The 68,617-nt window shown below is 42.8% G+C and overlaps 2 protein-coding genes and 5 non-coding genes across 10 annotated transcripts; 6 read left to right on the top strand and 1 right to left on the bottom strand.

The window, feature by feature from the left end:
- Positions 1-16,139: 16,139 nt before the first annotated feature.
- EIF4A2 (eukaryotic translation initiation factor 4A2) lies at positions 16,140-23,016 on the top strand. 3 transcript variants are annotated; one of them, XR_008914243.1, is made up of 11 exons: positions 16,140-16,263; positions 16,938-17,116; positions 17,328-17,467; positions 18,305-18,473; positions 18,892-19,001; positions 19,250-19,393; positions 19,769-19,906; positions 20,241-20,330; positions 20,727-20,806; positions 21,370-21,481; positions 22,212-22,352. XR_008914243.1 is itself a non-coding variant. In XM_056808457.1 (10 exons), the coding sequence occupies exons 1-10, from the start codon at positions 16,235-16,237 to the stop codon at positions 22,354-22,356; spliced, it is 1,224 nt and encodes a 407-aa protein (XP_056664435.1). In that variant the 5' UTR covers positions 16,140-16,234; the 3' UTR covers positions 22,357-23,016. The 3 variants fall into 3 exon arrangements, 1 of the variants encoding a protein (XP_056664435.1); XR_008914244.1 differs by having other exon boundaries at positions 21,370-21,477; positions 22,212-22,351; XM_056808457.1 differs by lacking the exon at positions 21,370-21,481 and having other exon boundaries at positions 22,212-23,016.
- On the top strand, positions 17,177-17,245 carry LOC130456023 (small nucleolar RNA SNORD2). Its single transcript, XR_008914305.1, has one exon. It is a non-coding gene; the product is annotated as a small nucleolar RNA SNORD2 (small nucleolar RNA).
- LOC130456000 (small nucleolar RNA SNORA63) lies at positions 19,040-19,170 on the top strand. The gene has a single exon (XR_008914287.1). It is a non-coding gene; the product is annotated as a small nucleolar RNA SNORA63 (small nucleolar RNA).
- Positions 19,449-19,631, top strand: LOC130456021 (small nucleolar RNA SNORA81). The gene has a single exon (XR_008914303.1). It is a non-coding gene; the product is annotated as a small nucleolar RNA SNORA81 (small nucleolar RNA).
- On the top strand, positions 19,977-20,111 carry LOC130455999 (small nucleolar RNA SNORA63). The gene has a single exon (XR_008914286.1). It is a non-coding gene; the product is annotated as a small nucleolar RNA SNORA63 (small nucleolar RNA).
- On the top strand, positions 20,373-20,504 carry LOC130456005 (small nucleolar RNA SNORA4). The gene has a single exon (XR_008914291.1). It is a non-coding gene; the product is annotated as a small nucleolar RNA SNORA4 (small nucleolar RNA).
- A 137-nt stretch (positions 23,017-23,153) lies between the features above and the next one.
- Positions 23,154-38,477, bottom strand: RFC4 (replication factor C subunit 4). Of its 2 annotated transcripts, XM_001370128.4 has the most exons (11): positions 38,166-38,433; positions 37,502-37,650; positions 36,202-36,280; positions 33,931-34,010; positions 28,750-28,869; positions 28,026-28,169; positions 27,686-27,806; positions 26,738-26,863; positions 23,598-23,678; positions 23,400-23,516; positions 23,154-23,298 (listed from the first exon to the last, which is right to left on the bottom strand). In XM_001370128.4, exons 2-11 carry the CDS (start codon positions 37,633-37,635, stop codon positions 23,200-23,202), a joined length of 1,101 nt encoding a protein of 366 aa, XP_001370165.1. In that variant the 5' UTR covers positions 37,636-37,650; positions 38,166-38,433; the 3' UTR covers positions 23,154-23,199. The 2 variants fall into 2 exon arrangements, with proteins under 2 accessions (XP_001370165.1, XP_056664442.1); XM_056808464.1 differs by having other exon boundaries at positions 37,502-38,477.
- Between the last annotated feature and the right edge of the window lie 30,140 nt (positions 38,478-68,617).

Here is a 68,617-nt window from a genome sequence, read left to right as displayed (position 1 = left end):
ATAACACAGACACTCTCGAGGCCGTCAATGTCCTAAAAAATGTGCTACCCAAAGAGAGCTCCAGATGTGGTCTGACAGAGCCAAGGCCATCACCTCCTTGTTCTTCCTGCTCATGCCTAACGTCTCTAAATAGTTTCAAAGGAGGAGGGGAGGACAGAGACAAATAGGGACTAGGGAGGAGTAATGGGAATTAGATAGGGATAGCAGAGCCATGAGAAGGAGCAGCTTTCCCTCTTCACTCTGCTCGTTTCTGGACTAGTGCTGAGGATCTTCTCTCCTCCTTCCTTTCTGAGGTGTCTGCTTCATTGGAATGCAAGCTCCGAGAAGGCAGAGACCATCTCTTTTTGCTTGCATTTCCCACCCTCTTCTCCGGGAACCTAATAAACACTTATTAAAGGCCTGTTTCCTTCAGACAATGAAGGTGATTGGACTACATGGCCTCTACTCTACTCTGCAGGGCCTTTTCATCTCAGTCTAAGGTCCTGTCACCGGGATATCATAATCCCAGGAGCACTTACCTCAGACAGGACCTCAGTGAGGGTTTGATAGACTTGCAAAGGGGGTTATTAGCCAACAAGGAGGCAGTTGTGAGCCTCGTTTCCTGCCCGACTCTCAGTCCAGAGAGATGATAGTTCTTGTACGTACCACCCACCACCCCTTATTTCAAGCAGTTCCTAAAAAAACTCTGCATAGATCAAATGTGTGTCAATGGAAGTCTTTTCACTGGCTTAGAAAAGCTTGTTATTGAACAGAATCTTACTGTGAATCTCAGGTAAAGCAAAGAATCCTTCTGCAAAACCAACACACCTGCCTTTGCCTATCTTTTGTTCCACTCTAACTGGCTGGAGCTTGGCTCTGAATGAGGGACTTTGTGACTTGCCCCATCATTGTTCTTTCATGTTTATTCATCCATCCGCCCAAAAGAGAAACATCACCTTCCCTTCCTTCCTTCCAAGGCCCCCATTTCTGTGGAGGACAAGCTCTAGGCTGGCCACTCCTGGGTCATTATGGACTCTTCACTCTCCTCTGTGTTCCTTCCAAGGCCTCCATTTCTGTGGAGGACAAGCTCTAGGCTGGCCACTCCTGGGTCATTATGGACTCTTCACTCTCCTCTGTGTTCCTTCCAAGGCCCCCATTTCTGTGGAGGACAAGCTCTAGGCTGGCCACTCCTGGGTCATTATGGACTCTTCACTCTCCTCTGTGTTCCTTCCAAGGCCCCCATTTCTGTGGAGGACAAGCTCTAGGCTGGCCACTCCTGGGTCATTATGGACTCTTCACTCTCCTCTGTGTTCCTTCCAAGGCCCCCATTTCTGTGGAGGACAAGCTCTAGGCTGGCCACTCCTGGGTCATTATGGACTCTTCACTCTCCTCTGTGTTCCTTTCAAGGCCCCCATTTCTGTGGAGGACAAGCTCTTGGCTGGCCACTCCTGGGTCATTATGGACTCTTCACTCTCCTCTGTGTTCCTTCCAAGGCCCCCATTTCTGTGGAAGAGCCTGACCTCCATTTACATTTGCCTTCCAGGACTGAAATGGTTTGTTAGGCTGGGGTGGAAAGGACCAGCCTTGACAATTAATCAGATACAGAGGAGAGTGAAGAGTCAATAATGGCCCAGGAGAGGCCAGCCATTTTGGTCCTGGAAGGCAAATGTAAATGGAGGTCAGGATAGGATAAAACATACCCTACTGTTGACAAATACCCTACTGGTGCAGTAACTGGATGGGAGGAAGGGCCCATCACCCCCTAGGAGGCTGGTCCACACTTTCACAAAATGGCCCTGCATCCCCCCCACCCCAAGCAATGGGAGGATGGGGACAGAAGGGCGCCATGGTGGTGGGAGAGGCATGTTTGAAGTGTGGTGCAATGGTGATAAGAACACCTGGAGGAGAAGCTGGGGCTGGAGAGGGCTCAGAGGTCAATCTTGTGGGTGTGTCTATGGTCTGGGGCTGGCAAAGAACAATGGCAAGGAGGAGGCAGGCCTGGGTTAGGGCCTAGGAATACAGCTCTAGTCAACCTGTAAGAAATTAGTGTGTTACTCTCAAGTTATTAATATCTCCACAAAGTTAGTAAAAGCTGTCTCCCCCCCCCACACACACACACATCCTTTCTACCCCACACCCACTCTTCTCCCCATAGAACAACTTTAAGTGTTTGGGTTGGGTTTTTTTTGGGGGGGGAGATAATTTATTCCAGCTATTCCTGCTAAAACATGAAAAAACATTAATTACATTTTATTCAAAGGTTATAATAGATCATCCACAGACTTTTTGGGAAAAAACAAAAACAATCCAGACCAATAGAAGAAACTTTCCCCATAAAAATCCTAATTCTGTTGCCTCAATGCAGCGAGGAATGGCTCTGGATTCAAAGGATGTGACAATGGAGTTTGTTGGGGAACTTGCCTGACTGATCTGATCAAATCTTAAGTCCCTTTTTTGTCTTAGAAGTCTCTCCATCTTCCAGGAGGTCAAGCCCAATGGCTGGATGGGTCCTCACATCAGCCCCTCTTCTCAGTAGGATATTCCTGTCCTTTATTCCTGGAGGAGAGCCTTTGTCCCAACCCTAGACCATTTATTTATTTATTTATTTGTTTATTTTAAACCCTTACCTTCCATAAGTGTCTGAGGTCAGATTTGAACCTAGGACCTCCCGTCTCTAGGCCTGGCTCTCAATCCACAGAGCTACCCAGCTGCCCCCTGACCATTTCTTTAAAATGTTATTTTGCTTCAATGTGTCCACTGTGAAGCTATTCTACTATTCAAAGGTTCTGTCTCCAACTTGTTGAAAGGTAAATTCTATTGTATTTTCCTATAATTTGGAGGGTCTCTGTAAACCAGGGAACATTTTGTATCAGGAACATTGTATCAGGCTCACTCTGTCTCAGTCTCAAGTTGGTCTCTAGTGAGTCCGAAGCAGGCATGGTCCTAGCTCTGTCTCCCTTTTAATTTTGGGGGGCATTTGCCCCAGGTCCATGACTCGAGGCAGGGCCCCACTTTTCTCTCTCCCTAAGTACATTCTATTTTAAAGATGGTTTTCCCGGGGTTTTTAAATAGTGGTTCAAGAGGATGTACTTTGATATTTTCAAGATCGCCTTAAATTTCCACTCCACACAAAGCCATCCTTAGTTACTGCCTCAGTTTCTACCTCTACAACCTTTCGGCCAAGCCTGTCCCCAACAAAGTGACCAAAACCATTTCCTAAGGCACAGATCTGACCCTGTCACTTCCTTTACACCCTCAGTAGCTCTCCATTACATTTTTTAAAAATCTCTTATCTTCTGTCTTAAAACTAGGCATCAGCTTAAGGCAGAAGAGGGGTAAGGACGAGGCGATTGCCTTACGTGACTTGCCGGGGTCACACAGCAAGGAAGCATATGAGACCAAATCTGAGTCCAGGATTTCTGGTCTCCAAGCCTGGCTCTCTATCTGCTCGGTCACCTAGCTGCCCCTCCTCTGCTTTTTGTATAAAATGTAAACTCTGCTTAAACTGGCATTTAAGGCCCTTTACAATTTGTCTCTGATTTTCTCACTGGCCATTTCTCATCTCAACAAAGATTACTGGGAACTTACTACGTGCCAGACCCTCAGCTATCTGCCAAGAGAGGACATAAAGCTGAAAAATTCAGTGTTCCTGGCTTCAAAAAACTCCTATAGTAACGGGATATCCTGGGGTAGGGAATGGCATGGACTGGCACCTGAATATGATACAAATAGGGCAGCTGATATGTCTATAGGGCTTCAAGGTGTGCAAAGTACTTTCCATACATTATCTCGTTTGAAAAATCGTGTAAAATACTAGTTATTGTTATACCCATTTTAAAGATGAAGATAATGAGGTTCAGGGAGGTTGTGATCAGCCCACAGCTAAGCAGGGCAGGATTTCAAGCCAAGATGGTCCTGACCCCAAGACCAACACAAAGAGCAGACTAGGGTGGGGACCAGCCCAGCCCTGATCTCTCAGAAACTTAGCTGAGGCCCACCCATGAGGATTGAAAAGAAAACTGATTTTTCCATTGGACCAACATTTATTTAGCACCTGCTCACAATGTCTGGCAGGGGGAAGACCGAGGCAAAAACCAATAAGGCAGAGAACAGTTCCTAATGTCACTGCTTCCTAGATAAAGGCTGGTCTGGGGTTTCCAGTGTTATCAGTTTGATGCATGACTCAGAGGAGTCTTAGTGAGGGGTACCCTCCCACATGGTGCCTGCAGATACTGCCTATGCACTTGCTGGCTCCCATTGGGTATCTTCCAGAAGGAAAGTAACATAGAAGAGAAGAATAGCAACATTGCCTACCAACTGACTAAGATATCTGTCAAATGGGTCCATTTGGGTAGTGCCTTTTTCCTCTATTTTAGAAAAAAGTATATATAGTATAGAGATGACTTGCTTGTTCAGTGTTTGGAAGAACTCAATTCTAAATCTCTTTGCTTCCCTACTCTCCTACTCTACTTGGGACTTCATTTCTGACTTCTTCGGCTTTTCTTTCAGACATGAGGTTATTGAGATTATTCTATAGGTTATTAATTTTATATTTGGTTTAAGTTTTCAGTGGGTTAACATATGATTGAGTATAGCAAACCATTTAAAAAATTTCCTCTCCTTCCAAAGTGAATTCTCCTTTCTCATCTTTAACTTAATTTTGTATTCCTTTCATTGAAATCAAGTTAGCTAATATTTTATCAATTTTGCTAGTCTTTTAACACAAGTATTTTGTTTTGCTTATCAGTTCCATAATCTTTCTTTAAAATTTTTCTTATTCTCTTTTTTCATAATTAAAAAATGTACTTACTTTTGTAAGCATTTATAGTGTGAGACTATAACTGTCCCCTCCAAATGAAGAAAGATAGAACTCTTACCAAAAATATACTTAGTTATGATTACATTGATCAGAGTACTAAAGCCTTTCAAAGTTCTTTTTCTCTATAATATTTTTTCATTTTACTTTGTTGTCCCAATTCTACTTACTTTATTCTGTATCAATTCATTGGGATCTTCCCATTTTCCTCCCAAACTGTCCATTTCAACATTTTTTATGGCATGATATTATTTTTAAAATAAAAAAATTTCCCCAATAACATGTAAAAACAATTTTAACAATCATTTTTTAAAAATTGAGGGTTCCAAATTCTCTCTTTTCCTTATACCCGCTTCACCCTCCCTGAAATTTGATGTAGATTTTATATGATGGTACAATTTTATTAGTTTATTCATTATATCAATTCATTTACTATTCTCTAATAGGATACCTACTTAGTTTCAATTTTTTTTTAACCCTTACCTTCTGTCTTAGAATCACTACTGTGTATTGGTGCTAAGGCAGAAGAGTGGTAAGGGTTAGGCAATGGAGGTCAAGTGACTTGCCCAGGGTCACACAGCTAGGAAGTGTCTGAGGGCAGATTTAAACCTAGGACCTCCCATCTCTAAGCTCTCAATGTGGCTCTCAATCCACTGAGCCACCCAGCTGACCCCTTAGTTTTAATTTTTGACTACTATGAAAAGAGATTCTATAAATATTTTTATATATTTTGATCCTTTTCCTTTTTCTTTGATCTCTTGGTGATGCAGGCCTCGTGTTGGCATAGTAGTCAAAGGGTATAGTTTAGTGACTATGTTCCCAATTGCTTTCTAGAACGGCTAGACTGATTCAAAGCTCTACTGAGAGGGTACTAACGTTTTCCCAAAGTCTCTCCAACATTTGCTGTTTTCCTGTTTTGTCATCTTAGTCAACCTGATGAATATGTGGTAGAACCTCAATGTTGCTTTAATTGTCATTTCTCTAATTATTAGTGATTTAGAGATTTTTTTCATACGGTTCTGAATAGCTTGGATTTTTTTCCCCTTTAGAAACTGCCTGTTCATAACCTTTGATGATTTATTGATTGGGGAATAGTTTATAAATTTGAATCATTTCCATAAATATCTTAGTTTTGAGACATTTATCAGAGAAATTTGCCACAGATTCTTCCCTTAGAAATTTTCTTCTCATTTTCATTATATTAGATTTATTTGTAAAACCCTTTTCCACATTAAATAATCAAAACTGTACATCTTGTATGATTTTTTGCTGTCTTTTGCTTGGTCATTAACTCTTCCCCTATCCATAGATCTAAAAGGCATTTTTTTCTGTGCTCCTCTATTTTGTTTATGATGTGACTTTGTTTTCCTTTAAAAAATTTTTATTAATAGAATTTATTTTCAAGTTTCTCAATATCTCCATTCCCTCCCCACACCATAGAAGGCATCATCTGGAAAACAGATATTATACATAGAAAGATTATGTTTCCATTTTCCTGTTTATTCTCTGGAAGTGGACATTCACAAGTTATTCTTCAAATATTAAATCTATAAATGAATATAATGTTTTCTCAGTTCTACTTGTTTCACTCTTCATTGTCTCATGTGGTTCTTCCCAAATCTTATAAAAATTAGTCTGTTCATTTCTTTTAAAATATAATATTTTGAATTAACTAATTGATTTATTCAGGCCCTCCTTACATTCTCCAGTGTGAATTTTAAAAGTCTCCATCTTGGTCTAGCACCCAAAAATTGTGCACACCCACACTACACGGGCATGCGCTAGTCAATGACAAATCAGAAATAACTAACTGCCCACCTGGGCTGTCCTAAGCCAAGCTAGAGCCAACCATTGGCACTTGTGAGACACAGGAAGTGAGGTAGGGAACAGCCTCTGGAATTCGCTCACTTCCTGTGGAGAGAGCTAGACGCCAGTTGGTGTTAGGAGCTTGGACAGGGAGGACGCCCGCAGACAGCTTTCCTTCAGATCACTCACGTGAGTTAAGGACTGATTCTTTCCACCGTGGCCCTTTGGGCCTAAAACTCCCTCTGCCTTGGTCAGAGGTTGAGTAGTCCCTTTCCCTTTTCTCTTCTCTCCTTCTCTCCCTCTCCTTTTCCCTACTCTCAGTGTGATTAAACCTTCATAAACTCCATTCTGACTTGAGTGTTTCATTTTAGGAATTTCATAAGTAAATTCCTTGGCGGCCATTGTTCAACCTTACATCAATCTTAAAAAAGGTGAAATTTTCACCATTACAACAGCAAAATACATAGATTATGCATTTTGTGTTTCCACTTTTCAGTTCATTCTCTGGAGGTGAACATTCACAAATTATTCTTCAAATATTAAATATATAGCTGTATATAATGATCTCTTAGTTCTACTCATTTTACTATTCATTATCTCATATGGTTCCTTCCAAGTTAAAAAAAATTAATCTGTTCATCTCTTATGGTGCATAATATTCCATCATAATCACACTACAATTTGTTTAGCCATTCCCCAGTTGATGGGCAGCTCCCTCATTTCCAGTTCTTTGTCACATCATAGGGAGATGTTATAAATATTTTGGAATATATAGGTCCTTTTCCTTTACCCCTGATCCCCTTGGGAAACAGATCCAGCAATGGTATTGCTGGTCTAAGGGTATAGTTTTATAGCTCTAAGTATAATTCCAAATTCCTTTCCAAAATGGTTAGATCAGTTCACAATTTCACCAACTGTGCATTAATGTTTCCATTTCTCCAAATCCCTTCCAACATTCATCATTTTGCCCTTTTGTCACTTTAGCCAATTTGTTGAGTATGAGATGATACCTCAGAACTGTTTGCATTTCCCTAATCAGTAGTGATTTAGAGCATTTTTTCATATACCTTTATATGGCTTTGATTTCTTTATCTGAAAGCTGACTATTCCTATCTTTTGCCCATTAATCAATCTGGGGAGGGGCTCTTCAATTTTTACTTTATTGACTTGTTCTGCCCCTGAGCAATTAAGGTTTTTTGCAACTATTTAAGTGTATCTTTATTTCTGTAGAGGGTTTTATAATTGGATTTCTGTAGTTTCTATGGATATCTTTGTAAATATACTCCCAAATACTTCATAACTTCTACAATTATTTTCAGTGGAATTTCTCTTTCTAGCTCTTCTCACTGGATTTTGTTAATAATATACAGGAATGCAGAACAGTTATGAAGATTTATTTTAAAATCCTACATCTTTGCTAAATTGTTTTAATTATTTTGTTTAGGATATTCTGAATAGTTTGTCATATAATCTGCAAAAAAAAATATTTCTTCTTTACTTATGCTTATTCACTAGATTCCTTTCTTGTCACATTGCTATAGTTAGAATTTCTAATACTGTGATAAATAATAATAGTGATAACAGGCACTTTAACTTTGATCTTTTGGAAGGCTTCTAACCTTTCCTCATTACCTATAATTTTTGTTCTTGAACATAAAGCATTATATATTATATTAAGAAAAGGTCCATTTATCACTATACTTTCTAAGATTTTAAATAAAATTGGGTTTTGCCAAAAGCTTTGTGAATATTAATGTAATCTTATGGTTTTATGATTTACTTTATGATACTATTTATTATACAGGTTGTGCCAAGCCTTGGTGCAACTTTAAGTTTTACCAACTATTAAGTTTACCCATATTTATAGTCTTTCTTATGTTGAACTGACCCTGTGGTTTAAGCCCAACCTTGTCATAGTGTATAATTTCTTTCTAATGTTCTTAATGTTTTATTTTACATTCTGGGAGAAGTTCATTAGGGATATTGTTATGTAATTTCTCCCTGATATAGGAATTAAGATTATATTTGTATCATAGAAAGAGATTAGAAAGGTGCCTTCTTTTCTTCTTATTGCACACAAATGATATAATATTGGATTTGTTCTTTGAATGGTAGAAACTACTTATAAATTCACCTGGTTTTAGTTGTGTGGTTTTTTTTTTTTTAAGAGTTCATTTATGGCTTAGTCAATTTCCTTTTTTGGATACTGGATTATTTAGTCTATTTCTGCTTTTAAAAATCTAAGCATTTAATGTTTTATAAATATTCATCTGATTTCTCCAAGCTATTGGTTTTTGTCAATGCATAGTTTTTTTTTATAATTTCCTTTATTTCTCCTTTAGTTATTGTAACTTCTTTTTCATTTTTTTATTTGAACTATTTGGTTTTCCTTTCTCTTAAAAAAAATCATATTAGCAAACTTTTGTCTCTTATTAGTTGTTTTCTTCTCCTCCCCCCTAAAATTATTTTAGTTTGATTTATCAGTTTGATTGTCTTTTTTGCTTTCAATTTTGTAAATCTATTTAGTTTTCAGAATTTCTATTTGATTGATTAGTTGGGGACTTCTGAACTGTTGTTATTCAAATTTTGTTAGTAGCTTGCCCTATTCTTTGATTTTGTTAATACAGGTTTTTATTAAATAATATTTTATTTTATTATTATAATATACATAATAAGCCTTTTGTTAAAGAAGTATCTAAGAACTGCCTTAGCTCTGTCTCATAAATTTTGGTATGCTGTGTCAACAATCAAAATGAATAAATATGTACTAGTATGTGTCAGACAAAGTATTGGGCACTAGGGAGACAAATACATAAAAAGAAACAGAGTTCTTGCCCTCAAGGAGTTTACAATATAAGAGGGGAAGACAGCACAAAAGGGGCATCTTCTTTCCTTCCTTCCTTCCTTCCTTCCTTCCTTCCTTCCTTCCTTCTTTTCTTCCTTCCTTCTTCTCTCTCTCTCTCTCTCTCTCTCTCTCTCTCTCTCTCTCTCTCTCTCTCTCTCTCTCTCTCTCTCTCTCTCTCTCTCCTCCCTTTGCCTCTCCCTCACTCTCCCTTTCTCTCTCTCCTGACTTAGAATCAATAAGTATCTAGTTCCTAGGCAGAAGGAGTTAAATGATGTTGCCTTGGGTCACATACCTAGGAAGTGTTTCAGACCACATCTGAACCCAGAACATGTCTTCAAGCCTGACTCTCTAGCCACTGAGCCAGCCACCTAGATGCCTATGGGTCACAACACTTTCATCAACCGATCAACACATAACTTTGTTTTATGTATATTTCTGTTAAAGACACAGTATTTAATATATATTCTTACAAATAATTAAATTACATGTAACAACATTATTTTAGTTAATCCCATTGCTGATGAGATCTCTGAAAAGTTAAAACGAGGGACTCGAAAGGCCGAATTGGATGAATTGACTATGACTCCTATTTCACCTAGTTCCCAGAAAATACTCATGGGAAGAAATGGAGATTTACTTCCAGGTACACTAACCACTCCTAAAGACATGGAACTGTTAGGTACCCTTTAATCACCCTAGTGTCTGGCTAGTCAGTGTGTTCATATAACCAGACTGTTTGCCCTCCCCCTTTCCTATCTAAGGATCCATTTTCTGTAGTTTATTGGGAAACCTCAGATCTTCAGACCTGTTCCTCCTAAGGAATATCATTCTCCCAGGGTTGTGGCTCTGTGTGGTGTTTCTTGATTCTATTCTCCTTGCCCCAATTACAGATCTGTTATTATAACTACTCTTGTAGTTCTGATTTTTTTTCAGGTTGACACATGAATTTCCTCTTCCTTTTTTTAGAGGTACCATTTTGTTGATTCATTAACATCAACTGTCTGTCAACAACACTTTAACCCTTTACTGAACAAAGCTAAAGCTTATTTAAGCTATTTTTTCTCCAAAAGGCATATCACAGTCTTCTTGTGCTTAGGAACACCAGAAAGCACTTCAGCACTAAGCTTGAGGACCATTTTAATCATCTGCAAAAAGTACAAAAACTAAGAGGACATGGAACTAAAAAGACTGAAAAGGACCTTTGTTTATAGAATGGTAGAAGAATCCAAATGGTGGAGTGTCACTCTGGGAACAAGCATGTTGGGTGATTCTGCCCATCTTTATCATTGACTGAGAAAGCACAATGAGCACTGATTTGGGGGTTACAAATAGCTTTTTTTTAGGGAGTATGCAAATTTGCAGATACAAAATATGCAAATGATGAGTATTGATTATAATATTTCTTCTTTTATACAGTTTTGGTGAGGTCTTTATGCCCTAATACATGGTCAATTTTTGTAAAAATTCTATTTTCAGCTGAGAGTATGTAAATTCCCTTGTATTTTCATTCAAATCTTCATTCATTTATTCATTTGACATCTAATTTTTACAAAGTTCTATTAAGATCATTAACTTCTTTGTTATTTGTCTCTTGGTTAGATTTATCTATATCTGAAAACTGTACATTAAGATCCTCTACCATTATAGTTTAACTACCTATTTTTCCCTCCAGGTATCTGAACATTTTGTTCTCAAGCTGGGCTTGGAGAGTTGCTATCCTCTCTGGGCTTTACCCCCTGGACATTTCTCAAACCAGGGTATCTCTTCATCTCACTTGGAGTTTTCCTTGGTTTACTCATCTTTTAGAAGTCTTATTATCTCATTTGGGGTTGGGGGCTTACTTGGATCAAAGTGTACAACTGCATATCATGGGAAGCGCCTGCCTGGTCCTGAGTATAGTGGCCAAAACTAAGTCTCTCCTTCAGACATTGGGGTTATTCCAGTCCTGACTATGCCATAGGGCTCCTAGATCTCTCCCTGCATTTAGTTCTGCCTAGGGCCTTATTGCTCTGCTTTTGGGGTACTTCTGGGGGCTGGCCCTCCCCCATGGGCTTTAGGGATTTCTGGGGCTGGTCTTTGTTTTTTGCCTTTTTAGGCACTTTGGCAAAGCTTGATCCTGTCCAGAACTCCTAGGGGCTATTCTCTTTAGTTGAGCCCCTGCCCTGGTCAGCTTTGGAGACCCTCAGGTGGTACTTGCTTAGCTGCAGCCTTGTCTAGAGCTCTTAGGGCAGCCCTTTGTCCCTCTTAGAGGATCCTAGTAGATTTTCTATAGATCTCTGAACAAGATGGGGGAGTCTACAGATGACTCTTTTCTTATTTGTTTATAGATCGATATATTTCCAACTCCCCCTGGTCCATATGAAGATGATACAGAATCCTCTATACCCTTACACACTCTCAGCTTCCAGCAACTTCTTTTCCAAAATTTTCCAAATGTCTTCTTTAAAGCTATTGATTTCCTGGTTTTTAAGCTCATGTATGATTCATTAACCTCTCTTTTACACTTTTGTTAATTTAAGTGGACAAAGATGTGTGGTAGTATGGAAAGATTTGAGTTGAAAAATCTCTGATCAAATTCAAATTTAGGTACTTACCAACTGTGCAACTTTGGACATGCTCTCTAGGTTTTAAGTTTTATCTGTAAAATAAGATGACCTCTGAGTCCTTGCTCACACTGAAATCTATGATCCTTTGATCTATGACTTTTTTGGGAATGGATGTTCCTTCCATTAACACAGAATATAACCTCTTTCGGTCCATCATGCAGATGACTTGGTGATCAGTTAGTCAACAAGCATTTATTTATTTAAACCCTTATCTTCTGCCTTAGAATCAAAACTGTGAATTGGTTCCAAGGCAGAAGAGCAGTAAGGGCTAGGCAATGGGAGTTATGTGACTTCTTCAGGGTTACACAGATAGGAGGTGTCTGAGGCAAGGTTTGAACCCAGAACCTCCCATCTCTGGGCCTGGCTCTCTCTCCACTGAACCACCTAGCTGCCCTTTCAAGCAATATTCATGAACCTTACTATGTTCCAGGTACTGAGCTGCATGCTGAGGATCTAAGAGCAACATAGGACAATGGAAAGAAAGATGGCTATGAAGTCAGAGGATCTGATGTTCAAATCTTGCCCCTGTAACTTACTATGTGTGTGACTTTGGACTAGACATTTAACCCTGGGCCATGGCTCTTACATCTGGAGAAAAAAGAAAAAGGAGGTTGAGCTAGATGGTCTCTGAGGCCCCTTCCTGTGCTAGATCTTACCCCTGCCCTTAGGGAGCTGTCATTCTAATAGGGGAGATAAGATGTATACTTATAATTATGTACAGGATGTGCCCAATGGATACAAGATGGTTATGAGAGGGAAGATTCTAGCATAATCTGAAAATGTTTCCTGCTTCCTTCCTGTCCCAGAATCTTCTGCACAATCCTGTTTCCTTCTCTCATCAACCCTATCCCCTAACTTTACCCCCTCCCCAAATACTTGCTGGAATTGAAATTAAAGGACTAGAGTTCAAATCCTAAATCAGTCACTACTACTCAGTGTCAATAAACTACCTGTGTGATCTGGACAATAACAGCCAGCATTTAATTAGCCTTAAAGGTTTACATTTTACATGTTAACTCATTTGATAAGTCTAAAGTCCCTTCCAGGTATAAGTCTATAATACTAAGTTGTTGATTCCTTTGAAAACACAATCACATATTCACCTTTAGGTAAGTCTTACATACTTAATAAGTTGGAAATTAATCAATAAGAGAATTAAAAAAGAGAATCAAATAAGCTATGAGTTTGACTTTTAGAAGGAAAGATTTTTTTTTCACTTTGTTTATTTTTTTTAAACTTAGGTTTCTGAGATAATTATATTGTGTTGATTGATATAGGATCTTACAGCAATGCAGATAGCAAGTGATCTGCAATTTGTAGTCTTAAACAGGCATAATGACCTGGTGAATAGAGCTGGGCCAGGAGACCTAACATATCCTGGCTAGGTGATTCTGGGCCAGTCACTTGGCATCTCTTGTCTCCAGGCATTTCCTGACTAGAGGTTACATAATTGCCAAAGTCCTGAATCAATACTAACTCCTTTACATGTTACCTTTAGGGCTTCATGGTTTCCAAGTTTTAGGAAATCTTTATTGAAAATCAATTTCATACTTGTTGACTTTGTGAAAAGCTTCAACTGAACTGTGCCCAAAAGATTAAAAAAACCCTCAACCTAACACAAATAGCAATAATGGTAATAAAATGTATTTAAATGAAAAGAATAGAAAATAAAACCAGCAGTCACAGCGGACTATCCTGATCAGACTGGAGAAGTTTTGTTTCTAAGTACCACCCCTACGAAGGACCACGTATCAGTTGATTGAGGACCAAGTTCTGAGATGGCTCCCCCTCCTAACCTGCCCCAGCCCTACCTGGCTGGTTAGTCACTACAAAGGAGAATTTATTTAGCCCCAAGATTGTCTCTGAAAGTCTTGTGAGGCATGTCAGAGGAACTAGAGAAAGTCTGAGTTGGTGGAGGGAAGCAATTTCAATGGTTCTAAAGTCTCCGAGTCTCCCATGAATGAAGCATCCCTAAGCTGGTCCAGCCTTTATTCCCTTCCTCTCTTCTGAGCTATGGTAATTCTCCACCAAAGGACCAAAGGGATTTTTGGTACTCATAGTTCATCTAATCCAAACTCCTAATTTGACAGAGAAAGAAACTGATGCCCAGGGAGGTTGAAAAGATCTCACAGGTAGGAAATGTCTGAGCCAATTTTACATTTATATACTGCCCAGTAATTATCTAGGTCCAAATCTTCTTGAAAGATCCTTGAAGAATCATAGGATCATGGCTCTGGAGCTCCAAGGCACCCTAGAGTTCATCTGGCCCAACTCCTTCATTTTACAGATGAGGAAACCAGGGTTTCAATAGATCACTGACTTCTTCAAGGTCACACCAATTGAAGTTGGCAGAAGTGGGATTCAGAGGAAGGTTCCATAAAGCTAAATCCAACATCCTTTCCACTGTACCAAGCTGCCTCAAGGGAAAGACTAAGGCTAGGAGTTCCTGTAACCTCCAGCAGAGTAGGACAAATACTCGGTTATCCCCCGGAAAGTGAAAGCAAGCCTCCCCTTAAACCTCATCTCAGGCCCTGTCCTGGGTGAAGTCATCCCCAAAAGAATCCCTTGTGTTAACATGAACAGAATATAGAACTAGGGGGCTCCTTTCATTTTTGCCTCTGGCTCTCTAGAGTCCAGCACGAGGTGGTGAGTTGAATTTCAAGTCTGCTAGTTCCCTTCTGCTCCTTAAAAGTGCAAGCTAACTTTCTAATGGGCCAATAAGGGGGAGATTTGGAAGAGAAGGGGATAAAGGGTGTGTAAGTCTCCTGGAACAGGATGGAACTGGAGTCTGGAATCCCGTGAGTGTTCAAGAAGTGTCGGACACCCAGCAGATGAAATGTGAAGGGGGTGGGGGGACAATGGAGGCCTCTTTGTTGTAGTTTTGAAGAAGAAAGACCAGAGAGAGTCTCAGCCCCACAAGATGAGCCTGAGAAGGGAAAAGAGCACACTGGCCCAGGGAAGAGCTCACCACTCTCTCCAGCACTGGTGCTCACCCCTCAGGGTGTATAGAGAGATCATCACCTAGATGCACCAGCATTGGCACTGGCATCCATGGGATGGGGCAAGATTCTAAGTGGAGAACTTCAGTAACTCAGCAACCTGTCAGGAGATGGCCCCCCACCCAAGCCCAACTAGAAAACATCACTTGTCTAAACGGCCTGGCCCCTGTCCAAGTGGACATGGCAGGGGATAACTGCAGACAAGAGTAACATAAACTCGGGCCTGCTCCATGACTTCCCTCAGTGCTAAAATCGCAGGGCTTCCTGGGGTTTCCCACCACTCCTCCTACCGGTCCCAGCCTGGCCGTGAGGGGACAAGGATGGTTCAGGATTCGAATCTGACTGGATCAGGGAAGGCTCTTTGGCTTTACAGGCCAGGAACAAAGGCCCCAGGAAGGGGCCCCACCTGGCTGGGCCTGGCCATGCGGTTCCGGCAGGCCTAGGGGAGGGGGCGGGGAAGCTGAAATTTTGTCCCCCGGGGCCCCTCCCGGGGAAACTTGCATCCGGTGGGGCTCCCCAGCAGCGGGGAGGGGAGGAAGGAGAGTGAGGTGCCCTTTGGTATCCCCACCTTCCCGGTCAAGGGTGCCTTTCCATTCCCATCTCCCCTTTTCACCTCTCCTCCGTCTCTCCCTCCTCCTCTTTCCCATCTTTCCTTCTCTTCCCTCCCTTTCTCTCGGTCTTTCCCCCACCCCCTACACTTTCCTTTCCTTCTCCCCTCCCCCCTTTCTTTCTCAGCTCAGGGCTCCTCCTTCCTCCCTTCCCCCACGCCTCTCCTCTCCTCCTCCCTCCCCCCGCCCTGGGCTCTGCGGCAGGGACTGGGAGGAGAAACCCCGTAGGAGGAGGGAGGGGGGGAGGGGAAGAGGGAGGAGGGAACTTGGACAGGCTCGCCTCTCCAATTGCTGCAATATCCTTCCGCCATAGGCCAAAGAGTCCCCCTGCCTCAAGAGAAACATGGAGACTTCTCGAGCCCCTCAAACAGCCCCAAAGCATCAGTGTAAGATTTTGAGGCCCCTCAGTTCAGGATTTTACCTCAGGCAGTGCCTCGGCGGCGGGATTCGTGGTCACGGGCGGGTTGGACGGGAGATATCCCTCCGCGAGAAACGCGTCCCGGCGGCGCGCATATAAAAGGCGGGTGGCGCGGCGCGGCTGTCTTTTCAGTCGGACTCTGAGCGTTGGTTCGGTCATGTCTGGTGGCTCCGCGGATTATAACAGGTACGCGCCTGCGACGGCGATGGGGCCCGGGTTTCTCGGGTGGATCAGGCCGAGCCGCGGGCACTCGAGAAGTCGCCGAGTTTTCCGGGCGGCTTCGGGGGTGCTGTTCCGACGCTGCTTCGAGAAGCTTCCACGGCGCAGCCGCGGGGCCCGGGCCCGGCCAGCCTAGCAAGGGCGAAGGCGGGGGGAGGGGGCGCCGCTCCGAGACCTCGGCCGCGGCCCTGCCCTAGTACTAACAACCGCGGGCGGCTCCCTTCCGGGCGGGGCGGCGCTCGGGAGGCTGTGGGTGCGTGTGTGCTTGGGTGGTTACACTCTGGCGGGGCGGGGAGGACGCGGCGGCCGCTCGGGCCTCTTAGCCCCCTCCCCCCGGGCTCCTCGGCTCGGGGCCGTTGGCGGCCGTGCTGTGCTCGCTCGCCCCGCAGGTCCCTCCTCCCCCGCCGGAGCCGGCGCCGGTGTCAATCACGGTGCTGGCGCAGTGCGAGGGGCGGGGCCCAGCCGGCGCGCGCTGCTCTCGCGAGAGCGGAGCCGCCGGAGCCGCGCAGGGGGCGGGGAGCCGGGGCCGGGCCGGGGCCAGGTCCTGGGGCTGCCGTTGGTGCCTCGGCCCCGGCCACGTGCGTCCTCGAGCGACGGGAGGAGGGGGTTCATGGAGCGCTTCTGGTTATTGCCGTCCGCAGAGACCATGGCGGCCCAGAGGGAATGGACCCCGATGGTGTCATCGAGAGCAACTGGAATGAAATCGTGGACAACTTCGATGATATGAATCTCAAGGAGTCTCTGCTCCGAGGGATCTACGCTTACGGGTTCGAGAAGCCTTCGGCCATTCAGCAGAGAGCCATCATCCCTTGTATCAAAGGTGGGCGGCGAAGGGGCCGGGCGGGGGCGCCGGGGTGAGCCAGCCAGCAAGGAACCAGGGGCGTGACATGATGGCCTACCATCTTTCGGGACTGACCTGAAATGGAGAGAACCGCTGTGCTGATCACAACCCGAAATGCCCAGAGAGGAAGAGGGTGCACCTTCGCTATGGCTCTGGTGGGGACAGTAAATGTGTATCCTACTTTTTTTAGGGTATGATGTGATTGCCCAAGCTCAGTCAGGTACTGGCAAGACAGCCACATTTGCTATTTCCATCCTGCAACAGTTGGAGATTGAGCTCAAGGAGACCCAAGCACTAGTATTGGCCCCCACCAGAGAACTGGCTCAACAGGTATCCATAGTGTAGTTGAAAGAAAACGCTTGCTTTTGTGGCATGGTTTTCAGGTTTCACAACTGTATCTAGAAGAGCTGAAGTGTGATCCATGCTGAGCTACCCTTTTTCCTTGTGGAAACAGCTCATTGATAGGCATCTCCCATAGTATAGAAGGCGGGTTCAGGTATGGCGTGCAGGGTAGCACACCAGTTTCCCAGAAAATAAGGTCATGAAGTTTTCAGTTCTCAATGGAAGATATGATACTTTTCAAGATAAAAGAAATTAATATGCAGTTGTGTAACATGAAAACTGCGGTGCACATGTGATTTGTAGTCTTGTGATTTTTGTGATTCTGTGTTTGTAACTTTGCATGTTTAACTGCCTTTAAGGCTTGCTTGCTACATTGGCATTTAAGACCTGGCCATGCCGTTTTTGTTTTCAAATAGACTATTGGAAAACAAGTTAAAATACAAATGAGTTTTAGACTGTTCAGTAAATTAGTTGTAGTTTATGACAGTAAGAATCACAATGTGCTTAAAATTAGGTAATTAGGACATTTTTAAGACTTCAAGAAAGGTTATACATCTATTTCCTGACTTAGAGGTTGTTACAACTACTGCCTGAAGGTGGAATGACAGCCACAAGTGCTACAAGCTGCATGGATTTAGATAACCACAAGATAACTGAATACTTTTGCACTTTTCACATTAATTGTGGACCAGCATGAATTTTAGGTGACTGCATGCATGCAAGACTAGTTACAGATATGACTTAGACCATTTAGCTTTTGTCTGCCAAGTTTTAGTTAGATTTCTCTTGGTAATAATGTAAAAATAAAATCTTTTTAAAACTTAGATCCAGAAGGTAATTTTAGCTCTTGGAGATTATATGGGAGCAACATGTCATGCCTGCATTGGTGGTACCAATGTTCGGAATGAAATGCAAAAACTGCAGGCTGAGGCACCACACATTGTCGTTGGAACTCCTGGCCGAGTGTTTGATATGCTAAACCGAAGATATCTTTGTAAGTTTTGAACTTCTAATTTGAATCTGTCTTGGTTTTAATACTCTGGCTAATTTTATTCTTATTTTTTTACAAGTAATGTATAAATGTTGCTGTAAAATGTGGTTGGACTTAGACATTTATTGCTCACAGATTTCTTTTGATTAATAATATGTTAATAGTTTACTGGGGGAGAGGGTCGACTGGGTGGCTCAGGATTGAGCCAGACCTCAGACAATTCCCAACTGTGACCCTGGACAAAGTCACTTGACCCCCATTGCCTAGCCCTTACTGTTCTTCTGCCTTGGAGCCAATCCACAGTTATTGACTTCAAGACAGAAGGTAAGGGTTTAAGAGAAAAATGTACTTGGCATGGGGGAGAGGGAATAGGACTTCTAGCTATTTCTTGTTTTTTAACATGGTGCTGTTTCTTTAACAGCTCCAAAATGGATCAAGATGTTTGTTTTGGATGAAGCTGATGAAATGTTGAGTCGTGGATTTAAGGATCAAATCTACGAGATTTTCCAGAAATTAAGTACAAATATTCAGGTACAAACATGTGACATTTCTTGCCAATGTAAGGGGTATTGCAGGTTCAAGTTACAATATGGCTGTGAAAGTGCCCATATTGTCGTTCCCCCTGCTCAAAGCAACATGTTTCATACTATCCCTGTCTAACTGATAACATAGTAAGACAGGGACGCTTGGTCTCAAACAAAATCATCACTGAAATCAGTTATTAAGTTGGGCAATTACAATTTTAAACATTATACTTCTCTCCTTTTTTTCTTTTAAAGGTTGTGTTGCTTTCTGCCACAATGCCAACTGATGTGTTAGAAGTGACCAAAAAGTTCATGAGAGATCCTATTCGCATTCTAGTGAAGAAGGAAGAATTGACCCTTGAGGGAATCAAACAATTCTACATTAATGTTGAAAGAGAGGTAAATTAACCTGTGATGGAATTATGATGGAACATAATTTTAATGCAAGGCTTGTACCTTCTTGTTTCAAAGCACTGTGCTAAAATTGCAAAAATTAAGGCAATGCCTTGGTCTTTGTAATAATGCTAGCACAGTATATACAAGAAGAAGAACAAATGCACTAGATCGAAAAAAGACTTGGGTGGACCTCTTTCTTAATGTCCAGTGTCCTGTGTCTTAAGATCCTAGTGCGATATCTACCAATTGATACTGATGTAAACTGGTTGACTTTCTTAGATTTCAATTGCTGGTGTAGGAATGGAGGTGGGGCTTCTGCTTTATTTTGAAGTATTATATTATGGAGACTGCTTGAAAATTTGTTTTATTTTGCTTTAGGAATGGAAGCTGGATACTCTTTGTGACTTGTATGAGACACTGACCATTACACAGGCTGTTATTTTTCTGAACACAAGACGAAAGGTAGATTGGCTGACTGAAAAGATGCATGCCAGGGATTTCACAGTTTCTGCTCTGGTAAGAGGCATGGTATCTTATTTCAGAATATTAATAATATCTAGGTTTTTTTCCTTACAGCATTTAGTTGATGCAGGAACTAGTTACAATATAGCAGTGAAGTGCTTTATTGTCGTTCCCCCTGCTTAAATCAAAATGTTTTTTACTATCCCTGTCTGTTTTGCTATATATGCCATAGCAGCCAGGGACGCTTGATCTCAAACATTGTTATTGGCTTAAAACCTTGACCAAGATTTAGCTATGGTCAAAAGTCATCAGCTTTTCAAGGATTCAGGTTGACTAAAGCAGTTGTAAATCTTAATATGGACTAAATTTTTGAATGTTTACTTGGTAGCATGGTGACATGGACCAGAAGGAGCGAGATGTTATCATGAGGGAGTTCAGATCAGGGTCAAGCCGGGTTCTGATCACTACAGATTTGTTGGTAAGTACGTTTTAATTTTTAAAAATCTGGACACTGCTGAAACTTCCCAAACCCTACTTATCAGGGGAAGGTCTTATTACCTTTTCCCAGTTCAAAGTAGTTTGGGAGAAAAATAGACCACACTCCACAATGAACTACATTGTTGTAGTCCATTACTACTTTGTGGCCAACAGTTTAGTGCAGTGTGGGGCACACAAGAAAATGATGGGTTTGGAGTGGATTGATGGGGCTTGAGTTTTATTTTTTAAAAAAACCCTTTTTAAGACAAGGGCTGCAAGTGCTAGGGAAGTCAAGTCACAACTGGCACATATATTGAGGCCAGAAAACTTAGCTGGCCCTAAAGACTACTGGTGTTTTGTAATGTGGAACTTGAATTGTGTTAACTGCTTTTTCTAGGCTCGTGGGATTGATGTGCAGCAAGTATCTTTGGTTATAAATTATGATCTACCTACCAATCGTGAAAACTATATTCACAGGTTAGTAAGATGGTAAATGATTGGATTGTATATATCATGTTTGATGTAAATTTATGTAATTCATTTACTGGCACTCTGTAGCTTCCAATAAAATCTTGATTCAGGCCAGACAGCCTTGAAAATAGGGAATGTATTTCAGGAAGAAACATAGATTGACACAGTGCTGCTATTTAAATGCAGTTATGTTGGGGGAAAGAGCTCTTGGCTTAGTTTAAAAACAGTGGGAAAACTTACCTTGAGTCTGGAATGTGGCCCAAATTTTGAAGATTTGTAAAAGGAAAGGAAAAAAGACTCGCTTTAAATTGAAGTCAGAAATAGGGTTTAGGTCTTGTTGCATTTATATTTGAGCCTTAGTTCTTTTTTAAGACTCATTTGTGTTCTCATGTTGCTCCTGTGTCTTTTGTGCTTTCTTGGTGATTTTTCTCTAGTGGGATTCTCTTGGTGTGTTCTGGTAGTAACAGAGTTTTGTGTCCCTGGCATATAGTTAATAGTGGCTTGATCCCTAAATAAATTAAATTGTGCTTTGTTACTTGATGTAAAAAAAGACTTTTTAAAAAATACAGGAGTCGATAGCAGCAGTTGATGACGTGAGATGGCACTCAGAAACGGCGTGACGTAATTTAGGACGTGGATTCATAAGCGAAACAGCACACTGTTTGAATAAAGAGCGAGTCGGTATTTATATATTTGTTTTTCTTTTGTCATGATTATTTGATATTTTAAGTTCCCAACGTCCTAGCCAAAGCCATTTTGTGTATTAGCCTCTTGTATGTTAGGTGGTTTGTATTGTCTGGTTTCTATGAAGGAAGGCAGAACTGTTGGGTTTAAACCACATTTTTGTTAACTTTTAGTGTGGTTTGTGTGTGAAACTGAGCAAAAAGCAGTGATAAGTTTGGGTTTCCATACCAAATACTTGGAGAATAAGGAGTTAAGTTTTCCCACTGAAAAGAATTGTAAGTCCTAGAAAAATAGTTAACCTTCAAGTTATTTACATTTACAGTCTACAGTTCCAGAGGTGCGTCGAAATGGAGTATATAACAATTCTCTTTGTTTCATTCCTGGAGTTTTACATCTGTCCCAGGCTGACCTTCGATCTTTGCCCACTTTGGTATGGGCTTAATTCACTACCCCAAACAGAATACTGTCATCTGCTTAAAATCACAATGCTCAAGACCTGAGATCTCATTTTGCAGCCAGACACAAGCCTTGATCTGCTTACTTTTGGCACTAACTGCTGAGGAAGATTTTTTTCCCTCGTCTAGATACTTTGATTAGCAGCTAGTGCTCCAAATAGAAGCACTCTATTACCTTGGCAATTAAACAGCAAGCAGCTGGTTAACAAGTGGATCATCTCCTTGTAGGTTAAGGAATATACTATAATTATTGCTGTTTTTCTTTTATGCAGAATTGGCAGAGGTGGTCGTTTTGGGAGGAAAGGTGTGGCTATAAACTTTGTTACTGAAGAAGACAAGAGGATTCTTCGTGACATTGAGACTTTCTACAATACTACAGTGGAGGAGATGCCAATGAATGTGGCTGATCTTATTTAATCCCTGGGATGAGATGGTTTTGAATGCAGTGCTCGCTGTTGCTGAATAGGCGATTCACAACGTGCATTGTGCTTCTTTCTTTGGGAATATTGAATCTTGTCTCAATGCTCATTACGGATCAGAAATACAGATTTTTGATAGCAAAGCGACTTTAGTCGTGAGCTCTTGTGGGGAAAGAGCTTATTGGCTTTCTCCTTTAGAGTTAGACTGTTGGGGTTGGGTGTAAAAGATATGGGGTCTGTAAAATCTTTCTTTATTAGAAATTTATTTCCTAGTTCTGTAGAAATGGTTGTATTAGATGTTCTCTATCATTTAATAATTTACTTGTGGACTAAAAGATATAAGTGCTGTATAAAATCAGCCAATTATGTTAAACTAGCATATCTGCCTTTATTGTGTTAGTCAGTAGACTGAATAGGAAAGGCTTTTCAAATGGACTAATTTTTTTTAAGAAAGCATTTGAATGCATTTTGTTTGGTATTGTATTTATTCAATAAAGTATTTAATTAGTGCTAAGTGTGAACTGGACCCTGTTGCTAAGCCCCAGCAAGCAATCATAAACTAGGTAGGGTTAAACCCAGTAAAATTGCCATATTGCACATGTCTTAATGAAGTTTGAATGTTCAATAAATTACTTGTATATTCACTTTGAATTCAAAATGGTTGCTCTTGTTTAACTTATTGCCAGCTTCCTTCAGTGTTGTTATGTGGGCTGAGGAAGATAAAATATGGTTAGGGTGTCTTGAAGGGAGTTCTTCCCCCAGTAAGTAGAGAGCAATCCAGAGATAGGAGAAAAGTTCATTCATCCTAATTTTATTATCATAAAAATGTACAAAGGTTTTTTTAATTGACATTTTGAGTTAATTGCTGCATCACTGTAGCACAGAGACTGATTAACTGTAAATGTTCATCAGCACCATCAGCCAGGCACTTATCTACTTCCTGGAGGGAAAGAGGGAAAAGCAAATTAATTGAGGCCCAGGGATTCCCTCAAGTTTTATTTAGCATCAAGGGATGCTAACCTAACCCTACAGCTTGCTTACCGCAAGTTTCTCTGTGATAATGGACTTCTGTTTGTCAGTGAGGTCATCTTTTTCTACCACCACATCATGAAGTTGGTTTATAAGTTGAGTTGCTGCATGGCCCTCATCAATTAAATCCTATTAGAGGCACAGAAAGGTTAGCTTTTGTCCCCAGGGTTCCCATTTGTATTATTAAATAGTTTATGTTTACATACACACCTTTACAAGGGCTTCCAGTTTTTCAAAAGAACCACTCTGACAGGCGTAGAATATGCCAGTAATTGTTCCTGTGGGAACCACCTAAAAGGAAAAAAGATAACTTGAGAAAGATTCCCCAAGAAATCCCTTTTTCACTCCAAACTGCATAAGGGCTCCCAGGAAGGTAAATTCCTCATAAGACCTCATTACTATGCAAAAACCTTTATGCCCTAAAAGTCAGATATTAATGTATTTTCTTGTACTTAAAACTTATCAGGGATGATATAGGGTCACTTCTCAGGGATAGGTTGGAACAGATGACCTCTAAGGTCCCTTTCAACTGAAACCTATCAACATTTGCCACCTGTGGGTCAAACCTCAGGCTATAAGGCACAAATGAGTAAATCTGGCCCCTTACCACACTTCTGGTCAAATTCTCATGTTAAACCAAGATCTGCTTGAACAATTCATTTTCTCTGAATAATTGGTCAGTATGCTTGTTTATCTTTCGTCTTCTCCAGGATTAAGTACACAAAATTGCTTTTAAACTATCAGAACTATTAAAACTGTGTTTTGATATCTTTCGTTTGTCACATTTTCAAATGTATCCTCTCCAATCTCTTCTAATAAAATTTTTTTACCTTTTAAGGTAAAAATACCAACCTATCAAAAAAGTCTAACATTTGATTCAGTGCTCTACCTCCAAAGTCCTCTGAGCTGTGATCATGCAATTTGCAGATTCAGTTGTGACTATCCTGTTATTTTTTCATTTACAAGTCTGTTGTCATTGTGTATTTTGTTTTTCTGATTCTGCTGGTTTTCCTTTGTATTCATGCCCATGCCTTCTGAGCTCCTGTATTACATGTAGCACAGTAATATTCCACATTAATGCATAACTTGGTTTAGCCATTCTCCAATGGGCACTCACTTTTGCTATGACAAAAATGCTGCTCTAGGTATTGTAGTATATATTGGGAGGCTTTTTTTTTTTTTAAGAGAAGAGTAAAGCCTATGGAGATTAAAGATGTATATCTTAACCACTTTCTTCCTCTAATTCCAAATTACTTTTCTGGTTCCACCAATATTGAATTTTTTGCCAATCTGAGTGAAGTGAAATCTAAGAAGTGTCCTGCAATCTGAGTGCCTGACACATGGCAGACATTTAATAAATGCTTGATGATTATGGGATTGGGGCCTTTCCTATCATTCACATTTTAAGAAATGACTTCTCAAACCCTTTGACTTTTATTAGGGAATGGGTCCCCCTCCCCTCCCCCCAAGATATTTGTAAGATGCTTTGTAACCTGGACTATCAGATTCCTTTCAATGATATTTCATACCAGGATTCTGGTATTGTCTCTGCCCCTAAACTGGTCAAGAATTTGCCCCCTAGTTGTGAAAAGTATCTGGACTGGAACTATTATAATTTTTGTGTGTGATCTCTTATGACTTATTGTGGTACATGGTGCAAGATGCTAATCTGACCCTAATTTCTTCCAGTTCATAGAATTGTGTTCTTTTAATGTGACAGACTGAGTTATCATGAACAAAGCCAGTCAACTTTCCAAGAGGAGGAGGAACTAAGTAGTACAATGAGTGTAGAACTAGAGTGAATCATTGCATTCATCACTAGGAGGACACTTAAAATGTTAAAGTGCTTAAATGAGGGTGTGGTGTTGATGAAATTAGGAAACATTTCCATTTCCTGAAGATGTATGTGGGCAAATTCTTTTTCTCTAGTTAGTCCAAGCCATGGGGAGTAGCAGTAGCCCATCATGGGTCCTTGGCACTGATTATTTGGTGCTTTTCTGACTGTCATGTAAAGTTCAGGAAGAGGCTTTTGGAACTGCATCATTAACAATTAAAGTGAGAATATGTGCTGCACCAATTAGGATTAGGGTATCCAGGAAAACTTCTCTGAAGTCTCAAACCTTTTCCCAAGAGTTCTGTATCAGTTTTCAACAATTTTCTAACAGAAAGGAGGCACAGGCCAAGTGGCTGAGAGAAGCCAGGGCAGCATGGAGGAAGGATTCAGTGTGGGGCCTGGCTTGAGGTGATCTGTTGACCTTTCCCTTTTGCTTGGATATGGCTTCCATGTAGGCAGGCCAGGGGCCACATCTTCACTCCCTCTGTGCCACCAGGACCACTGGGGGCATAATCTGACACTAAGGCCCTCTGACAGCTCCATGGAATGGCGAGAGCTCCAAGCTCAGAGTGAGGAAGGCCCAAGTTCAAATTAATCTTCAAGACGCCAGACCTGTGATCCTGGGCAAGCCACTTAACCCTCTGTTTTGGTTTCCTCATCTATAAAATAAGGTGATATAGCATCCCAGGGTGGTTATTAGAATAAAATATACAATTTATGTGACCCATTTTGCAAACTTGAAAGTGCTGTGTAAATGTTAGCTTTCGTTATTGCTGTGAGCAAACAAAAAAGGAATAGAGAAGTGAGGAAGATGCTGCCAAGCAGGTAAATTGAGGAAGAGGGATCACCTATTCTGCTCGACCCCAGAGAGGAGGATTGCAGACATCCAGATTTGGGCTTAAAGAACTCTGAAAGGGGCTGCTTTCTCCAGCTAGCAAGGGGTGTTCTGCAGACGTCTACTAGACTCAAAAGTGTTCCTTCCTTTGCAGGGATTGTTAGCCTGGGGCAGGGACATAGGGCTTAGGGAGATGAGATTCCTAACACTTTAAGATATTTTGCTAAAGTTGGTTTATTCTGCTCTCTGCCCAAAGCTGAACCTCTCTTTCTCTGTGCTCTGCCCTCTTTCCTAGCTTTGATTATTGGGGGACAGCCCAGCCCAAAGGCACTGTCACACATGCCCATGGTTTAATGGAGAGGGTTTCAAAGGTCCAATGTTTACACTGATGATGGCTAGGGCAGAAAAGCCAGAATTTAAGCAACCGATTGATAAAATCCTTGGATTGAGGCACCCATCTATTCATCTGTCACTTACCTGATGGGATTCCTCTAGTCCACGAGCCCTGCTTCATCAGCTGCAAGTCAGCAGAATCACAGGCAGCTAGAGTTTTCTCCATTATAATATCATTCATAGAATGTATCTTTCCTGAGAGTCTCTTAATTACCCATTAAGAAGAACAAACAACAGTAACGGACCCAAGAATACACAAACAGACTGAGAACATCAAGGTGTTCCTACCCCAGCAATCTCTGTGATCACCTTCTCTGTGACTTCTTGCCCACCTGTCAATCGAGTGGCGCTTTGAAGAAATGTGATGGCTTTTCGTAAGTCTCCTTCTGACACTTTCACAAGGTAAGCTATTCCCTAAAAAAGGAAAAAAAAAACATGTTGTTATTCTGGACAAGCAACCTTGGCAAATACCAAGCATAACTGTCCAGATGAGCTTCATCTCTATGGGAAGAACCAACAGCCTAAAATTCCAGATCCTAAACATTTTTTCTTATGTTTTTCTTCTACCTTCCTATCCAAATATTTGTATGGTTTTGTAGATACTTTTTACTCCCGAAGAAAGCAGGGGAGAGAATCCCATCAAGTGTGAATGGAGTAGGTGGGTGAAATGGTGTGAGTGGCTGGGTTTGACAGCTTCACTGACATAAGAATGACAAGAAGGAGAGGGAAGAAATCTTTCCTGGACTCTTAAAAAAAGCCTTCTGCAATAAAAAAAAATGTAAATCATGTAACAAGAGTTTGAATAAAAAAGAGGAACTAGCTATAAAAAAGAAATTCCAAAGGTCTAGGGACTACAGGTTCTTTCCTTCTACTAAAATATCACTGTATCAAATACTGCCTGAAACAAATGGGCCAATAACTAAGAGAAAGAAATATTCATTAAGCAGAAATATGTGTACAGGATTTATTTCATGTGTGTGTGTGCCTACAATCCACTTCAGATCTGTGGGCTTAACCTCAGATTCCATAATGATCTATTTTAAATGATTTTTACTTAACAACAGAGGAGACCCCCAGCAGCCCTTTCACATTGCTAAGGTTCTTCCATGTTCTCCAGCAGCTGTCAAATGAACTGAAATCCATCTGTAGGATGGGCTACTAAAGGCCAATTATTCATTTTGATTTCATTGCTTCTTCACATACATAAAGCAATTAGAATCATACTTGTTACATTACCTCATTATTGATTTTCACATTTTCCTTCTCAGAAATGTCTAGTAATCTCTGGTGTTGAATTTTATCTGACAAAGGCTTGAAGCGGAATTTGGAACATCGGGAGGTTAAGGGCTCAATTATCCTGTAAGAAAACATGGATCAGGTTGGAAAAGCGATAACTCTCTACAAAGAATTTCTCAGGAGTTGGGTTTATCAAGAATATTTCAGGTACCAAGCCAAGAAGAAATTCCAGCCCATCGGCATCCTGAGCACCTTCAAAAGTTGTTCTGTTTATTCCGTACTGGGCTATCCTGAAAGGCTGTGACCAAATCCCCATTTGGAATAAAGAGAGTGCACATACCGACTAACATAATTGCAGATGAGGCAGAATCGAGTTGTTTTGGACTCCTTCTCCATCGTACGTCTTAAAGCTGCTTGGGCTGCGGAGGTCATGGAGTCAGCTTCATCCAGTATTACAATCTTAAAGGGAGGACATGGCTTCCCACTATATCAAAAACAGGAGGCCAGCAGTAATGTGGAGATATTTCTCACATTGCATGCATGATGACCCCCAGCCCTGAGCATAATACTGAAAGCATTCTATCCAAGGAACTGCACACAATGTTGATTTTAGGAAGTCTTTAAAATATTCCTTCCCCTCTAGTTCAGTAGCATTTAAAAAAATCTATTCTGTTATGAAATTGAAATATTTCCAGACATCTAAAGGTTAAACTCTTGATCTGTGATACCCAAGAGCATAAGTCTGTGAGTGTTTCTAATTTAATTTATGCCTAAAAGTGAACAGAATTTTTAAGGTATGTGAGGAAATAAGACAGACCCTTGTCCTTTTTACCTAAATTACTAACTTCCACCCTCTCCAACACATCTCTCTGAAAACTAGCAATACAAAGCACTACCGAGGAAAAAGAGATTGAATGACCCCCTGATGGTTATATTTCAATTTAGACTGTTAACAAAAATGGGATTCAAAATTAGAAAAGACTCATTAATCTGAGTACATTACATTTAGAACAAAGGCAGATTTTGTGACCTGCCATAGAGAAGGAAAAACTCAGCTTACTTACTCTGAACGACTTCCTGACACAGTTAGTTGAGCAAATGTCTTGACTTTCTCCCGAATAACTTGTATTCCACGTTCATCTGATGCATTTAATTCAAGAACTCTTTGTCGGAAAAGTTCTGGTCTGTACAACATGAAGGAAATCAAGGATTATGTGCATTATTCAACTTAATCCATTTCTTGATATTTTCCCATTTTGTGGCAGTTTTATAAAAACATACCTAGCAAATAACATTTTTATCAAAAAGGGTTTACTCAGAACCCTGGAGCTGAAAGTGACCTTGGAAGTGACCTACCCGGACTTTGCATTTTACAGGTGACCCGAGGAAGTCTGATGCTCACTGAAGACTACACATAATTAGCAGCAGATATGGGCCTGAAATGGGGACCATTTCCCAGGTCTTTCCACACTATCTCCTACCAGTGACCCTATACTCCTCATTAAATAGCAAACAGCACCTCTCAAATTAGATCTTTAAATTCAAATGACTCATAAATCTGCTCTCCTTAGAAACAGGTATTATGGCTAGTCCATCCTGGACTCAATGCAGAGCTTCAGTTACTAAATGATTAAAATGGCTTCATTCATAAAGTTTTTCACAAGGAAGCATTTTAGCATCTGATGGGAAATGTATGAATGGACAATCAGGTTCCCTGCTGGGCTAGTACATGGGGGAGGGGGAAGGGGAAGGCCCCACTGGATTGCTATATACTTTTTTTTTTTTAATAAAACCCTTACCTTCCATCTTAATAGGGCTAGTGACTTGCCCAGGGTCACACAGCTATATATTCTTTACATAAATCAGATTTTCTTGAGACAGTTGTAGGACATGCCACCCACGGGGAAGGGGCCATGCCTTAGAGCTCACCATCATCAGGAACTCAAAAGTCTCCCACTGATCCCAACTTCCTCCTCTTTTTCTCTCTACTTCCATTTCTCCTAAAACTCTTCTTCATCTACCCCCCCCCCCCCACCCCCAGCTTCTTCAAGGCTCCTATTCCCCTCTTTTCTCCCAGGCTTTTCAACTTTACTTGCCTCTCTCCTAGCCTTGCCTTTCTGACCTCTCTGGGACTATTTCCAGGCATACCACCTGCCTGGCTTCCCTTTGCCTAGTAGTACAGCTCTCCTTTTTGCTCCTTCTCAGGTCCCTCTGCTGGTTTGCTATCCAAGCTCCTCGTCTGTGGCTATCCCCAAAAGCTTGGTCCAGGATCCTGACTGTTCTTTCTAGTGACCTCGTTGGCTCGTGAGAAGAGAGCATCAATCCGTCGAGGCAGGTCTCTCCCCTGGGCTTCAGACTCACATTCCCCCAATACTTATTAGTCCCTTCAGTGTGGATGTCCCAGGAACACCTAAAACTGAAATTGTTCTCTTCTACCCTCTTCTAAGTTTTCGTTTCTATCAAAGTGCCCATCATCCTCCTGGTTTCTCAGGCTCTAACCCTAACTGGACTGCCTTCTTCAGTCTCCTCCTCCCCCCCTTTCAGGCCATCCTGTCCAGTGCCATCAAATAATTTTCTTCAGATAAGTCAAGGGATTCTTTGGCCTCCAGGACATACCAACTTCTGACCCTCAGTGCCCTCTCCCCCTGAAACTCCTCTTGGCATCTGGGCCTTCTCATCCCAAAATGTCCTTCTGTTTCTCTGGTCCCTCTTGTAGGGACAGGTCCAGGTTTCATGCCCATCCCAGCTCTGCTTCTGAGTCTTAGCACACCTCACACTGTCTCAGCTGTCTTCCAGTGCTTGGCACCATGAACTCTTAGTAAATGCTTGTTGCCTCAGAGACCTTCACAACTTCCCCTCCAGCCTCACTGGACATTATTCCGCCTTCCTGTGCTCTGTGATGCATTCAAACCAGCCTTCCTTCTGTTCCTCACACATGACCTTCATGCCTTTGCCCTAGCAGTTCCCCAGCCTAGAATGCCATCTCACAAAATTCCTCTCTTCAATATACACGAGGGAGATTTGATCTACAGTTTTCTGTGTTTCTTCTCTTCATGGTTTAGGTATCAAAACTGTTTTTGTGCCATAAGGAAATTTGGTAGAATTTCTTCTTTGGCTATTTTTTCTAAATAGTATTGGAATTAATTCTTCTTTAAATGTTTGGTAGCATTACTTATGAATCTATCTGACTGTGGGGATTTTTTCTTAGGGAATTTGGTGGCTTGTTCAATTTCTTTTTCTGGGAAGGAGTTTGTTAAGTATTCTATTTCCATTTCTGTTAATCTGGGCAATTTATCTTTTTAAAAACATTTATCTATTTTGCTTTAGATTGTCAGGTTTCCATGTAATTGGGCAAAATAAATCTTAATAATTGTTCTAATTTTCTCTTCATTGGTTGTAAATTCACCCTTTTCATTTTGATACTGGCAATTTGGTTCATTTTCTTTTTCTGATCAAATTAACCAATGGTTTATCTATTTTGCTGTTTTGTTTTTTATAAAACAAGCTCCATGTCTTATTTAGTATTCACTCAATGATTTTCTTAATTTCAATTTTATTCATCTCTCCTTTGATTTTCAGGATTTCTAATTTGGAGTTTAATCCGGCATTTTCAATTTGCTTCTTTTCTAATTTTTTTTGTTTGCATGCCCAATTCACCAACCTGCTCTTTATTTTGTTGATACAAACATTTAGAAATATATGTTTTCCCCTAATTATTTCTGTACTTCTTTGGCTGCATCCCATCGATTTAGCACATTGTCTCCTTGTCATTCTCTTTAATGAAATTGTTGATTGTTTCTACAATTTGTTCTTTAATCCACTTATTCTTTAGGATAAGACTTAGTTTCCAATTATTTTTTAGTCTTTTTTCTCCCTGCAGACCTTTGCCGAGTTTGATTTTTATAGCATTATGGTCTGAAAAGGATGCATTTAATATTTCTGCTTTTCTGCATTTGGTTAACTTTTATACTTACTTCCTTTAAGAAACAACTCATTATACCATCTCTTTAGATGAAGCCTTTCCTAATCTCTCCAGGTGCTTTTGCCCTCTCCTTCAAATTAATTCATGCTTATAGGTATGCAGGTATATATGTATGTGTAACCTCCCCATTAGATATGTAAGCTTCTTGTGGGCAATGATTGTTTTGTCAACATGGAAATATAGAAATCCCCAGTTTACTTAGTTTAAGGGTAGAAACCCCAGGTTTTGACCTTGTCACAGGAGAGGTTTCCCCCTGAGGGAAGCTCCCACTTCACTAGACAATGGACATCCACTTCAGGTGAGAGACAGAGGCCATCCAAAGTCAAGTAGCTCTTTTGTCTCCAGAAGCCTTTCCCAGTATATCATATCACACCCTCCTTATCGAGGATTGAACTCAGGACCTTCAGCTTGTGAGACTGACGTGCCACCTACTGTGCCAAAGCTGAAGTGGATGTCTATTGTCTGGCAAAATGGGACCTTCCCTCACGGGGAAACCTCTCCTGTGACAAGGTCAAAACCTGGGGTTTCTACCTTTAAACTATGTAAACTGGGGATTTCTATATTTCCATGTTGACAGTTTTATTCAAGGCTCAGAAAATAACATGTCCTTAACCTCATTGCCTGGCTCTTACCACTCTCTAACCTCAGAACTGATGCACAATATTGATCCTAAAACAGAAGGTGAGGTTTTAAAAAAAAAAATTGTATTAGGCTATCATAGCAGTAGAGAAGCAGGTTCCTGATACTCCTCACTAGAGGCTTTTGAGCAAAGACTAGATGGGTATTAGTTGGGTGTATTGTAATGGGGGTTCTTCTTGTATAGTTCTTCTTGGTATAGATCAGCCTAGGTATTCTGGGGTCCCTTTCATTTCAGAAATACTGTAATTCTGTGATCATGAGCTGTTTGATAGTATTTTCCCCCAAGATGTTCCACTGGCATCTCAAATGCATCATGTCCAGAGCAGAACTCATTATCTTTGCCCCCACATTTGCTAATTTCAAACTTTATTTGTACTGAGAATACTGCCATGCCCATGGTTATCTAGGACCACAGCCTTTTCTCTCTTCTTTTTCAAACTCTTTACTTTCTGTCTTAGTAACAATTCTAAGACAGAAGGGGAAGGGCTAGGCAATTAGGGTTAAGTGACTTGCCCAAGGTCACACAGATAAGAAGTGTCTGAGGGGGCAGCTGGGTAGCTCAGTGCATTGAGAGCTAGGCCTAGAGACGGGAGGTCCTAGGTTCAAATCTGGCCTCAGACACTTCCCAGCTGTGTGACCCTGGGCAAGTCACTTGACCCCCATTGCCTAGCCCTTACCACTCTTCTGCCTTGGAGCCAATACACAGTATTGACTCCAAGATGGAAGGTAAGGGTTTAAAAAAAAAAAAGTGTCTGAAACCAGATTTGAATGGAGATCCTCCAACTCCAGTCTGGGCTCTATCCATTGTGCTACCTAGTTTGCCCTTGGATTGTAGCTTTTGACTTATGCTTTACTTTTCCTCTCTCCTTTACTCCCCAAGAGCCAACCAATTAGTTATTTTGCTCAATTCTACCTCCATAACATGCGTCACAGTTCTCTCCTCTGCATTCAAACTGCCACCACTGCTCTAGTGCAAATCACAGTTCATCTGGACTTGTGTAACAGCCTCCTTACTGGCTCCTACTTTAAGCCTTTCCAGCCTCCACGAGGTCACTACCAAAATAATCTTCCTAAAGGCACAACTCCCTTGGCTCAAAAATGTTCAGTGACTCTTCTCTAAAGAATAAAATATAAACACCTTTAGGCTCTCAACACTCTGGCTCCAACCTACTCTTTTAGCTTTATTTCTTACTATTCCAGACTCCATTTTATCCAAACTGGACTCCCATCTGATCCTCATGTTTAATTTACACCTCCATGTACTTGTACAAGCTGCCTGCCATACTGGGAATGGCCGCCCTCACCTCCATGTCTCAGAATCATTCTCTTCCTTCAAAGTTCAGCTAAGGAACTTTCTCCTCCTCCACCACCAGGAGGCCATGTCCTATCGTCCCAGGGCAATGCTCCCATCTTTCCCATTTTCTTTGTATTCATCCCTTCACCCACTGTAAGCTCCTTAAGGGCAGTCTCTTTTATGCCTTTGCCTCCCTGGTACCAAACTGCTTTGTATATAGCCAGAAACAAAATGTTGCCTGAATTGACCTGAATGACTACATTTCAGTGATCTTATTGTAAGCTGCAAATATATAAGCAAACAACACAGACAACAATAAAGCTAGCTTACCCATATAGTTCTCTTGCAGCTGCCAGAATGGTGGAGGTTTTTCCAGTTCCAGGTGGGCCATAGAATAGAAGGTTGGGGAGCTGTGAGAGCACAAGGTTGAAGTTTATTTTTTTTTAAGTCTTTACCTTCTTAGTATTGATTTTAAGACAGAAAAGTGGCAAGGGCTCAGCAATCAGGGTTAAGTCACTTTCCCTGGGTCCCAGGGTTAGGAAGTATCTGAGGCCAGATTTGAACCCAGGATCTCCTAACTCTAGACCTGGCTCTCAACCCACTGAGACACTTAGCTGCCCAAGGTTGAGTTTAATGCCATAATCAGAGGGGGCACATGGAGAAGACCCTTAGAGAAGGTGAATGAAATAGTAATGCTGGGTCAGCACCATCCTCAGTACTCTGAGCATACTGAGCAGGCAACAGATTTACTCTAAGAATCTCTTTGACTTGGGTTACTTTGCTTGGTGGCAGAAGAGATGTGATACTGGACATACTGGAGTTCATCTGAATTCAGTATTAATTAAATATAATTTCATCTTGAATCCTGCACTATGTCAGGGGCTTCCAATTTTTCAATCATAAAATACCTATTAAATAGAAAAAATGCCCACAGATCCTATCTCTTGTCTCCTAGCAGTAGCTACACTGGTGGAGAAAACATAGAAGCTACTATGAATTCTAAGGGCTGTGGAAAGGGTCTAGACCTGTGATGCCACTGGTATAGAGAAAATCACATAAGGAAAGCCCACCTACAGATGAGGACAGATTTGAGGCTAGGACCTTTTGGCTCAGATCAGTGCTCTCTCTCCATCACACCATGCTTCCTCTCAGCAGGCACAGGTTGAACTAAATTGAGGTTTTAGTCCCTTCTAATTCTGAGGCTGTAATTTAGTGAGATATACTTCTCTCAGTATCAAGGTTTTGACCATGAGTAGCAACTCAAGCCATTCCATGCAATGCTTAGGGGGAGAGCAGGTGAGGGCCTGGAGCATCCCCTGGTTCCTTTTTCCTCTTTAACTCCAGAGGCCTTACTTCTAAGGGACTCCCAACCTCAAGTGTTCTAGCTTCTTCTCCAGGTCTTCTCTGGCCTGCTTTACCCTGAGGAAGATGAGCACATGAGGTGATAGAGAGGGCAGAAAATAAACATTAACTGGCTCCTTCTGTCTATGACTGAATCTCCACATAGGCCTTTCACTTGATCTGTTGAGTATCCAGAAATGGTATCAGCAAGTTGTGTTGAGTACAAACTTCCATGTAAACACTTTTACTTGAGTTTTTCTGTTTGTACTTCATTGCTGATCCACAGAAAGTTTTCTTTCCTAAACTTTGCCCATTTAAGAGTTTAAGGCCTCTAATCAGCCAACCAGACCTAAGAGCTACAGCAAAGTGGAAGGAGACAGACCTTTGTCTCCCCTCAGCATTGTCCTCTGCTCCTTGGATGTGGTCTCAGATACTTTCACTTTGATTGTGGCTCTGCTCCTTACTCCTTAAGTGTCCTTGGGACTCACCCACTGAACCTCTTTAGGCCTCACTGCACATTTCTGTGGGCCTTCTCTTCAAAGAACTGTCTTAAAACTTCCTGATATCCTTCCCAGAAGTTCTGGACCAGCTCTGTACATGGAGCAGGCATTCACTCAATCTGTGCTGAATCAAAGTATATTGCAACCCAAATTCTGTAATTGGTCCAAACTCTCAGGAAATGCTGTCCTTTAATTTACTTAATCCACAACTAATCTTTAAATACCTACTATAGACCAGACCCTAGAGTGGAAGGAAGGAGGGCCATCAGGTGAGGTAAGTTCTTTTGAAACTCTGGTTATTATATGTGTGCTCTAAAACCAGGGTCATGGGGAGGATCAAATGAGACAGCAGCATTTAAGTGTATAGCCCAGTGCCCAACATATAGTAGGTGCTGAGTAAATGCTAGCTATTATTATATGGCTTTTATCTAATAATAGGTGAAATTGTCTAGCTGGATCCTATGAGGACCACCCACAAATAGTTGGGAATTTGGGGGTTCAAATGAACCAGTGGTCTAACTACTAGAACAGAGACAGAAATGGTATGTATATCTGTCCTGGTGTTCTCTATGGTATGGTTGCAGGATCACAACAAATGCTTAAATTATCTGTGTTCTCATGGGGAAAACTTGACACAAATCCACATGGAAACATGAATTCTTCTGATGATGCTAAAGACTTAGTATGAAACTTCTGAAAGGTCAATCCCACTCTAGGAAAACATATTTCTAAGTGATAAGGTAAACATGGTTCAACTCACATCAGCTCCTTCTAAGGATTTTTTCAACACTGCAACTACTTCTTCCTGAAAAGCAACTTCATCCACACATTTGGGACGGCTGGAAAAAACAATGCCATTCTGTTGTTAGCAGAGATACAGAAAAATTCTGTTACTGTTACCATGAAGTCAATTACAATCTTCATCTACTATGTACCAACAGAAGGGGCATGAAAGGGCTTTGAATTAGAGCCAGGAAAGAAAGGGATATAGTGTCACTGTTAACAAAGAGATGCAAGGAAGAGAATTTCCTTCCACTTTCTATCTGGTTCTCATTATATGTGTAACATCAAAGGGAAAGGGTTTGGACTTTTTCTAGACTTGGAAAATCTATTTTAGTAAAAATCAAGTTAACTTTTTTTTGTCCCAATGCAGTATTTTATGTATTACATGATTGCATATGTAAAATGTATATCAGACTGCTTACCATCTTGGGGGAGGGGCATGGGAGAAAGGTGGGGGAGAGGAAAGAATTCCAAGAGTCAAAATTAAAAAAAACCCCAATGTTAAAAAATTTTTGCATGGAATGGGTGGGTGGGAAATATCCCAAAGTGATATTTTAGCAAGATTATTCACCACTAATAAATTCTAGGTATTATTAAGTGTTAAGTGTGACCCCCCAAAACACCTGTTTTCTCTATCCCTTAAATGGACAAACTGCTGGCCACCCCACACCTGCTCATGGGGATGTGATGTAGCTCACTTTATCCATGAAGAGACAAAGGCCTAGAAATTAAAATTCTCTGTCATATGCAGTGTTATAAATTAACTCTTTCCTGCTTCAAACTCTGGCCATTTATTTAGGGTGAGCAGACCTAATGATCAGGTTGGATTCCCATTAAAATTACCCTTTTGCCTCTGCACAACAGGGAAAAGTACAAATTTCATCAAATTATACAAGAAGGGACTTGGAGTTCATTTTAATCCAATCTCTCAATTTTAAGGTTTGGAGGAATTGATAAATTCTTGATTTTATAGAAACCTTTTTTTTTTTTTGAGGAGGCAACTGAGTGGTTCAGTGGGTAGTCAGGTCCAGAGATGGGAGGTACTGGGTCCAAATCTGGCTTCACATTTCCTAGCTGTGTGATCCTAGGCAAGTCACTTATCCTCAACTGCCTAGTCCTTAATGCTCTTCTGCCTCAAAACGGAAATACAGAATACATTCTAAGATGGGATGGGATGGGTTTAAAAGAAAAAAGATAAAACCATCTCGTCGGCCCAAGGACAAAAGGGGAGGCAGTGAAGGGGTCCCGGTCCACTTCGCGGGGGGCGGGGCTCTTACTATTTCTCCACCCACGGCACGGGCTTGGCGCGACGGCTCTCGGCACTGCTGCCCTGGGGGGCCGAGGGGCCTCGGTCCTTCGTAGGCGGGGGCTTGGTGCTGATGGAGGCCGGGCCTTTGAGGAAGGCCTGCATGGTCGCTTCACAGACCTGGTTGAGGGAAGGACGTGGAGCTAGGTCAGTCTGAAGACTCCCAAAGAAGCCTGTGCGAGAGAGGGAAGCGCGGCTGCCGGGCCCAGAGATAAAGCGGGTCACGCACGGGTCCCCGTACGTGGAGCTGTAGGAGCTCGGGGTAGCTGGGGCACGCACACAGGACGAGACGGACGGCTGGAGGGGCACTGCACAACGGGACGAAGAGTAGCCACCGCAGACTCAGGGAACCGGCTCTTAAGTCTCCGCTCACCCCCCAGGAGGGAGAGGCTCCCGTTTCCCGCCACCGAACAGCCAGCCGGGAGCCTCCCGTGTCACTTCCTGTCGGGGGGGAGGGGTACCCAGACCGGTAGGCCGTTAACTTTCCCGACCCGCCAGTCTGCTGGGCTGCTCCTCGTCGGATCCCTCTAAGATCCGCTGGGGAATCAGACGTGCGCTGGCCTTTCTTTATGTCTATAGCGTTCAGCAAAGGGAGTGACACTCAATAAACACTCTATGGATGCTCGTGGACCAACCTTAATCCATCCCTAGAATGTTCGGGTAGCAGGCTGGTGCCCTCATCAAAAATGGCTTCGAGCAAGGCCACTCAGTACCGGCAGGCATGCGCTAATTTGGCCCTCTAGCCCCGCATGCGCAGATTGTTTTGTGTGCCTCGCGGGCTCGGGACGATGCTGGCTCAGCTGCTCAGTTCCATGAAGTTACAGACAGCTAAGACACGGGGTGTGTAAAACAATCATCCCTTTAGAGAACAGCACGTGCCTTTCAGAGCGGGGCCTTGTCCCCCACCTCCATACTGGACCGTCGTCTTTCTAGACGGCAGAAATTTGACTCCTCTTCTGTCCCACCTCTCCCACCCCATCATCCCCTGGTTGATCCTGGCTCAAGGTCCATGGGGCCAATCGGAACAGGGCACAGCGTCCCGCCCTCACCTGCTCAGCTCAAGTCCTTCCGCTGACGGCCTCTGGGATTTTCACGTGTTCCTCTTTCAGCCTGTCAACTTCTGACTGAACTCACTTTTATACCCTAAAAGCTCATGCGTCGTTGGCCTTTTACTTCTCCTAGGGGTCAACATTATCTCTTACTCCTCTCCCAAACTGCCTCCTCCCTGAGGCGAAGGTGGTGTTTTCCTCCCTAGAGAAAGTTTGGAGTTGCTTAGTCAGTTCTGGTCCCTCCTTTCTCTTTCTGGACCAAGGCTCTGCCCAGTCCCTCTAGGCTAGAGAACAGACCTCAGGAAAGACCCCAGATTTCCCAATGGCCCCTGCTTGACTACTCTGGGTTGACGAGTGTATAGTCTTATACTAAAAGTGATTTTTATTTACATGGAAACTTGATCCTATTTTCATTGGAGGCAAAAGTTCGTGACTCTTGGGTTCCTGAATGTTGACAGCTGAGAATAGTAACTCAGAATCAGAGTATGTGCCCCTGGCCCTTCATAGATCATCCAAGCCTGTCCAACCAGCAGCTCATCTCTGGGAAAAGTCCTAAACTAGATTCCTCTTGGGTGGAGTGCGTTCTGGGCAGGGTATGCAACCCCAGAATCACTCTAACGAACAGCAAAGAGCCTTGATAGAATGCTGATAGAATTTCTGCCTTTATCAGAGAGGCAGCAGGGAGAAAAGGGGGAGGGGGAGAGGGAAAGAGCAACAGATGGTGACACTTCTCAGAGTGACAAGTGCCCACATAGAATCGATTCCAGTTCATAAAGAAGAGCCAATACAGTGCATATAATAACTTTGTTGCATACAAAGTACTTCTATCCAGGACAATTTATGCCATATTTTGGTATCAGTCAGATACTGTAGGGGAAGGGAATTATTCTTTACTCAAGAAGAAATCTGGGTCATGAGTTGGGGGGGGGGGTGACTTTCAGGACAAACTGAAGCTTGTAATTAATGACAAAAAGGGGGGGGTGTTCTTATTACAAGCAGTGCAGGTAAGAGATGGGAGGATCTATGGCAGAAGGGGAAAAGAAGAAAGCTTGCAGACTAAGTAAGATCTTATCCCTATTGAATGGTTTAGGCTTCAAAGCTACAGGGGTTTGTTTCTAACACTCTGGAAGAGGATCTCATCATTTTCCCCTTCCAAAGGGATCTCATTAGTAGTTACAAGGGTACTTCATTTGAGGGTATTACTATTGCTAAAAAGGGGAGATGGCTAATCTCTCACTCATCTTAGCCTAAAGGTCCTCCCTGGCTTTATGCCAGAAACAGGGCTTCTAATTTACACTATGTCTATATGGAGGTTGCCAAAGGGTTTTGATCTGAAATTGCTTTTATTGCTATACTAATACATTAAGAATAATACATAATCCTTATTTCACACACTCTATTGACCTGAGACCTGATTACATAGGTAAGAATACTCAGGCAGGAGCCTGAAACAAAGAAGGCTATGGGGCAGGTCTTGGGGTTTGGCCTGGGCTTCCACCATCAGCAGAGGACTGGAGACACTCTGAGCCAAGGAAAATGAAGTATTTCCTACACTATCCCCCTTTTCTTTTCTTTTTTTTTTAACCCTTGCTTTCTAAATTAGAATCAATACTGTGTATTGACTCCAAGGCAGAAGAGTGGTAAGGGCTAGGCAATGGGGGTCAAGTGACTTGCCCAGGGTCACACAGCTGGGAAGTGTCTGAGGTCACATTTGAACCTAGGACCTCCCATCTCTAGGGCTAGCTCTCAATCCACTGAGCTATCCAGCTGCCCCCATCCCCCTTTTCTTTTGGAAGTTTATGAAGTTTTTGTAGAAGTAAGCAGCTGCAATCACCAGAAGGCCATTTCTCTTCCTGCAGCAGAAATCCAGAAGAGTAAGTATTGATGAGAGGAACTGGAAATCCAATGATGCTACCATGGCAACCAAGATAACTTCTGGACCAGCTGTCCTGGCAGAAAAACAGCCCCACCCTCCATGCTGAGTACCTGCGTCTGACAACTGAGGGACTCTTGGAAGTTCAATAAAGGGTAGGGCTGCTCTCTTTCTTGCACAGAGATGCCAGCTGGCATTCTCCAGTTTTCAGGTTGGGGATGAAGTTCCAAACTGCCAGTTCTGACCATGGTCATTACTGTGCAGGTTAAGGAGTGGTCTTGCAGAAGTCCCACAGAACTTCAGTCAATGTGGCAACTACAGACAGACACCAATAGCTCTCCTGATTTCAGCTGGATGCCATGCCCATGGCTCAGGGTAAAGGAGGCCCAGGGCACATACAGAAGGGGGCCATGAATACCAGCTACCATCATTAGTACCATGATCATTATTAAGATGTCTTTCCCACCCCCAACTGAAGGAAAACAATGGAAATATTTGTGTTTGTGACTTCAAAGCCCAGGTTACCTGGCTGATTTCAGCTGCAGGCCTGTGACCAGGGGACAGCAATCGGGTGGTCTTCAGTATCTCTGGCAAGCTGGTGTCTACATCTGTGAAGAGGGACCACTTGAAAGCTTTAAAATAGAAGAAAGATTTAAGGAGAAAAAGGGAAAGGAAAGGAGGAGGATGTAGAGGAAAAGGAGGTAAGTCATGCCTTGGAACAATGACAGCTATTGTTCATAACAGTTAAAAGGTTATAAACCCCTTTATTCATATACAATCCTGAGAGATGGCACTATATACAGTATTCTCTCCATCAATCATATGAGGAAATTGAGGTTCAGAAAGATTAAAGGTCACAGAGCTCAGCATGTTAATTCCCAACTGCAAGCCTAGCACTTGGCCCCATACCAGGACTAGTCAGGTTTGGTGATTTCAAGAAATAAACTTGGCTGATCTAACCCTGATCTAACCACAGGGTTTATTGATAAGACTCAGGAAGACCTTAATTTATATATATGAACTTCCTGGCTGTGTGACCCCCACAAACAAATCACAATTGTCTGCCTCAGTTTCCTCATTTGTAAAGTGGGGATAATAACATCCAATTTGTAGGGTTATTGTGAGGATCAAATGAGATAATATATTTTTTCTTTGGCCATCTTTATTTTTATTTATTTCAGTTACAGGTAGAAACAATTTTTGACAACTGTTTTCTGATATTTTGGGATTCAGTTCTCTCCCACTGTCACTTCGCTCCCTCCCTGGGACAGCAAATAATCTGATATAGGTTATACCAGTGCTTTCATGCAATACATATGAGATAATATTTGTAAAGCTATTTGAAAACCTTAAAGGGCTACTTAAATTCTAGCTTTTACTTTTATTACAAAAAGGATTTATTAGTCATTGCCTCATTCCTCCCACAGAGTACAAGGCTCAGACCTTCTTCCCTGCACTACTACCTCTCCATCTCTGCTGTACTCTCGTGTGGGGAATCCTGCTTCCCCACATGAGAATACAGCAGAGATGGTAGGCAGAAAGAGCTGGTTGAGGCAATGGACTAGTTCTGGATGACCCTCAGGTGTGAGGTGGCCTTGGAATTCTCCTCTAGAAGTAAGCACAGAGGGAAAGTTTTTAATGAATGCCTCAGTCTTAGAGTGACTAGATGAGGCAGAGCACAGAGATTGGCAAGGAAGGCATGCAGGCATCCTTGGTAGTTGGAGGCTTTAGGTTCAGACCTTTACCAGCAATTCTAAATGCTTGTACTAGAAAATTACCTCAGGTCTAGGTCCAGGGGCCTGGGTCTGATCACCCTGCATATCCTACCATCGTGCCTCTCCTTTGAACCTCTTAGAGCCTGCATGCAAAATGAGCTCTCAATAAATACAGATTGTGAGGGAAAAGTAAAGAGGAGCATATGATTGCACAGTGACTACCTGACCTGCCACTCCAGGTAGTCCCCTAGGCTGATCACACCTGCACCTTTCCTCCAGAAGAAGCAGGGTTGACAGGTAGACAGAAACACCTCAAATACCTGATGAATCCTTGAGAACAGCCCTGAAACACTAGATGCCCATGTCTATTTGTCCTTATCTCAATTTCCTGTGATTAGTGTATTGAAAGGTGCAGCAGTTCAGGAAAGGCCTTGTCTCATTTCTCAGGACCAGATCTAGACAAATTAAGATCTGAGAAGTAGAGACAAGTCACTGCATATAACTTCAATGTTCTCTTCCACCAGATTCATTTGCATATGATCCAAAACCTCCTACTTAGAAGGAGTGCCCTGTGTAAAAATTAAAATTTAGGGAAGATGGGGAGACTGAGGCAGGTAGAAATTAGTTTCTCTCTGCAAGGAGTATTATATTTTTTAGAGGTTTATTAAAGGTTAAAGATTAAAGAATATACAAGTAAGAAACATGTGCCTAGGCCAGAGGCCTAGACAAAATAACCTCACATCACGCAAGAGACTGCCTGCTCCAAAACAGAAGTCCAAAAAGAGCCAAGAGAGAGCCTCTCAAAAGCCTTTGAATCAGCTTAAATACCTTCTCGATCTCGGCCCAGGTGAGATTACAAGGCATTCTGGGGAAGTGGAGCAAAGGCTCATGGGGATTGTAGTCCTGTATTCGAGTCTATTTTTTACACCTGTCTTTGTTCTTTGAAATTCTGGCCTGTATTGGTGGTTTTCCCTTTTTCTGGACTCCAGTGAGAAACCCAGGTTTAGATATTAAGTACATACCTCTTTCCCCAAACCCTGCCCTCCCATCCCAGGGCCCAGCACACCTTAGATACCCATCACTGAATTGCACATGGCCAACCAGTGCCACCTGGATTGAAGTGATGGAAGCAGAAGCAGATTGGAGCCATGTGTAGGGGAGATCACTGAAGCCTTAAGTGAAGTAGAGGAAAGGAAGAATCCTAGAATATTAAAGTTAAAAGGGAGCTTAGCAGTCCTCTAACTCAACTCTATTCAGAAAGGAATCCCCATACCTCGTAAGAGGCAAATGGTTGATTGGCTGCTGCTTGAAAACCTCCAGGAATGGAAGCAGCTGTGCATTTCACTTTGAGGTGGCTCTAATTGTTAGAAATATTTTCCTACCTCCAACCTTAACTGTTTTTTTTGTTCACTGTTCCTAGTTCTGCTCTCTATGGCCAAGCAAAACAAGTCTGATTTCTCCTCCATAAGAGAGCCCTTCAAAAACTTGAAGACAACTCTCAAAGCCCCCAGCCTTCTCTTCTCCAGGTTAAGCATGCTCATTTCTTCCAGTGGATGCTCCTGAGACATGGAATCAAGACCCCCACCATTCCTAGCTGTCCATCTTGCCTGCTGAGGAATGCTCTTTAACTGTGGTGTCTAGAATAGAACACTAGTGTCTAGCTGTGTCTAGGCAAGGCTGAGTATAAAGACAGACAAGTCACTTCATTATTCCTGGAATCCATCCCTTCCTCCTCATGCAGTTCAAGGTCAGAATCAAGGATTTTTAGGCTACTTCAGGCAGCCTACTGAATAGGCAATCTACCTTTTTTTTTTCCCCCAAACACACAGCTCTCTAATTGCGAACAGAGGGCTCCATCTTAGTAAAGGCTTTTTTATCTTCAACAACATTTCCATTTGCTTTCAGTCAGATCAATGGCAACACTCTAAAAGAGGCCCTTGTCTGAACTTGTTTTGTAACAAAGACAGCCTTTGTTCTTAAGTCTTAATTTTGAACCTTCTGAAGTTGTGCCATGTGCTGTAATGAAGAGGAAGATGGCACCAAAATGTTTATCATACGTATAGCACAGTCACGGACTGATGAGTCTTCAAAGTTGCCAACTCATGAATTTATACATTTTTTTACTGGATAAGACAAAAGTGGAAACAAAAGGTCAAAACTATCTCCTTGTCCTTAATTTATATATTCTGGAAGTTTTCCTTCTGTATTTTCTCACCACTCACACTACAATATAGCAAATTGTCTTTGGCCTTGCTCCATCTTTCTCCTTTTTAAGTTGAAGGTATCGAATTGCCTAGAGCATTGCCTCTCAAACACAGATGTAATTCAGGCCCCAGCTCCCTAGAGATTGGGGCTGACCCTTAAAGATCATTTTCACTTTGGCTCATTGCTTCCACCCAGAGTTTACTTTGGTAAAATTTCCAAATATCACTTATAAATAGGTCATGTCTAAACTTCCACAAATGTGGGCAAAATGGAGCCCAGTTTTTATATAAGCATGTAGAGCAAGAAATGAACACATCATGTAGAGAATAGATTTTATTTTACCTAATAAAAATGCAGAAAGCACAAAGGACTCCTAGGAGCTCACAAAGCCAGGAAAGTAGCAGCTCCCTTCTGAAGAAAGTGAACTGTGAATCTTAAAAATTCTCAGACCCTACTTCAGAACACTTGGTTAAGACCATTCCCCATTTTAAACAATGAAGGGACTTGGATCAGGAATGTGAGACCTCTACTTAGATCAGGAATGTGAAGACCTCTACTCCACCCATACTTAAGCATACTTTAGGGGAAGATAAAGTTGTAAACTCTTTGCTGAACAATGAAAAGTACTTAAACCCATATTTATAGTAAGGCAAAAGTTCTTAAACTGTGCCTATTTTTATCTAATACAAAAGGGTGCTAAATACCTATAAAGGTCAGGCAACTTGTAGACTTACAAGGGACAAAGAGGTGAGAACTTACTCAGAGATTTTAGTCTGCTCAGGTGTGAATTACTCAAAAGTTTAGCCTACTCAGGTGTGAATTAAGAATGGTCTGTCCTTTGGAAACCATCTACTGTGATTGGTAGATGTGAGAACTTAGGGGAGGTGACATAGGAGAAAATTCCCTTTAAAAGGAGGTCAAAAAGAGGTCTCTGGAGATTCAGCTGGGAAAAGCTGATTTGGAGGAGGCAGCTGGCCAAAGCTGCCTTGAAGGACTCTCAAGTCTCTGTCTCAGAGTCTCTCTCTGGAGATTGAGCTGGCCAAAGCTGAACTGGTGTCTCTCTGAACACTAGAATCTTGCTTGGGACAAATCTTGTGGTGAGTGGATAAAAGACTGACTGATCTCTCTCTTAGGGCTTGGGCCTAGGCTGGCCTGGGCTGGCCCAGCCCTTTTCTCATTGTTTCCTCTTACTCTCTCTTTTTCTTTAATTCCTTCATTTGTATTAATTAAAATCTCCATAAAACCCAACTGACTTGGGTATATTTAATATTTGGGAATTTTCCCCTGGTGACCACTTTATATTTGATTTAACTCAAGACGCTGTCTTGAAACCATATTTCTGCGGTCACAATTTAAGGCAACCACTCTTTTATCTGTAACAGTTTATGGCTCCCACTATTTTAATTGTTACAGAACTCATCCATGCCAATGGAGCAGCACTGACATTCCAATAAACCCCTGATCTCAGACAGAATCCTAGATAGTAAATCCTGCCTCTTTTAGATTCCATGCTGAACCTCAAAGTCAACAAAACCAAGAAGTATTTAGTTAAGTGCCTACTATATGCTAAATACTGTGCTAGAAGACAAAAACATCAATCATGCAAACAAGCCATATATAGGATTAATCAGGAAACATCTCAGGAAATGTATTAACATTAAGGGGGACCTGAAGAGACAATGCAGAAGGTGAGATTTTAGATGAGACTTGAAGGAAGCCAGAGTGGAGAAAGGAAGGGGATTGCAAACTTGATGGGCAACTGGGTAGTTCAATGGATTGAGTGCCAGGCCTAGAGACAAGAGACCCTAGATTAAAATCTAGCCTCAGACACTTCCTAGCTGTGTGACCCTGGGCAAGTCACTTAACCCCCGTTGCTGAGCCCTTTCCACTCTTCTACCTTGGAACCAAAACGCAGTATTGATTCTAATTTAGAAAGCAAGGGTTAAAAAAAAAATACCCAGTCAGGAGAGGGAATGGCTTGTGTGATGAATAGCAAGAAGGTCAGTACCCATTAGTCACAGAGGCCTTAAGAGGAGAGTAAGAAACCAGGTTTCAACAAACATTTATTGGGCACCTACCTTGTGCCAGGACTGTGCTAAGCACTAGGATACAAAGGCAAAAAAAAGTACCTACAGGAAAGTTGAGGTACTTTTAGAGGAAAAGCACTCAGATAAGGAAGGGCTGGGAAAGGTGTCTTGAAGTTCAGATTTTAGCTAAGACATAAGGAAGGCGGGAGGGAGAGTTTCAGGTGTTTGGGGACAGCTAGAAAGCATGCCTTCAGGAGATGGAGTGTCTTATGAGGGGAACAGCCAGGTAACCAGTCACTGAATCAAAGTTTAACGAGATTCTATACAAATGCTAGCTAATGGTTCTTACTTTAAAAAAAAACAACAAACCCTTACCTTCTAATGGTCTATAAATGGATAAGCATCAGCTCCAAAGCAGAACAGGTTTGCCCAGGGTATGGAGCTAGAGCCTTTGAGGCCAAATTTGAACCCAGGACCTCCCTTCAATCCACTGAGCCACTTACCTGCCCCAATTATTAAAATGATACTGTCCTAAAAACCCAGAGAAGAGAATATTCAGGAGAAGAGCAACAGTGAAATGTGGTAAGTTCAAGAAGTGAACAAATAAATATACAAAATGGACATTCTTTTGACATCTTCAGAGATAAAGAAAAGTAACTGAGTCGGGGCCTCTTCCTTGTTATCAATCACTCCTTCCTGCTCTCTCCAGGACTTTTAGATAAAAGCAACAAACTAGCCTCCACATCCCGTTACCTAGTCAGGATAAAAAACTGGGTGCTTCTGCCCCGAGCATGTTGGCGTACGCCAAATAGTTTACTTTGGGAATTACACACTTGATTCCATCTCTCTCAAGTGTCTCTGCCCAAGCTGGACCTCTTGCCTGGCTTGCTCTCCCTCTCGACGCCAGATCTTCAACATCTCCACTTCCTTTCAAGACTCAGCCCCGAGGCTCCCCTCTTGGCGCACTGGAGCAGGCGCTTTATTCATGCCAGTCAGACCAAAAGGAGTCTGGGGGCCAAGGGCGTTCAAAGCCAGTGAGGGCCAGGGTTAGGATGACTCAGGGGACCAGCTCCCGTCTAGAACCCTCGCTCGAACTCAGCAATACGGAAGTGTTAGGAACTTAAAAGTGCACCAAAACCCTAATCTTTCCGCTGTCGCGAAATGAGCGCAACACTTCCTATCCGGAAGGGTGCACCCATAGCAAACGGAGGTGGGTACAGTGAAGGAATCGAGCCCGTTAACTAGCTCATACGGAAAGTAATGGCATCTAGACTAGGAATAATTTATTAAAGAATGATAAGACAGAATATCAAGGGGGAAAAAAGAAGTTTGTGCGACAAAAAGACCGCGTTTGCGGATGCGTCACTGTGATCGACCCCTTCATCGAACATAGATTCTCTCAGTCAGCTGCCAGCATCAAGAATGGACACAGTTTGGGCTAGGAATCAATTCTGCGCATGTTTTTTTTAGGGTTTTTTTTTTTAAAGGGTTCGCATGCGCAGAATCAAATCGATGTGTCGCTTAGAAGTGCGCATCTTGTAGGGTCAGCCAACCGAGAGTGGGCGGGGCTCGGTGACTTTGGATCTGGGGAGGAGGGACCTTCCACGAGGGGGCGTGTCTGGCAACTGCTGCTCGGCTACGTTGGCTCCTTTGAAGTCTCCCTTCTGGATGCTACTCGCCTCTTCAAGTTTAAAGATCTTACCTTGTCTGGTTTTCCTCCGACTTCTGTCTCCTTTACTGGCTCTTCATCAGATTATTCAGTTAAGTGCCTGCTAAGTGCCAGGAATACCAAAAGAGACAAAAGACCATTCTTGCCCTCCACGGGCTTACAGTCTAGTGGGAAAGACAACCCACAAAGCCAGCCATGTACAGGATAATAGGAAATGAATGCGAGAGAAGACACTAGAATTAAGAGTAGTTAGGGAAGGCTTCCTTAGAAGGTGGGGCGGTAGCCGGGACTTAGGGGGAGCCAGAGAGGTCCGGAGAGCTTTCGGGGTGGGGTGAGGGGCGGCACAGCCGGCGAGAAAGCTCTCTGGGGAGAACTGCAATTGCGGAGACCCCAGAACCCTCCCGGAGAGATGCATGATGGACAGAGGCAGCATTCTCTGAAAAGCCAAGCACAGGAACTGAGTGGTGTCAGTGCCATGCGAGAGCAAGAGGGAGGGATGACAGCTGCACAGCCCCTGGACTAACAATACAAGACCCCATGCAATGGAGGAATGATGAAGGGCAGGAACACGATGAGGACAGGGTGGCCCAGTCCCTCAGAAACTCAGTGATACAATACAGCCTTTTTCTCCTGATGCCACACTTTCGTTTCGATGTCAAAAATCCTCGAGCATCCAAGTCCTTGAGGCATTCCCTCCTTTCTTGTTTCAAACAATGGCTAGATCGTAGAAGCAGCAGGCAGCAGGAATGAGGAGGGCTTAGTGTCAAACAGCTGTGCCCTTCTTGGGAGAGAAACCAAGAAGTGAAGAACTGGACCTGAAACTGGTTTACTGGTTTCTATAACAACCAGAGTGTTGTAGGAGAGCTTGATACTATCTGGTTCCGCAGGGTACTCTCTCAGAGAACGATGGGGCTCTGACAAATATCTTTAAAAATAGAGAAATTTATTGAGTTGAATGTTAGGGAGGCAGGTGCAGGTAAAAACCGCCTCCTCAAAGAGAAGGGGGTCCAGGATTTTTATACCTTAAAGGAACAGAGACAGCGTGACCAGAAAGCCGGGGTTTGAGGGGCTATACAAATGATATTCCCATGTGAGATGCCTTGGTGTCTGGGATAGCAGCCAGGGATCACTGATCATAAAGGAATGAACTGATGTCTGAAATGCAAACAGAAGGTGCATATATATCTGTGCTTATCACAAAGGGCTAGGGGAATTGTGCCCTAGTGTATTCTTTCAGAGACTGCTTTGATCATACAGTTTTTGTTCCTTTAGTTTCATTAAGACCAGCTTTCTTTAGCCAGCACTGCAGGAGTGCAAGAATGGGGGAATTCCTCACATACTTTCTGATTCCTCTAGAGACTTGGGGGGTCCAGGGAGCCCTGTACCTCCATACCAAGAGGATGGTCTCTGTTAAAGACAACCAGCCATAGATGAATTAATCTGAGACTATCAGCAGGATGGAATGAGAGATTGTCCTTTTATCTGGACGGGTGAAAGAAATCTCCCCTCTCATCAGACAGACTTCAGCTATTTTGATACTTGATGAAATTCAGACCTTAGAGTTAACACCTGGGATCATTCCTCTGTGGAATAAATGAATGAATGATAAGCTCCCATGAAGGATCAAAAGAAAAAGAAAATGTCACTCGTTTTTCATTGCTGGTAATAAATATCAGTCCCCCAATATGTCAGTATGCCTGAATGAATATGAATTTTCATTTACTATCTCTTGAAAGCCTAACTATTGGCTCATAGCACCTAATTCTGGGAGGGATACTATTCACAAACATCAAAACTGACACAGCAAGGCAGCTGGGTAGCTCAGTAGATTGAGAGTCAGGTCTAGAAATGGGAGGTCCTAGGTTCAAATCTGGCCTCAGATACTTCCTAGCTGAGTGACTCTGGATAAGTCACTTAGCCCCTATTTCCTAGCCCTTAACACTTTTCTATCTTAGAACCAATACACAGTATTGATTCTAAGGTAGAAGGTAAGGGTTTGTTTTGTTTTGTTTTTTAATTGACATCCTTATGGATAGTGTTCTTAGAAAGGATTCTGTGTCTTTCAATGGACTATTCCTCTGTTCTCCTCTATGGCTGATCATATTTGCCACATGTAGCAAAAAAAAAAAAAAAGGGGTACAACTTTCTAAAACATTTTAGCCAATTTCAGTCCTTACCCATCACAGATTTACAAATTCTGCCACTAACAGGACCCCTCTTACCAGATTGGACAATAACTCTGAATGCTTTGATTCAATTAAAGCAAAATCTCAATCCAGATCTTGAAGAGATACTTTTTCTTTCCCCCGAATTAATTCCATCCCAATCAGTTATTCTATTACACAAAAATTGATCCATTTTACAATTCAATCAGTATTTATTGAATACTTCCAAGGTAAGAGGCATTGTGTCACCTAGCCTCAAAGCCAGGAATAGCTAGGTTTAGGCAATTTTCTAGGACTTTTAAATTTAGGTTTAGACCAACAAAAAAAGGTGCCAGGCAATAAAGTCCCTGACTTCAAAGAGTTTATATTCTTTGGGCAGCTGGGTGGGGTGGTGGACAGAGTTCTGGAGATGGGATAAGAAAGGCCTGGGTTCAAATCCTGTATTGAGTACCTATTAGCTACACCATCATAGGAAAGAAATTTAACCTCTCTCAGCCTCAGTACCCTAAACTGTAAAATGGGGATAATAATAGCACCTACTTTACAGGATTATTGTGAGGATCAAGGAGACAGCATTTGTAAATCTTAAACCACTATTGAAATGCTGGTGTTTGTCATACTAAAACATTCCACGGATACATGAATACAAGGCAATGGAAGAGGGACTGTGCTGGGGACAGATAAAAGTGAACTAAGTTTGTTGCTGATAATTAGTCCTACTAGGCTGCAATGTGAATCCAGGGCTAGAGGCTGATGGCCAGAGCTTCTTCACTTAGTTTTTTTTACCCTAAATTTACTTGCTTGCCAAACCAAAGAGCATTTTGGGAGAGAATCCCCACCTCCAAACAGATTTCATGGTAGGGAGGGTGAAGGGTAGAGACTCGAAAGTTAAAAAACCAAAACCAAAACAGGGGAAACACCATATAAATCAGGGATGTAACTTAAAGGAATCTCCTAACGCGGTTAGAGAGTTGTCGGAGATCCAGGACCAGACCCAGGCAGTTAACAGCCTCTCAATTCTACTAGCCATTGTTGGCATGGTTTATGGAGGCTTTGACACCTACCAGGTGGTTGTGAAAAGGGCAGAGAGCTGAAGCCCAGTAGGTGGCAGCAGAGAGCAAGCAGAAACGCTTTACACGCTGTCCCAGGTCTGGAATGCTCTCCCTCCTCATCTCTGGCTACTGGCTTCCCCAACTAAAACCCACCTTCTGGAGGAAGCCTTTCCCAACCCCTGTTAATTCCAGTGTTCTCCCTCTTTCAAGGATTTCCTATTTATCCTGCACAGAGCTTGTTTGTTGGTTGAATTTGTCTGTTTATTGTCTCCCCGGTGAGACTGTGAGGGAGCTGGAGGGCAGGGACTGTCTTTTGGCTCTTTTTATATTCCCAGGCTCAGCACAGCGTTAAGGGCTTAAAGCATGAGTGTGTATGTGTCTGCGGGCTGGTGATGCTGGACTGCAGTTCTCTGCATAGGAATGAAAATTGAACCCACAACGGCCGATGGGATCAAGGAGAGAAAAAGAAGAGAAGATGGACTAGACAAGGCTCCAGGAGCCCCTCATGCTTTGGATGCAGAACATGGCTCAGAGGCCCCATAAAGGAGAATTCGGAGAAATAGTCCGAGGGGTGGGAGAACCAGAACTATAAAAGCAGAGGGAGAAAAAGAATTTTTTTAAAAATATATTTTATTTGATCATTTCCAAGCATTATTCGTTAAAGACATAGATCATTTTCTTTTCCTCCCCCCCACCCCCCATAGCCGACGCGTAAGTCCACTGGGCATTAGATGTTTTCTTGATTTGAACCCATTGCTTTGTTGATAGTATTTGCACTAGAGTGTTCATTTAGAGTCTGTCCTCTGTCATGTCCCCTCAACCTCTGTATTCAGGCAGTTGCTTTTCCTCGGTGTTTCCACTCCCATAGTTTATCCTTTGCTTATGAATGGTGTTTTTTTTTTTCTCCTGGATCCCTGCAAATTGTTCAGGGACATTCCACCACCATTTATGGAGAAGTCCATTACGTTCGATTATACCACAGTGTATTAGTCTCTGTGTACAGTGTTCTCCTGGTTCTGCTCCTCTCGCTCTGCATTACTTCCTGGAGAAAAAGAATTTTTAAGAGGAAAGGACAGCCACAGAGTTAAAAACTTGGAGGGGTTAAGAAGGAAACAGACACACACACAAAAAGGGAAACACATTAAGCTCCTACTATGTGGCAGACACCATGCCAAGGACCATACACATATTATCTCGTTTGATCTTCCCCATCACCTTGAGAAGCTGATGCTATTATTACCCCCATTTTACAACTGAGGAAACTGAGGCAGAGATGAAGTGATTTGGCCAGAACCATATAGCTAGTAAGTGACTGAGGTCAAATTTGAACTCAGGTCTCCCCCTTCCCCACTCTAGGTTCATACACATAACCTTCTACACTGAGAAAAAGCAATTCGATTGAGCACCGGCAACTTTGTAAAGAGAGATTTCAGTCACGTCTTAGGGTCAAGACAATCATGTGGCTTTTCCTAGGAGAGCAGCCCCAGAAAGCTGTTGTGATATAGGACGAGAACTTGAGAGTATGGTATAGTCAAGGAAAGAGTCTGTCACTGAGAACAGAAACCTGTTTTGTCTGGAAGGAAAGAACCAGCAGATAGAGGCTGAAGATGGAGAGGTAGGGAAGGATATTGGTGACATCATCTTCCCGAGGAGACAAAACCAAGGATGTGTGTGTGTGTGTGTGTGTGTGTGTGTGTGTGTGTGTGTGTGTGTGTGTGGTGGGGATGTTGTTATCTTGGAGACTGGAGTAAAGGGCGAGAAAGTGAGGGATGCTGTTGCTGTCCAGGGGTCTTGAGGTGCCAAACTGAGATGGAGGAGCATGGGATGACTCTTCCTTTACTGAGAGAAAAGGAGGGTGGAGGAGAGGACAGAGATGGTTCAGAGAGGGATGCGAAGGTTTGGGATGGCCATTGTGGGAAGCATGCCAGAGGATCAGTCAGGAGAGAATAAAGGGATTGACAGGCAGCCATGAGAGCCCAGTTGACCTAAGATTCTGGTGGATTCTTTGGGAAGGGTTGGATGGCCTCTTGTGGCAGTTATTAACACTTGGGCAAAGAGGGCACATGGTTTGAGTTTTGTGCCAACTAATAGCTAATCACGGACCAATATTTTGTCTCTGCAAATTAGGATCTTTTCTGGAAAGGTTGCAGAATAGTTTATTTTATTTTATTTTTTTGAATTTAATATTTATTTTTATTTTTTAATTTATTTATTTTTAGAATGTTTTTCCACAGTTACATGATTGAGGCTCTTCCCTCTCCCCTCTTGGAGCTGACAAGCAGTTGCACTGGGTTATACATGTATATCTGCAGAACAGTTTAAAATACATCCATCCCTGTGTTGCCAAGGGCAAGATGCTTTGGAGGTTTCTGGGCTTTAGAAATAATGTCCTTGTGTTCTTTCAACTTGAACATTCTTTAGCCTGTGACTGTAAATAGGTAATCGTAGTAAAACAGAATGGGCACCTTCTAATTAAAGTGGGACTACATTAGACTTGAGTTTGAATCTTGCCTCAGACACTGAAGTAGCTATGTTGACCTTAGACAAGTCACCTAATCTCTGTCTGCCTGAGTTGCCTCCTCTGTAAAATGGGGTTAATAATAGCTAGTGGGTAGGGTGGTAGAGTGAATAGAGCCCCAAGCCTGGAGTCAGCCTTGAATTCAAATCCAGTCTCAGATACTTACCAGCTGTGCCACCCTGGGCAAGTCACTTAACCCTGTTTGCCTCAGTTTCCTCATCTGCAAAATGAACTGGAGAAGGAAATGGCAAACTTTCTTAGCTAAGAAAATCCCAAATGGGGGTAGTGAAGAGTCAGACACAACTAAAAAAAAACAACCAAATAACAACTATAATAATAATAGCTAGCATTTCTTTTATGGGGTTATCATAAGGATCAAATGAAATAAAGAATGCAAAGCACTATGTAAATCTTAGATATTACTGTTTTTATGATTACTAAATGCAATATAATCTGAGGATGGAGAGATCATTGACAATGAGGAGATGGTGCCCAAGTTGTGTCTTTCTGGGAGCTGAGGATTCTTCTGTTCTGGAAATAAGGAAGGATATTTAAGGTATTGGGAATATGGGAGTGATGGGGGACAGAGACTCATGCAAAGGTATCAAATAGGGAGACAAGGAGGCCAAGTCTGGAGAGGCCTAGTTGGCTTTTATATGACCTGTAAGAAAAAAGGGGTGATGGGAAATCAACCAAAAATATATTTCCTTTAAATACAGGACATTGACTTGTCTCTGCCCTTTCAGGAATATTCACCAGTCTCTCTAGGTGGAAATTCTTACCAAACTACATATATTTTTTTAAACTGATTCTAAAACCCAAACACAGGAAGCAGTTTTATTAAATGGTGGAGTGGTTATTTTTTCAGAGTAGAAAAGAGAATTTGAATCCCATCAACAAGATCCAGCCCTGTAGGGCACTGCCTGGCTACTTGAGTATTTTTGACAGTATGGTACTCGCCCTTCTTTGATGCCTCATCTGAGGATCAGCTCAACTGAGTACAGAGAAGCTTCATATCATCAGGTTGGCTAGAGGAAGAAAATGTTCAGCCACAGCAACCAGAGCTATAACTAGGATGTTTCCCACTAGGGCTGAAACAATCACAGGATGAGGTCACACAGGGCAGGGCAGAGAGGGTGGCTGGCTGGACTTTGGAGAAGAGACAGCCCCATCCCCTAGACCTCAGGGGAAGGGCAGGACCCTAGGGTGCTAGCAGGTGCGCTTGGACCAGCAGAGGGAGGTACAAAAATGGTAACCTCCATAAAGAGGAAGTCTGCCCTCCTGGGTAAGAAGTACGCTCCTGCAGGATGTTAGTGACCTGGCACAAAGGTTGGCCTTATTTCAGTTAGTCAGTCAAGTTAGTCCATGAGCAATGAGTCACTGTGATAAGCATGGAAGAGAAAAAGAAAGGCCAGGACAACCTGGTCTGGCTTGGTAGAGAGAGAGTCCAGATTCCCCAGAATCAGGTTATTGAAGTAATAAAATGAATTATTACAATGTGAGCCAGCATTTTAACAGAAAGCCCCTTTTAAGTCAATTCTCCATTACCCCATTGTTAGGAAGAGTGATTAGACCTAAACTGAAGGACAGAAAGGCAACCCACACTACTGGAGGAGCAGAAAATCCTGGGTTTCCACTCCTTTATCATAGGAAGAGTATGACCAGCTTCTTACTGGCTGTGTGACCTTGGGCAAGTTACTTTAACCCTACCTCAGTTTCTTCATCTATAAAATTAATTGGAAAAGGAAAATGGCCAACACTCTGGTATCTTTGCCAGAAGAACCCCAAATAGAGTCAGGAAGGATAGGAATGAAAATGACTACTAGCAAGCCTGCAGGCTAAGTAAGGGGACACCATCATTCCCAAGGCTGAGGTCCTTAGCTATTCTATTAAAAGGATTTTTTATATTTCATAGCTTATGAATGACTGAATAAACATAATATCAATATGTTGATATTATATCCCCACCGAGGTAACTTTGAGCTCTAAATCTAGAATTGTCTGATCTTCCACTTCCTCTCTTCTTGTTTTCTTCTGAATCTTTTTCAGTCTGGTTTTCTACATCATCACTCTCCAGAACTACAAATGATCTTAATAGCATAATTTAATAGCTAACTCAAATGGTCTTTGCTCAGTCCTCTTCTTTCTTGATTCCTTTGTAACATCTGTCATCAACTGACTAGCCTCTCTTGCTGGACATTCTGTCCTCTTTGGGTTTTCATGACACTATTCTTTTGGTTGTTCTTGGTGTCATCCTTGACTCATTCTCACTTTTCCTACATATCCAGTTGACAGCCAAATTTTGTTTCTACCTCTCTAAATTCTTATCCCTCTCTTTTCACTTACCTGGCTCCCATTCTAGTTTAGAACTATTGAAATTCTTTTTTTTTTTTGAAAATTTTATTTAATTAATTTAGAATATTTTTCCATGGTTACAAGATTCATGTTCTTTCCCTCCCCTCCTCCAACCCCCTCTCATAGCTGACAGCAATTCCTCTGTGTTTTGCATGTATCATTGATCAAGACCCATTTCTAAACCATTAATATAGCTCATAATGTGCTCCCTGTCTTTGTATGGTTGTAAATTCTTTCCTTATACAAAGGCTTGAAATATTTCTGTTACGATATATAGTGTTCTCCTGGTTCTACTCACTTCACTTTGCATCAGTTCATGTAAATCTTTCCAAGTTTTTCTGAACTCATCCTGTTTATCGTTTCTTATGGCACAGTAGTTTTCTATTACAACCATATACCACGACTTGTCAGCCATTCCCCAAATGATGGCCATCACCTCAGTTTTCAATTCTTTGCCACTACAAAAAGAGCTGCTATAAATATATGTGTATAATATACATCCTTTTCCTTTTTCTTTGATCTCTTTGGGATAGAGACCTAGGAGTGGTATTGTTGGGTCAAAAGGTATACACAGTTTTTTTGTTTTGTTTTTAAAAAATAATTTAAACTCTTACCTTCCATCTTGGAATCAATACTGTGTATTAGTTCCAAGACAGAAGAGTTGTAAGGACTGGGCAATGGGGTTTAAGTGACTTGCCCAGGGTCACACAGCTAGCAAGTATCTGAGATCAGATTTGAACCCAGGACCTCCCTTCTTTGGGCCAGATTCAATCCACTGAGTCACCTAGCTGCTCCTTAGTATGCACAGTTTTATAGCTCTTTGGGCTTAATTCCAAATTGCTCCCCAGGATGCTTGGATCAGTTCATGGCTCCACTAAAAATATATTGATGTCCCAATTTTCCCATATTCTCTCCAATATTTATCACTTTCCTTTTTGGTCATAATAGCCAATCTGCTAAGTATAAGGGGGTATCTCAGAATTGTTTTAATGAGCATTTCTCTAATAAATAATGATATGGAACATTTTTTTTCATATGCCTGGATAGTTTCAGTTTCTTCACCTAAGAACTTCCTATTCATAATCTTTGACTATTTATCAGTTGGGAAATGACTTGTATTCCTATAAATTTTAGTTGATTCTCTGTATATTTGAAAAAAGAAGTATTTGTCTGAGACATTTATTATAAAAATTTCCCCCAGTTTTTAGTTTCCCTTCTAATCTCAGCTGCATTTGTTTTTTTTTTGTACTAAACCTTTTAAGTTTAATATAATCAAAATAATCCATTTTGCTTCTCATAATGTGCTCCATGTCTTTGTATGGTTGTAAATTCTTTCCTTATACAAAGGCTTGAAAGGTGAACTTTTCCATATTCCCCTAATTTGTTTGTTTCTGGTTGTTATCCTTTATTTCTAGATTATGTATCCATTTTGACTTCATCTTGGTATATAGTGTGAGATGTTGGTCTGTGCGTAGTTTCTGCCATACTGGTTTCCAGCTTTCCTAATAGTTTTTGTCAAATAGTAAATTCTTCCCCTCTAAGCCTGGATTTGAGGGTTTATTGAACAATAAATTACTTTGGTCATTTACTATTGTGTGTTCATTATCTAATCTATTCCATTCATCCTCTATCTTGTTTCTTAGCCAGTGCCAGATTGTTTTGATGATTACTGCTTTATAACATAGTTTGAGATCTGGTAAAACTAGGTCACCATCTTTCATATTTTTCATTAATTCTTTTGATATTCTTGACCTGTTCATTTTTCTCTATTCCTTATCTATAAAACATATAGTTCTATATCACTGACAACATAAATGAGTACTGCAAAAGAAAAAAAAACCACACTTTTGTTCTTCCAGATTAATTTTATTATGTTTATTATTTAACAATTTATAGTTATTATACTTTGATTATTAAATTATAATTTTATTAAATATCATTTATTATTATATAAATATATTTATTATTAAATTTATTATTATTATTCTAGCTCTATAAAACAGTTTTTGGTACTTTGATTGGTATGGCACTGAAGAGATAAATTAATTTAGGCAGAATTATCATTTTTATCATTTTAGTCCAGTCTATCCATTAGCAATTAATGTTTTTCCATGTTTAGGGCTGACTTTATTTGTGTGTAGTGTATTCATCCTAGTTCTTGGGTTTGTTTTGGTAAGTAGACCCCCTGACAACTTGGTCTGAAGTCATGAAAAACATCCTAATTAGAACCATCAGAAGAGAAATGGCTTCTCCAGAGAGGTGTTCCTTCACCTTGGAGTTCTTCAAGCAGAGAATGGATGACCTCTTGTTGAGTATAGTATAGTGGTGATTCCTTTTATGGATAGATTGACCAGGTAGTTATGTAGTCCTTTCCAACTCAAATTCTGTGATTCTTTGAAATCTTTCCCCATGCAAATCCATTCTACATAGAGCAGTTAAAGTGATTTTCTTAAGGTGCGGGACTGACCTTGTCATCTATAGTTGCTCTCCCTTCTTCTTTTTTTTTTAACCCTTACCTTGCATCCTTGGCTCCAAGGCAGAAGAGAGGTAAGGGCTAGGCAATGGAGGTTAAGTGACTTGTCCAGGATCACATAGCTGGGAAGTGTCTGAGGCCAGATTTCAACCTAGGACCTTCCATCTCTGGGCCTGGCTCTCCATCCACTGAGCTACCCAGCTGCCCCCTCACCCTTCATTTTCAAAGGGGAGCAATGACATCATGGAGTGATGCCTTGGCCCGATTTTGAATTGGATTTAAGTGAGGCAGAGTTCCATGAAGTTCTTGGCCTCATTCTTTTCTCCCAGAGTCATCCAAATCCAGTGGCAAGACAAAAGTCAGGAGGAATGGCCAGGGCCCTAGAGGCCATGGATGGCCTGGGTTTCTTCTAGTCTAACCAGCTCCAAGTGGTTTCAAGGCTGTTTCAGGTATCTTCATGGCCATTGAAATAAATTGTTCTACTCTTCTTCTCTTTTGCTGGGGAAGTCTTCACATGCTTGGGGTAGACATCCTCCTAATTCACCAGTGGGTTTGAGGCCTGTCGTTTACCCTGTCCGTGGTAGAGCCTGTCTGCGGAATTAGTTTTATTGGAGTGTGGCCAGCGCACAGGATACAGCTTCTTGAAGCCACAGACCAGAGAGGGGTGAGAAGCGGACTCCAAAGGCATGTGAGTAGCTCTGGAAAGACTTGATAAACACCCACCAGAGATACTAGTCTTCCCTGTATACCCCATGCACCCCTTTACATGTTGTACCTGGAAACTGACTTTAAGTGAAGCAGTTGTAAACCTATTTTTATTTGTGGTTGTTTACAGTGGTGAGCATAATCAATTATTCAAAAAGTTAAAACAAGCTGAGAAAAAAATCCCCTGGGATGGCTATCATACCTTAGGGATGGACTCTAGACCAGAAGAGAGAGCCGCTAAAACCTTGTGGTTGGAAGTCTTGGCTATGGATGGCTCAGAAAATCTCAGGGTGGTCCAGCTCCGCCTCAGGGGAATAGTGCTGTCTCTTAGCTATTCCCACGGTGCCCAGGGTCTGGGGCTCAGCCTTCTGGAGCCTCATGGCTCTCCTGGACAATTTTCTCTTCTGCCCAGGCTTGGGCACTTCCAGCTCGGTATTGAATATTCTGGCTTGTCCTGGCCCTGCATATCTGGTATAGGGCAGCCCCAAGCTGACCAGGGCTCTGGAGGGCTCTCCTAGATGGGCTCAGCTTGAGCGGTGAAGAAAGAAAAAATGGTAGGGTAGCTGGACTCTACCAAGTGCTTGCGTACTAACAGACTGTCCCATCAGCTATGAAGCATTGTGTATGTGCACACACAGGATGGCTCTCCGGAGTCAGAGAGGGGCTGTGCGCCCATCACCCTCCCCCCATGCTTCAGCCAGTACTGCCGCAAGCTTGCTTTGTGTGAGATGTGCCGTCATAGTGTGAAAAAGTTTATTTACACGTGTGCATATTCACATCGCACATCTGCACGCCTGTGATCTTTGGAAGAGGAGCCGCATCTCTGGGTATTTCAGGGGCTCCAGGGGAGGGATGTGACGCCACTGGGTGGGGCACCATGTAATTGACAGCACTCGGAGCCAGCAGTCCTGTGCCTGTGCTCCGGGAAGGCTCGTGAGGCACAGATCCCAGGGGTAGCTGCAGATGGGCATGGCAGTCCACATCCACGTTTGATTATTATGTGTGGGTGCTTGTAGCAGCGAGGGAAGCTTGCCTGTGTACTTGTGATTCGCACACAGAAACGCTATGCACAGTGTACACACCTGTACACACCGGTGTAAATGTATGTATATATCCATGTGTACACACACGTTTTCTCCCAGTATGAAGTGTGTGTGCCATCACAGCGTGGGGGGCTTGTGTGTGTGTAGCGGAAAAGACTGACAGCACCAGGGCCCCTAGCTACTGGAGGAGCTGGTGGGCGAGGGTCCTTTGGATCCGGGCTTGCCCTTTTCCCAGCCCTCTTCTAAGGGTACCTGCCCTGGGGTTCAGTTGAGGGGAGGAGAGGGCCCCCTAAAGCCTAGATGTGTCTCCTTTCGTTGGAAGGAGGCACTCAGGTCTCCCTCCCTTCCCCCTCCACCTTAGCCCCCTCCTCGCAGCTGTTCCTCTGCAGGAACTGGGGCGGGGACGGCAGACAGAGGAAGGAGGAGGAGGGAGGATGCCGGGCAGCCGGCTTTGCCGCCCCTCCCCACGCCTGAGCCCCGGCCTTGGCACGTCTTCCCTCCCTTCCCACCCCTGGTCCGCAGCCGGCCATCAGGTGCCCACTCCGTGAGCTCCGGCTTTGGGGGCACTGGGAGAAAGGAAGGGGAGACGTTCTCCCAGGAGAGACGCCTGCCGGAGGGGACCCAGTCATCCCCCAGCGAGAAGAGGGAGGAGGAGCTTGGGAACTGAGAGCATCTCCCCAGGAAGCTCCAGCATCCCCACCTCCTGCCTCCCCCGCCCAACCTCAGGCCACACCCCTTTGCCCAGCCCTGCGTGGTGCGGGCTTCGAGGGGAGGCACCAGGAGAGAGCCCAGGCCGGGCCGGGATGGGCTGGGCTGCGAGATGAAGAGGCCGCCAGCTGCCCATCAGGAGGCCTCCTGGCTGCCTCCCCCGCCCACCCGCTCCAATCCTCTCTTTGGCACTGGCTCCGGGGTTTTTCCTCATCTCCTCACTCTCAGAGCATCCTTCATCCCAAGCGTCCCTGGAGGCAGGTGCCTGCCATCGGCTCCAGCTCCTGCAGCCTGGCCCTGGGCTGGCCTGGGGACCACAAATTAACAAGAGCCCTTCAGGAGCAGGGGAAAGAGCTCTGTCCTTCATTTCCCCAAGACCTGCCGGGTGCTGTGTGGAACCCCGGAAAGCCCGCTTGGCCAAGCTGCCGTAGGGCTTTTTGCTTGCCTCCTGCCCTGGCTTGTCTTTTTCTGGGGTAATAACCCCCTGCCATGGCTTTCACTCCCGGGCTGTGAGGGAGAGGCTGGGGGAGAGCCGGGCTCTCATTCTCGGCTGGGAGTGGTTCTCTCTTTGTGCCTGAATGAGTGAGTGAGTGAGTGAGTGTGTGCCTGCGCGTGTCCTCGGCGGCGTCCTCAGCACTGGAGCCCTTTAACCCCCTCACCAGCGTTTAGCATCAGTTAATATTCGAGAGGATTATTGGGCAGGGCCTCTGTGAAATGCTCTTTTGGTTAAAAGAAGACGAAATGTCCCATCAGGAGCTCACCCAGCGGCTGGCCACAGTGATCACTCATGTCGGTGAGTAAAATCTTTGGGTGTGAGGCGGGGAAGGTGGTGGAGAGGGTGTGTTTGGAGGAGGGGGGCAGGATGGGCCTTCCCCACATTCCTAGGTGTGCCTCCTCCCCTGGCATCCCAGGCCGGGGGGCAGGGACAGCTGATCGCCCCTTCACTGAGGTCATGGTCCTTTGTTGCTCTCTTACCTAGACTTCCCTCTAGAATCTGCCCCAGGGTCTGAGGGCATCTTGGGCAGAGCTGTTTGGCTCCCTTCTCTCTTCAGGTGCCCACTGGATCCTATCGGGAAGCTGTCAGTGGTGGTTGTCGATTATCTGTTAGCTGCCTGCTCTAGTCAGACCGGGGAGCATGATTCTCATCCCCTTTGTATGAGGGCTTCTTTTCCGGGGCTCCTGAGAACAGAGTAGCTTCAGGGCCATGATGACAAGAAGGTTGTTTTGCTCAGACCCTACCTGGATGGCCTGGGCAGTGCCCATTCTGGGCATGGCTGGCAAAACTAACCCTGGGAGCAGAAGTGGTTGACATGGCTGGATGGTGGGTGAATCAGCACATGGGTACTAGCTGCTGTCTCAAATATTCCTTTTTTTTTGGTCTAGCTGGGTAGTTGGTGTGGCCATTCAGCTGGAAAATGAGAAATGAATGCAGGGGCTTTTCTGGTATGGGTTGGACTAGATGGCTGCAGTGGTCCTTTCCAAGTCTGAAATTCTGTGATTCTGCTGAAATGAACCAGTCCCGGGAGAGGAGCTATGGACCAAAGGCAGCTCCCTGGAAAAATCCAGACCTGTTGATGGGGAAGCCAAGTTCAGATAATTTCACTTGGCAGAGTATCCAAGTGAGAAGCGTGGGGAGATTGGCTCTAGGCTTCTTTATCCTCAAAGCTTTGGGAGATTATAGAAGAGGCCACATTCCTGTTGGCTCCCTCCTACCCCTATGGACTCTTAACACCATAATTTAGTCTGTATTTACCTTGTGATCATTTGTTTATTTATATTTTATTTTTCCCTTTTTAGAATGTAGAATCCTTGAGGATGGAACTATCTCACTTTTGTCTTAGTAACCTTAGTGCCTAGAATAGCACCCAGCACTTGAAAAAATACTTGAAAAAAATTCTTGTTCATAAATCTAGATGAGAGACCAAAGACCATCTGGTACAATCCCTCATTTTACAAACGAGGAAACTGAAGCCCATGGAGGTTAAGTGATTTGCCCTCGGTCACCCAGGTAGTAAGTGACAAAGCCAAGATTTGAATCCAGGGACTTGGAATCCAGAGCCATTGCTTTTTGTACTGTCTCTAGACGTTAGATTGAATTGGCATTCTGTCCTGTAGAGTTAGAATAAAGCCAGGAGTGGCCCAGATTGAATATAAACTAGAGGCCCTGAAAATCCAAATTGATCTGAAGAGTTTTCTCAGTATTCTTGGTTTGAAAAGGAAACCCAAAGATATCCCAATGGATAATTCAATTCATTTCAGTGAACATCAATGAGGCCATGTTTCTGTTCCCCTCTGATCTTGTGTAGGGCTTACTAGAGTTAAAATTCCAAGGGTTATGGTATAGTAGTGAGGACACTAGATTTGGAGTTAAGGTGCTGCATTCAAATCCTGGCTCTATCATTTGCTACCTATGTGACCATGGGCAAGTCTCTTGACCTCTAAGATCTCTCTGGATTCTCAGTTTGTTCCTCTGTCCTATGAGAAGGTTGGGCTATGATCCTGACTAGTAACATTATCAATAGATGATCCTGACTGGTAACATTATCAATAGATGATCCTGACTGGTAACATTATCAATAGATGATCCTGACTGGTAACATTATCAATAGATGATCCTGACTGGTAACATTATCAATAGATGATCCTGACTGGTAACATTATCAATAGATGATCCTGACTGGTAACATTATCAATAGATGATCCTGCCTGGTAACATTATCAATAGATGATCCTGCCTGGTAACATTATCAATAGATGATCCTGACTGGTAACATTATCAATAGATGATCCTGACTGGTAACATTATCAATAGATGATCCTGACTGGTAACATTATCAATATGGCAGGTACAACTTCAACAACCATAGTGTCTCCCTAGCTGACGACTCCTTATGAAGAAAACCTTAACAGAGAAAGCCATGCAAAAATGGTATGGGCTGCCTTTGGGGGTTCTGGATCCCCTTTCCCTGGAGGTCTTCAAGTAAAAGGCAGGGGGATGATTTGTTGAATATTTTGTAGAAGGCTTTTTTGTTCAGCTTTGGGTTGGTAGTTGGTCTAGAACCCTTCTCACCCTGAAGCCCTGTCATTCTCTTGTGAGGCCATGTTTGACTGGTATAGCTCTAATCCCTAGGATGTATGAATGCTGAGCCCCCTGCCCCCAAACCTGAGCACTGCCCGGATCCCCCATCCCTTGCTTTGCCACAGTTAAAATTGCTTCCTGGGTCTTTGCTCCTCGTTCCTCATTAGGCAACCCACAAAATACCCTTATTTCCACAATCCAGACCGCTCCACCGTCTTGCCTCAAGTGTAATAGAACAGTTTCTTATTAATGACATCATAAAAAGTTGGTTCTTTGTCTAAAACTGTTGATTTGAGCCTAGAGTAATGCTGGGGCCTTGGATCAGGTTGTATGTCTGAGCCACTAGCAGATAGAAATGGGGGGACCTCCCTCTACTATTCCCCTTTGGTTTGTGTTCCTGCCATCCATCAGGGGCAGTGTCATTCTTTGGGTATGGCTTCCTTCCCCTTTGCCCTGAGTCTAGATCAAAGGAACTCAGTCCTATAATCTTGATATTTTCAGTATTGGAGTAATCGAAAATAGCACTTCTCTGAGACTCAGTTGCCTCATGTATAAAGCAAGAATGTTAACCTGGACGGCTCTTCCAGATCCAACACCATGTTACGTTGCAAACAATCCTAGGAGTTCTCCACATCTTTGCTAGTGCAGCCCTAGCCACAGACCCCCAAATGTTGCCTTTGGGGGAGATGATCTTGAAGGTTCCTTCCAGGTCTGGCTTTCTCTATGGCTCTATGGTTTGTGACATCAGTGTGCATATCCACAGACACAAGGGAACCCAAGTGGACCAACCCAAGCCAGAAACTTGGTGGGCGGCTCTTTCTTTCGCAGCATTCCTCTTTGATGACTTCCATGTTTTCCTCCTGTACTTTGGAGGGCCCCCACCTGGGAGAGATGAAATCCAAGCTCTTGGCTGCCCTTCAGGGTAGCGAAGAATTGAGGCCAGGGCTGGATCCACCCTGGCAAATGCAGCCAAGCAGGTGAAGACAGCCTTTGGCCCAGTTCCTCAGACACATTTCCTGGGTCCTGGGTCTGCTTCCATAAAGACCTCTGACATTCCGTGGAATTGTTGACCAATCCTTTTAAGAGGAATTTTTAAATATCTGCTGCTTCTGGTTCCAAACAACCAGGAGTTATTTTGGCAAAGGGGTCTTGGGCTGCATTAAGAGGCTTCATGTCCAGGGATAAGAGGAGGTCATAGTCTGGATGTCCAGGGCCCTGGTCCCCACATCTGCTGAATTGTGGGAGGAGCATTTTAGGAAAGGCACCGAGGAGCTGGAAGACATTCAGAGAAGGGCTATCATCAATAAACATTTATCGAGTGCCTCTTATATGCCAGGCACCATGCAACCAGGATGTTTAAGGGCCTTGTGTCCAGGCCACATGAGGTTCAGTTGAAGTGAACTGAGGACATGAGAAGAGAACCAGACCTGGAGTGAAGAGAATCTGAGTTCAAGTAGGCTTCAGATGCTTCTTGGCTGTGTGATCCTGGGCGAGTCACTTAACCCTGATTGCTTAGCCCTTGCTGTTCTTCTCTCTTAGAATTATACTAAGAAAAAAAAAGTCAGGAGAAGAGATGACTTCAGGAGGAAGTAATGGAAGACTTTGGTAAGAGTGGTTTTCCTTGGCCTCCAAAGACAGAACTGGGAGCAGTGGGGGATGTTTTAATAGGATAATTTAGGATTGAGATAGAGAAAAACCTCCCAGTAATTAATAACATTACTAACATTAATTAATAACAACATTCCTAAAGTGGAATGGACTGACTTGTTAATGGGATCCCTGTCCCTGGAGGTCAGGGATGTTGGAGTGGGGATTCTTGTCCAAGATCACAGACGGGAGCTGACAGGGGACCCTGGAGGCCACCAAGTCCAAAACACTCATTCAATTGGACAAGACAGCTTCTGAGGTCCTGAGATTCTGGCAATCTAACCACAAGCTGTTTTAGAGGAGAAATTATTATATTTTCAGATGAAATTAGGCCAAATCTAACAATACCAAAAGGAGCTTCCTTAGAGATTAGCTGTCACTCATAAACTCACCCCCTAGGCAGGTCCCAGCCATCTTCCTTTCTCCTTTTACTGGCAAAAGCCACATCTTGGGGGGATTGTTTCAATTCATCATGTTTTGCTTTTAAAAATGGAAAATCTTATTTCTAAGCTTGCTGTCTGTGGTTTGTAATTTTGCTGGAACCACAGAACCATTTTTTAAAGGAAATTGATCACCCCACCAAGAGCGTGGTTGATGGAGAACGAATGAGCTTTGGAGTCCAAGAGCCTGGCTGCCTGTCCAGCCTCTGACAGACGACTGAGTGACCACAGACAAGTCATTTAACCCTTCAGGGCCCCAAGTAATTCTCTAAGAATGTCAATTGTCAACTCGAAGAAGGGAAGGGGATTTCCACACCAAGAGTTCCTCACACACATTAAACTCACAGATTGCTGCCAGAATCAGACACAGCAAATAAAAAATCCCAACCAGGGCAATCAAAGCCAAATGAGAGAGAGCCTTGTCCCTGGATGGGACATGGTGGGGGAAGCATGTTTCCTTCATCTCTGCCTCCTGACTTCCCAGCTTCCTTCAGACCTTCAGACTCAGTTGAAATCTTCCCTTTTGAAAGAGGCTTTTCTCAGATCCCTCTGTGCCCAAAGTAGTACCTTCCCAATGAGCTTATCTTCCATTTGCTTTGTATAGATCTTGTATGTCCCATAGTTGTCTCCCTGTTTGAAGGTGAACTCCTTGAGGACTGGAATTGGGTTTTTTTTTTAAACCATTATTTTTTGTCTAGGTTCCAAGACAGAAGAAAGGTAAAGGCTAGGCAGTTGGGATTAAATAACTTGCCCAGGGTCATACAACGAGGAATTGTTTGAGGTTGGATTTGAACGCAAGACCTTTGGTTTCCAGGTCTGGGTCTCTATCCACTGAGCCACCTGGCTGTTCCAGGAATTATGGTTTGAACTTTGCCGTTGGACACCTATAGCTTGGCAGAGTGCCCAGCACATAACAGGCATATAATAAATGGTTGCTGAGTGCCATAATTAGTCATCCTTTGGTGTTTGGAGATCTGAAGCGAGACTGAGAGGAGTCAGGAAAGGGCTCGAGATTGCCCCGTGTACAAATTGGAGGTTTCATGGACACAAAATCAGAGGCAGCTTTTGTGTTGAGACATTGGAGACCCATCATTGACCCATGAATGAGGTCACTGCTTTCAGCACTATGTCATCACTCCTTATCTGCTGGGAGAACCCCCTGAGGACGTCCAGGAAGGTATCTTCTTCCCCTGCAGAGAGCTGGTGATGGATGATCCCAGAGGTGCTGTCAGGCCTCAGGGGCTCCTGCCCTCATTAGTGAAGGCGTTTGGGGCTTGAGGGTCTCTGTGGCTGAGCGGGGCTCAGCTGCCTCCCTAAGCACAGGGTTTGCTACATGATCACATCAAGAATAGCTTTATTTTCCACCAGTGAATTAACCTCCAGCTTCCTTTCAAATCATGCTTAAGCTTAGGAACATCCCATTTTCCAGCTGGAGTTTTAACTAGCTAGAAGTTAGCTGACTTGCCCCATATCACAAAATCATTCTTTCCTGTTGGACTTTCATGGATCTGTGGCTGAAGCATCTTGGTGGAGTCAGCCTAATTAGGTGAGAAAGGCACAAGTGATATCTATATATTACTCTAGGACAGCAAAATGGGGTAGTAGATAGAGGATGCAGAGTCAGGAAGAGCTGAATTAGAAGCCTGCCTCAGATGCTTATTAGCTGTGGATGATGCTGGGCAAATTGCATAGCTTCCATCTGCCTCAGTTTCCCTATCTACAAAATGGGGATAATAATGGTGCTTACCTTTTAGTGTTGATGTGAGGATCAAATGAGAAGAAAAATGTAAAGTACTTTGTATATCCTGAAGCCCTCTATAAAGACCAGATGTTATTGTTGTTTATTTTTGAACTAAGCTTTCTTAGCAAGAAGGAGCAGAGCCATGACTGGGAAATTTAGTTCTGGGGCCATTCTGCATGAAATGCACCTCAGCCAACATTGGCTGTGATGGGGAGTTATAGAACCAGGGGGCAATAGGAAGGGTACATGCAGAGGGAGGGGAGAGGCTGGGGAAGGGAGAAAGGAAGGAGGAAGGAAGACAAGGCAAGAAGTCTTCATGTGTTCTCAGTGACCACTGCATATGGCGCCCTGAGACAAATCTCCAGTTGTCCCAAGCTAGTTAAGATTCCGAATCCAAAACCGAACCAAGTTGGCTGCTTTTCTTTCTATTGGTCAGACTTGGGATTTTCCGAGTGCAGAGAACTTCTGGTTCCCCCCACCAATGGAAATGTGATTTAGTCTTGGAGAACTGAGACACTGAGAGGTTAGGTAACTTGTTCAATGCCACCCAGCCAGCGTGTGTCAGAGACAGTGAAAAGAGCAGAGATGTGGAGTTGAAGGACCAGAGTTCAAATATTATTTCT

The sequence above is a fragment of the Monodelphis domestica genome, chromosome 8 (genome assembly GCF_027887165.1).
Source record: "Monodelphis domestica isolate mMonDom1 chromosome 8, mMonDom1.pri, whole genome shotgun sequence".
Lineage (NCBI taxonomy): Eukaryota > Metazoa > Chordata > Mammalia > Didelphimorphia > Didelphidae > Monodelphis > Monodelphis domestica.
This window is presented reverse-complemented; position numbering and strand designations above follow the sequence as displayed.

Coding starts and splice junctions, on each gene's coding strand:
- EIF4A2 (XM_056808457.1), top strand. CDS start 16,235: ATGTCTGGTGGCTCCGCGGATTATAACAG. Junction 16,264..16,937: donor GGCTCCGCGGATTATAACAG/GTACGCGCCTGC, acceptor TGCCGTCCGCAG/AGACCATGGCGGCCCAGAGG. Junction 19,907..20,240: donor ATTTCACAGTTTCTGCTCTG/GTAAGAGGCATG, acceptor TTTACTTGGTAG/CATGGTGACATGGACCAGAA.
- RFC4 (XM_056808464.1), bottom strand. CDS start 37,635: ATGCAGGCCTTCCTCAAAGGCCCGGCCTCCATCAGCACCAAGCCCCCG. Junction 27,807..28,025: donor ATCTGCAATTATGTTAGTCG/GTATGTGCACTC, acceptor GTTTTCTTACAG/GATAATTGAGCCCTTAACCT. Junction 26,864..27,685: donor ATGTGAAAATCAATAATGAG/GTAATGTAACAA, acceptor TTCCTTTTTTAG/GGAATAGCTTACCTTGTGAA.